This window comes from Heptranchias perlo, chromosome 24, assembly GCF_035084215.1.
Source record: "Heptranchias perlo isolate sHepPer1 chromosome 24, sHepPer1.hap1, whole genome shotgun sequence".
Taxonomy (NCBI): Eukaryota; Metazoa; Chordata; class Chondrichthyes; order Hexanchiformes; family Hexanchidae; genus Heptranchias; species Heptranchias perlo.
This window is the reverse complement of record NC_090348.1, coordinates 5,436,994-5,500,838: the sequence shown is the minus strand read 5'-3', so window position 1 is coordinate 5,500,838 and position 63,845 is coordinate 5,436,994. Positions and strand designations below refer to the sequence as shown.

At 43.9% G+C, this 63,845-nt stretch overlaps 1 protein-coding gene across 1 annotated transcript; it reads left to right on the top strand.

Moving 5' to 3' along the window:
- Positions 1 to 3,140: 3,140 nt before the first annotated feature.
- On the top strand, positions 3,141 to 53,146 carry socs2 (suppressor of cytokine signaling 2). The gene is made up of 2 exons (XM_068005312.1): positions 3,141 to 4,074; positions 52,290 to 53,146. The coding sequence occupies exons 1-2, from the start codon at positions 3,945 to 3,947 to the stop codon at positions 52,748 to 52,750; spliced, it is 591 nt and encodes a 196-aa protein (XP_067861413.1). The 5' UTR covers positions 3,141 to 3,944; the 3' UTR covers positions 52,751 to 53,146.
- The last annotated feature ends 10,699 nt before the right edge of the window (positions 53,147 to 63,845 follow it).

The following is a 63,845-nucleotide window of genomic DNA, read 5'->3' as shown; positions in this document are numbered from 1 at the left end:
AATTAATTTATTCGTGGAGGTGACTAAAAGTCTCCACCAAAAGTACTTTCAAAATCAATGTGTACACCTAGCTGTGCTGCGACCCAATGATATTCATACCCACGATCACATCTCCATACACATGCCTGTCTCACCGATTTTGTACCGACTGGTTTTTATTTTTTCTGATCACTAAACCCTTCCACTGATCGGTTGCAGCTTAAACATTAACCCCGTGTCCAGCTCCTAGGTCAGATAAGCAACACTGTATATCTGCAAATCCTGAGTGTGTGAACGTACAGAGTGATAGCAACACCCAGTTCCTTTTTTCAAACTCTCCACTTGTGTTAGAACTTTCTACAATCATTTCGTTCCAAATCACCGTGAATAAAGGGTGAATATAATTCGGCTCGGGTTAGATCCACCTTGTTAACCTGGGATAGAACCCGTACTGTACTGGGACAAGGCAGCCATGAACATCTCACAGGCCCGTGTTAAACACCCAACTCAAAGCACAGGGACAAGCCGTCCCTTCTCTCCTTAAAACAAGAATTGAAACAAGCTCTCTACTCAACATGGAGCTCACTTATAATGATAAGAGCCCCGGTATCTCAGTGCGGACCGAGGATCCGTTCTGTGCCCGGAGCGGAGCTGTTTGTAACTTGCTCGAGGTTTGAACCTGTAAACGAGTCGGAGCCCTCAAACTTCTCCAGTCCCGCAACAACCAAACAGGATCTAAGCTTTGTCTAAAATAAACGGTGAGAAGGGCGAGGCTTTTGGTTTGTCTGAATTGTAAAAAAAAAATATTTACACAAACCTCAAATAAATTCTTTCTATAGTTTTCTACAGAAAAGAGACTGAGATCGTTACCCTGGGGTTTTGCTTATCTCCTAAAACCGAAAACGACTTTGAACTGGGTCAAATATTTATCGCTTAACTGTGCACATCATTTTATAAACACAACCCCCTCCCAGAGCCCAGAGCACTCCCCCCACAGAACGATAGATAGTGCAATACACGCAATGTTTGTAAAGGTTAAAAATCGATTGAGGGGTTTTGATTTTGGACTGGTTATCGACGTCTTGACAACTTCGAAAACTTCCATGTTTCCCAACCTTCGGCTGTGACTGACGGAGAGTTTAAGTATCCCACCCTGACTAACAAGGAATTGTGTTCATCGCCTAATATATATGTAGAAATGTGTATATATTTATAGTATATATATATAAACACACATAAATATATTGGTATATGTGTGTATTTATATATACATATATAAATATACATACATATATAGATATATAAATCTAAATATATATGTATGTGTATTTATACACACATAAATATATATCTATAAATATATGCATATAATGTATGTGTATATATTTCTACATGTACACACATATATAAATGTATGTGTAAAAATATATATGTATTTATATATACACACATATACACATACATATAAACCGGCCAGAGGCGACGAACTTGCCCCAAATTCTCACTCAGTACATTAGTAACACAATGCTCGACATGAAGGCGGGTTGGGAATGAAATACTCCCTGAACTGAGGCTGGGATCTGCCGAATCCGAAGCTGAACAGTAACTTTCTCTCTTGTGCGGCGACTCTCCCTGCACCGAGCTCTCTCTAAACCCTGGCGAGTTCTCCCCCATCACCTCCCGTTATTAATACTCGCTTCTTTTATTAAAAACGAAATACAGATTTTTAAACTATAATTTCCCAATCTTCATCGCCAAGGATTCTTGGAAACACATCGCAATGCGGTTTTATGTAACAGCTCTCTTCTTAAAGGGAGACTCGCCATTGATGGGAACATGGCTGGTTATTTTCATCCCGGGATCGATACTGTAAGGCCCCCGGTGAGATCTGGAAGCGGAACAAGTGTGTTGAAGTGTCCCGGAGGAGGTTACGGTCCCAGGCTGCAGGAGGTGGGCTCTGTCGTGGATCAGACCCCGGGCCGCTTTGCTTTAAGGGCTGGCTGGGACCAGGGGTTTCACGTGACCGAATTCTTGGAAAGTTCCTGGAAAGCGGCCTGTGTATGTGTGGAGGGAAGAGGGGGTGGAGAGAGAGGAAGGGCTGTCACACACCTCCCAACAACATAAATCCCCTGCAGCAACACCAAAATCACAGTAGATTGGAATATTCTCATCCAAAGCAGAGCGACCCGCGCCTGTTGCTGCTCATCCAGCCCCTGCCCTCTCTCCCAGCCCCTGTCCTCTCTCCCAGCCCCTACCCTGCTCATCCAGCCCCTGCCCTCTCTCCCAGCCCCTGTCCTCTCTCCCAGCCCCTGCCCTCTCTCCCAGCCCCTGCCCTCTCTCCCAGCCCCTGCCCTGCTCATCCAGCCCCTGCCCTCTCTCCCAGCCCCTGTCCTCTCTCCCGGCCCCTACCCTGCTCATCCAGCCCGTCCTCTCTCCCAGCCCCTGTCCTCTCTCCCGGCCCCTGTCCTCTCTCCCGGCCCCTGTCCTCTCTCCCAGCCCCTACCCTGCTCATCCAGCCCGTCCTCTCTCCCAGCCCCTGTCCTCTCTCCCTGCCCCTACCCTGCTCATCCAGCCCCTGTCCTCTCTCCCAGCCCCTGTCCTCTCTCCCACCCTGTCCTCTCTCCCAGCCCCTGTCCTCTCTCCCACCCTGTCCTCTCTCCCAGCCCCTGTCCTCTCTCCCACCCTGTCCTCTCTCCCAGCCCCTGTCCTCTCTCCCACCCTGTCCTCTCTCCCAGCCCCTGTCCTCTCTCCCAGCCCCTACCCTGCTCATCCAGCCCCTGTCCTCTCTCCCAGCCTCTGTCCTCTCTCCCAGCCCCTGTCCTCTCTCCCTGCCCCTACCCTGCTCATCCAGCCCCTGTCCTGATTTCCCAGCCCCTACCCTGCTTATCCAGCCCCTGCCCTGCTCATCCAGCCCCTGCCCTGCTCTCCCAGCCCTTGTCCTGCTCTCCCAGCCCCTGTCCTGCTCTCCCAGTCCCTGTCCTGCTCTCCCAGCCCCTGACCTGTTCTCTCAGCCCCAGCTCTGCCCTCTCAGCCCCAGCTCTGCCCTCTCAGCCCCAGCTCTGCCCTCTCAGCCCCAGCTCTGCCCTCTCAGCCCCAGCTCTGCCCTCTCAGCTCCTCCCCTGCCCTCCCAGCCCCTATCCTGCTCTCCCAGCCCTTGGGGGGAGACTACACGTTGCCGCAATCGTCAGTTCCCAGTGCAAAACAGGACCGACCATTTTGATTGAATGCGCGGCAGTGGTCACACAGTCATGCCCGGGATCAACTGTGCAGTGGGGGAGAAATATTTAAAAGCAGCAACATGCATTTAAAGGGAAATTCAGCACAGGCTTATGACTGAACTAGTCCATTACTTTATTTGTACGTCTCGTTTTAATGATATTTTCATTTGATAACAAGTGTAAATAAATGCACTAGTTTTCTGGTCGATTGTGCTGAGGGGATAGAGAGAGAAAAAAGGACATAAAAATCAGAAACGCATCAGTGTGGAGAAACGAGCCCGAGAAGTTGCTTCACTCACACTCACTCACTCTGCCTCCATTTGTAAAGAAGCGGTATTCCTACATCAGGATCAGGATGACTGCCGATGCCCGACACGCAGAAGTTTATTTCCCCACTTTGTGAGATTGACGAGTTGGTCCTTTGGGGAATGTCGGGCGGCCGCAGCCCGCACCTTGTGGTTGAAATACCCCCTGTAATTAACGTCAACATTTCCGAGTAACGCTGATGCCCTGCAGGTGATCACAGAACAGGAGAAATACTATCAGTGTCCCCCCCCCCCCCTCTCTCTCTCGTTTCTTTTTGCAGATATCCAAGGGCGTGATTGAATCGTTAAGTGTCTTGTAACATAAAAGTTCTGGCTCCCAATAGGAAATTCTTGGTAATGTAAGAAAGGAAGAGCGGAACTGTTTTTTTTTGTTGCCCTTTTCGTTAACTCGGACGATCGCTTCGCTGGAATTTCGGCCCCAATGACTTGCCAGGAGGCAACAGACAATGTGGATTCAATCCAGACTGACCAGAGACCCGGGAGAGGCTCGCCGACTGTGGATATTGAACAGGACCGCATTTCAGCCGCCATGGCGGATCTTCGGAGTACAGGTACCTATAGCAGGGCTTGCCCCTCGATGCTCTCATTACAGTGTGTATAGCTTGGGTCGCTAATGTAAAGCTAGTCCCAGCCATTTTAACGTAGAGCCCCCAGCCCTCCCACCTTTTTAAAAAAAAAAGTTATTTGCACTTTTAATTCTCATGTGCTCCTCTGCCAAGGCAAAAAAACGCGCCTGTTGGGTTGGATAAATTCCTTAGCAACTTAACAGATCGCTATAATGATGCTTCGCGCTTTTTTTGGCGGAGTTTACTGAACAACTATTTGCAAAATCTATTTTTTTTACCGACCGTTGCTGGTATCAAACTGGGCGTGCCGCTCAATTACGAGCTGTGTTAGAAAGCCTGTAAAATAAATGACCGCTCTTTTTATATAGACACACAAAACAATATTTATGAAATTCTCCAATCTTACAGGGGAAAGGAGTTGGGCAGGTGGCTGTGTTTGAAAATTCTCTCCTCAGATTTCACTTTTTACTAAACATACAGCAAGGTTTAATTTAGGTTTAGTCAAATTTGTATTTTTTTTACAATAATTCGATATTTTCATATGTAACCTTAAACAAAACAAGGCTTATGTTAAAAGTTACCGAAATTACTTAAAAGGCGAGGCTCCGAGAATTTTGAATCAGTTGTTTTCCCTTCAAATTCATTTCACTTTCAGTTTTTAAAATAATCCATGAGAAAAACTTAAAACCTTCCAAAAAACCGAGAAACTGCAAAGGGGAGAGGGATTAGTTAATTAGTGTGAAAATGCAATAAGATTATATATTTTAAAAACATTTTCTCCGGAAACAGTGGTGGAAGCAGAATCTATAATAAGTTTTAAAAGGGAAGTGGATAAATAGTAGGGAGATAAAATAAAGGAATATGGGGAATGGGACTGAGTGGACAGGTTGCTGTTTGGCAGAGCAGGTGCAGGGGTGAATTGCCTCCTTGTGTGCTGTCAAATTTTACGATTCTGGTCACGAACAAATACACGTTTTGTTTCAACGGGAGTTTATCTGATCGGGGGAGGGCAGGGGTGGATATAATGTAAAAGCAGAACTCCATCTTAGTTCAAACCATAAAATCTATCATATCTTCTTTACGCAGAGCTTTAGATGGCCAATGTTTTATAATTTTTAAAACGGACTTCTTTGAACTATTTCCTTGAAAGAATTTCTTTCTCTTTGTGAGGGAAATATAATGTACGGATACTGTCCAGGGATATGTCAGTTTCCATGTGAAAGTATCTGGTTTCCAGAGGGAAGTCATCACAAAAAAAGTTGCATCCAAAATTCCCTCACCTCTTTGACAAACTAAGTGTGGATGAAACTTGCAGATGCCATTTGGACACCAAAGGATTGTTTCTGGAACCAAGCTGTGTGATATGCAGGTCAGGTAGCAAATGAAAAGAAAATCAACAGACAAGCAAAGGGTTTTTAAGCTCTGTGACGTTGATCGCGGTAAACTATCCCATCTTATCCTTCTCGACCTGTCTGCAGCCTTTGACACAGTTGACCACACCATCCTCCTCGAACGCCTCTCTGTCATCCAGCTGGGTGGGACTGCCCTTTTCTGATTCCACTCTTACATATCCAGTCATAGCCAGCGAATCACCTGCAATGGCTTCTCTCCCGCTCCCACACCATTACCTCTGGAGTCCCCCAAGGATCTATCCTTGGCCCCCTCCTATTTCTCATCTACATGCTGCCCCTCAGTAACACCATCCGAAAACACAACGTCAGATTCCACATGTACGTCGATGACTCCCAGCTCTACCTCACCACCACCTCATTCGACCTCTCCACTGCCTCTATATTGTCAGGCTGCTTCTCCGACATCCAGTCCTGCATGAGCCACAATTTTCTCCAATTAAACATTGGGAAAACCAAAGCCGCTGTCTTCGGCCCCCGCCACAAACTGGGAATCCAGCTGTGGCTAATTGTATGTTTGATTCGTACATTAAAAATGAGGAATAGACACGGTCATTGGGCCTGTGATCTCAATCCTCATATTCACACGTTGTATACATGTGAACTTTAACCTTTTTGTGCATTTGTTGGTAAAATGGTACGACGAAAAGCAGAGTGTGGGAGGTTTTTTTGATCATTGTGAGTGCTTTACTTCCTTGGTTCCTGAATGGCGGGAGATGTTTGTTCAGTAAATATACACGAGTGAAGTACCTTTGCCTGTATTGAGTGTGTGTAAGGGATTTTCTAATAAAATTAGTGCATGTGGTTAAAACAGTGTCGCTGTAGCCTCATCTGTGAGTAGTCACCGATTTCTATTGGACAACACTCGACTAGAGGAAATCGCTTGAAATAAAGGTGATAATTAATGGGCGTAATAACGGGAAACCGTAGATGGGATCAATGGTATAGCTCTGATTGGACAGGTGTGATCTTTGCAACTTGCTGTCGACCTACCTACCTATTTCTCTGTGTAAAAGGTCTGTGGTCTGGCATCTGTCACACTCCACAGTCACACCTCAAATTGTCACATTCTGTATCAGATGGAAAACAATCTTAACAGAGGGACAAAAAGCCAGTCATTGACCTGGTTTTTAAAACTGCCAAGCAATTTACCAACCTCTAGTTGATTTTGGCTATCATGGTGGGGAGGGGGAGAATTTCAAACAGTTACAATTACCTGTATTCCCACAAGCAGGACTTGAGCCTTTAAAGGGACAGGCCTGGTTGGTAGCCCAGCATTACAACCATGCACCAGACCTCAGACCCCCCAGATATGCACACTACACCATTGTCTATCACCTGTTACACGTTTACTGCTTGGTCCTTGTAAAGCACTCAGGCAACCATAAGTCTCTTTCATTGCTTACTCACAGCATATATTCAAGTGGCAACTTCCAAGTGGAACTTTTGTCACACTGACAAGGGACTTTACACCAAAAATCCTTCTAGCTCGTTCTGCAGCTGTATGCTCATCCCTCTTTGAATGGAAAACTTATGAAGCTGCAGCAGGTGCTAATGATTGTATTACACCTTAGATGGAGTGTAGAGCAGCATCCCACCCAAGGGTCTGTGCAATGGAATCATTGCTGGAGCATCCCAGTGATGTGCTCATCAGTAACTCGGGGCCTTGTCGTATCTACGCTTTGCTGCAGTGAGGGAGCTTCTCATTGGGGTCAGTGGGCCATGGGTGCAAAGTTCTCCCAAAAGTTCATTTGTTCATTCTCTCATTACGTTTCCTACATTACAACAGTGACTACACTTCAAAAGTACTTAATTGGCTGTAAAGCACTTTGGGATGTCCTGAGGTTGTGAAAGGTACTATATAAATGCACGTCTTTCTTTCTCAGCAACTTCAAACAATGCAGGCAGCGTGGGTCGCTCCAGAATAAAAGCATCAATGGTGCACCTGGGATAAATGGGCTTAACATGTAGGGAGACATAGCTGTTTTCAGGAGCTAGCTGCACGTTAATGGAACGGGAAGCCCTCTTGGCCACATGGGTTCCATCTATAATACCCTGCACTCTTGGGCAGCCTGCCATGTGGTGAATGCTTGTGGTCTCTCCATTTGCAGTGTCCTTTCCCCAGGGAAAGCATTGAAGGGTCTTCCCCTGGCAAATGTCAGCCACTTGCTTTATGCAGGAATGAGTTACAGACCGGCTTGTCTGGCAGATGTCCCCTGTGGTGGCGTGGAAGGATCTAGTTGCTCCCACAGTGGTGCTAGGTAGGTAATGTACCAGGATTTTGACTGAGTGATGATGAAGGAACGATGATATATGTCCAAGTCAGATAGTTGGGTGATTTGGGGAGTTCCCATCTCAAGAGTGAATTTGCAATGCCCAGTTGACTGACATAGCCATTGGACCAACTACTGTCGTGAAAGATATCAGGGTCTTGGAAAATCAGGTCTTGAGAATAGTCTGGACTAGGAAGCAGGTCCAGAAAAAGTTTTGTGATCTCAAAAACCCCAATGAGTTAACAGTAATCTAGCAGCAAAGAGCAGGAACTGACAGGATGGACGTAGCAATTTTATTCCTACACATAGATAGGCAAAAAAAAACACTTGTTACAGCAAGAACGTTAATGGAAGCCATTTCTGGAGAGCAACTGAAATGGCTAATGGAAAAGAAGTATGAATGAATGTAGAATAGGGAAAGAACCTTTTCATTAAATGGAGAAGCTGCTCATATAAATGGAGCAAATTTAAATGTTTTTTTTCTCAGATGAAGGAAGATAACTATGAATGAATGTCCACTGAAGCGATGTATGGAGACCAAGTGCATTAATCATTTGTTACTCAGTCCTGCTAATCAAATTTAGATTTATGACCAAATGTGTAGGATCATTAACCCTTTGTTATGATCCTTGGGGATCTATATATCATGATTAACGGATGCCCTCGATCATTGCGTATAATCATTGTTCGATCATGACTGGAATGTTACACAACAAAACACACAGTGGGGCCTAACTCGATTCTAGCAGCACTCAGCGATGGCAGGCCAGAACAGAGAGGCCCGAGGACTGACATAAATTTATCCTCGGACCTCATCAGAATAAATCAGGCAAGCTTCGGATGCCAATCAGGCACCCCGACACAGCTCGCCTGTCGGGGCCTAAAGAATGTTGTCCAATAGTGGCCTGCAGTTATTTTGTGGAGCCAGGAGGAGCACTCCTGATCCTTTCCACAACAAAAACAACATTTTCAAAGTTTTTGGACCTTTTGTGAGCAGCCTCCAGTGGACCCTCTCTTTGACAGATGGCAGTGAGCCCGCTGTCCGTGAGCTCTTGATACGTGTGGGTGGAGAGTGAGGCTCTTTCCTGTTGGCTCGTACTTACAAACATACACTTATTATGTCATGATTTTCTATTTTACTCTAATACTCTCATTACATTACATGGAATTACATGGAATGTACTGCACAGAATCAGGCCTTTTGCCCAACTGGTTTATACTCCACACGAGTGTCCTCCCACCCTTCATCTAACCCTATCAGTATATCCTATTGGTTTCTCTGTCATGTGTTTATCTAGCTTCTCCTTAAATACATCTCTGCTAGTCACCTCAACGACTCCTTCTTCAAGATGAAGGTGAGGTAATCTGTTCATTAATGTCCATATATTTTAGTTGGGATTCCCTTAGTTTGGCAATTTTTCCTTTTTTTTCTCCCTTTCCCACATCCTGATTTTGTCTTCTATTACTATCTTGTGCTGTTTAATCACTTTCGACTTCCCCTTCACCTAAAGCTTACTTTCACTTCTCAGCACCTGATTCCACTTTCTTGCTTTCCCCGTCTCTCCCATCCCACATTAGTTTATACTCTCCCGCACAGCTCTAACTGACCTCACACCTTGTGAACCGGGGTGGGTCGAAAAGGTTTTCTTGCATTGGTGTTGCCCAAGGTTTGTTATTTCCCTGATGCCAGCCCAATTTTTTGGTAAGCTGTGATCTGTCGTGCACAGTTTGCTGCAGAAAAATGTATATTGAGTTTCCTCTGGGTGGCCAGCCTGAACCTCTTCATGATTAATGAGGCAGCATCATGCATAACACATTTGGATAGGGGTCTGGGGAATAAGGCACTGTATTCCAATCCAGTATTACTGGTGAAAGCTTTCCCTCTTGACACTAATATGAGGAAGAGATAGGGGAGAAGAAATTGACAAATTCCTTTTTTTAGTTTACTAGCTTAAAATGATGGGCCCGAAATTCCGGTCCTGGATTCTGCCCCGTTTTTAGCTCTGGCCATTTTTCAGGAAAGGGTAGGGTGTGGCCGTGTACAGACTTTCTGCCCACGCCTCCTACATCAAGGGAGGGGGTAGGGGGAGGCATATAATGAGGGGTTCCTGGGCCACCCGGCGAACACCACCCTTAAAATGCCTCTGTGGAACTCATGCTAGCTGACAGTGGCCATCAATCCCCCTTGAGGCCCCAGAGAGGATTGCAGACCTTGCCTGAAGTAAGGTAATGGATGTCGGAACGGTGTACTAGAGTAATGGGTCCTCTTGGAGCCGAGGATCCCTTGAAGCCATCTTCCCCTTGGGCACAGGATTGGCCGGGGTGCCCTCTAGTGGAGTGGCTGTGAAAGAAGAAAGAAAGAACTTGCATTTATATAGCGCCTTTCATGACCTCAGGACACCCCAAAGTGCTTTACAGCCAATTAAGTATATTTTGAAATGTAGTCACTGTTGTAATGTAAGAAACATGGCAGCCAATTTGCGCACAGCAAGATCCCACAAACAGCAATGTGATAATGACCAGATAATCTGTTTTAGTGATGTTGGTTGAGGGATAAATATTGACACCAGGGAGAACTCCCCTGCTCTTCTTTGAAATAATGCTGTGGGATCTTTTACGTCCAACAGCAAGGGCAGTTGGGGCCTTGGTTTAACGTTTCATCCAAAAGACGGCACCTCCTACAGTGCAGCGCTCCCTCAGTACTGCACTGGATTGTCAGCCTTGATTTTATACACCAGTCTCTGGAGTGGGGCTTGAACCCACAACCTTTTGACTTAGGGAGCAAGAGTGCTAACCACTGAGCCACAGCTGACACCTGTGTGCCACATGCCTTTTCTGCCAGCAGATCAGGGTGGGCACCGCCCATGTGCCCTTACAGGAATGACATGCCCGCCCCCAACATGCTGACGATCCCACCACTGAGAATTGGGAAGGTGTGGGCACCCATGAATGCAGGTGGCCAACAGTTCCACTCTGCCCATCTTTGTTGGATGAGCCAGGACCCTGGAATTTCAGCCCCCTAGGAATTTCTGATCCTTTGATAAAATGAACTGGTCAAATGCAGCTCTCAAACTTTCCCTCTTCAATACAATAGCTAATGGTGTTGGTCAATGCTGATATTGAGTCCCATGTTATTTATACAAGGCTCCTGGCAAACACACTGAGCCCGTGCCAAGCTACCAGCTGTCCAATTATAATCCCAACGTCGCACTGAATCTAATGAAGATAAGTTGGCTGCTTGGAATTCTAATCGATGTGCAGACTAAGGCACAGATAAACTTTTCATGCAACCCGCACCATCTGAAATGTGTACCAAACCCTTTCTCAAGGGAACTGGACGATGGAACAATCCACACAAGAGGAACATCAAAACCATAATGAGTGTCTTCTTTTTAAATGCATTAGTGGACAGAATAAAGTGCAAGAGAGAATTTTTTTAAAAATTCATCCTTGAACACGAATGAGACAGAAGTTAAGGGTTAAAAGCGACTCTGCTTTCAAACAAGTTTTCATAAACAATTGTTTGCCAAACTTACCACGCACAATAAAATGTGTTGTGTCATTTGCACGGGACATTATTTTGGCAAACAATTCACATCTCTTGTCCCCAAATGTTTGTGAAAGCAAATGTCTGCTTAAACTAACAGAACAAACTTTAAAACCTGAAAATATCCATTCATTTGTTTTCTATTCCGGGATTTTAAAACAGCCTGACAAAATTGATCAATAGTATTGGGAGTATTTCTGCAAAGTCTGCGTCTTGACAGCATTGCATGTATTCTGAGATTTTTATTCAAAAATCTAATTTCAGTGGTACTTATTGATATATTCTTTATCTAGACATAGCATCACAGTTCCTTACTACTTCTCATTCATCACAAGATCACTGCTGGAGCCAATAATATTTCTGTGCTGTATCCTAGGACTCTACACAATAAACTCATCGAAATGTTTTCTTAATAATGTCTCCACTAGCAGAACATTGAAAGATGACATTGTGGCAAGTTTGTGAGGACCAGGCTTTAAGGTCAATGGATTATCTTTGTGTCCCCTTCCAGAATAAGCTCATTAACCTTGTAGACCGATTAAACACTGTGCACTTAATGTTCCAATCTTGTGTGTGCAATTTTAAAGTTGCACATTGAATCAAATCACGTAAAAGGAAAGAACTTAGGATCATAGAATCATACAGCACAGGAGGAGGCCATTTGGCCCATTGTGCCTGCGCCAGCTCTTTCAAAGAACTATCCAATTAGTTCCACTCCCCTGCTCTTTCTCCATAGCCCTGTAATATTCCCCCCTTCAAGTATTTATCCAATTCCCTTTTGAAAGTTATTATTGAATCTGCTTCCACCACCCTTTCAGGCTGTGCATTCCAGATCATAATAACTCACTTCATTAAAAAATTTCTCCTTATCTTACCTCTGGCTCTTTTGCCAATTACTTTAAATTTGTGTCCTCTGGTCACCGACCCTCCTGCCACTGGGAACAGTTTCTCCTTATTTATTCTATCAAAACCCCCTCATCATTTTGAATGCCTCTATTAAATCTCCCCTTCTTTGCTCTAAGGAGAACAATCCTAGCTTCTCCAGTCTTTCCACATAACTGAAGCTCCTCATTCCTGGTACCATTCTAGTAAATCTTTTCTGCCTTGACATCTCTTTAAGACCTTGACATCCTTCCTAAAGTGTGGAGCCCAGAATTGAACACAATACTCCAGCTGAAGCCTAACCAGTGTTTTATAAAGGTTGAGTACAACTTCCTTGCTCTTGTGCTCTATGCCTCTATTAATAAAGCCCAGGATCCTGTATGCTTTTCTAACAGTCTGATCAACTTGTCCTGTCATCGTCAAAGATTTGTGTATGTGCACCCTCAGGTCTCTCTGTTTCTGCACCCCCTTTAAAATTGTACCATTTAGTTTATATTGCCTCTCCTCATTCTTCCTTCCAAAATGTATCACTTCACATTTCTCTGCATTAAATTGTATCTGCCATACGTCTGCCCATTTCACCAGTCTGTCTATGTCCTCCTGAAGTCTGTTACTATCCTCCTCACTGTTTACTACTTTTCCAAGTATCATCTCATCTACATGCCTTGTACACCCAAGACCAGATATATATATTTTATATCGCACCTTTCATGACCACAGGACCTCCCAAAGTACTTTACAGCTAATTAAGTACTTTTGAAGTGTAGTCACTGTTGTAATGTAGGGAAACATTGCAGCCAATTTGCACACAGCAAGCTCCCACAAAGAGCAATGAGATGACCAGTTAATCTGTTTTAGTGATAAGTGTTGGCCAGGCCACTGGGAGAACTCTCCTGCTCTTCTTTGAAATAGTGCCATGGGATCCTTTACGTCCACCTGAGAGGGCAGATAGGTCCTAGGTTTAACGTCTCATCTGAAAGATGGAACCTCCGACAGTGCAGCACCCCCTCAGGGTCAGCCTGGATTATGTGCTCAAGTCTCTTGTGTGGGGTTTGAACCCATGATGTTTTGATGCAGAGATGAGAGTGCCACCATTGAGCCAAGGCTGACATCTTGGGGTAGATCTTGACTTTATGCGATATGTAAGATTGGTGATAGTGAGTCAACAGCCTGCTTTACATCTTTCCCGATTTTTATTTCCATTGAAGTCAACGGGTGAGATTTAAAACAGGCTGCTGACTCACCATCACCCATTTTACACCCATTCAAGGAATGGGCGAGGATTAGCCAGATTTTGCATGATTTCCACAACAAAGCCTTAACGGAGACCGTAAAAATCCCTTCTAAGTTGATGAACTTCTCCCAAGGTTTCTGAAGCCAAAGATAAGGGAAGACCAAATTCAGGAAGAATGATCCAGCTTTCTCCATGAGTCTTTGGTAATGTACAGAATTCCATCAGTACTTTTTACAGTTCCACAGAGGGCAGCATACTCCATACTCGAGGGAATATCGATCGTTCTTTACAAACTTCAAACAATAATTGGTTACTTTGGCACTTAGAAAGTTGTTTACTGGGATATGATTTCTACAACTGAAATTTTCACAATTTTAATGTGTAACTGCAGTTTTAAAATGCATCTTTAATACAGTCAGTACAGTAAAGCTCATAAATCCAACAGAAACTAAGTTGTAAATTGTTACTGCCTTTTACGACTAGTTTTTGGACAGTAAATTCAATTCTGACTCAATGACAATAGGTTTGTAAAGTATTCAACTTTGTAAAACACCATGGGAGCTAAATTGGGCCATGTAGCGCTCATTATTTCGGTGCTACACAGCCTCTCCGACATCCAATATGGCGTCTTGGATGTGCACGCACGTTTCCAGCGTGACATGTGCCAGACGCCATCTTGGTATAGGAGTTAGTGCAGGCGCAGATAAGGAGGGAGAAAATGGCTTCAATCAGTGTGCAATGCTGATTTAAAGTGATGGTCACCATTTTGGGACTTCACGCTCAACTCAACACACAGTCTTAACCCCGACCATCTGAACGTGTCTTAGAGTGCCTGGAGGACCCCCCACCAGCGCTATTTAAAGGAACCATGCAGGATTTACAGGTTAGTGGCTGGATTATTGCTTCTGGCTGCCAAGACATTTGTAACCGTTTTTGGAGCTCTCCTAGACTTCAATACTAGGACACGGGGACATAGCCTAACATTTAGAGCCAGGACGTGCAGGAGTGAAGTTAAGAAATGCTTCCACACGCAAAGGGTGGGAGACGCTTGGAACGCTCTTCTGCAGACGGCAGTTGATGCTAGCTCACTTGTGAATGTTAAATCTGAGATTGATAGATTTCTGTGATATGGGCTAAGGCCCACCATGATCTCATTGAATGGTGGAACAGGCTCGAGGGGCTAAATGCCACTTGCTGCCTCCTGATGCACCACCTTTTCCTGCAAGAAAGTGGGACCTGTGTCTGGGTGATGTGCCTGTCATGGTTGAATAGCTGCCAGTGTGTGTGGCCTGTGAGTTGTGGGTGGGTGGCTTGAAACAGCGGTAATGTGTAAGGGTGAGAGGAAGCATCTGATTGTAAGAGTTGAGTACTGATGGAAAGAGTTTGTTGGTATGTGGGTGATGGGGGTGCAGTGCGTGGAGCAGTTGGTAGGAGACGCCACTTGACAGTTGACCTCACTCACCTTGACCACTCATGTCAAAGCATTGAACTTCTTCCTGCACTGCATCCATGTTCATGATGCTGTGGGCCTGGCATTGACTTCGTCCCCCGCTGCCTCCCACTGCCTTTTGGATATATGTCTGGAGGGCCTCTTGCCCCCCTCCCACCACCCCCCCTGCGGATATAGGATGTCCCTCCTTCTGTCCACCTCTTGCGCCAAGTTCTCTAGTGCATCAGCAGAGAATCTTGGTGCACGAACTCTGGCAGGCCTGGTACCAACTCAGATCAGCAGATTGGTGAAGTCTGGCGTGCAGATTGGAGGATGTGGGATTTAGTAGTGAGCAACCTTTATTCAATGTTTTAACATAACTCATCAGTGTGTAAACATAGGGATGGGACCTGCATCAGTGCTTTACATGTGCAATGTCTGATCTCTGTTCAGACTCCGTGCAGACAGTAGACTGTTATTTTCAGCAAATAACAGGTACCAGCTCCCTTTAAGAGATTTCTAAGCAACATCCTTCCTTTCAGAGATTGAGCTCCCCCTGGTGGTGGAAAGTCAAATTGCATTGATTCCATGTTCAAGGCCCGGAATGGAACACTTGCAGGTAAGTCCTGGAGTGGGCCCAAACTTGCGTCCTGCCTGCGTAGGGGTCACTGGGCGCGGGGTAATAGCGCATCACGCTACCTACGCCCAAAAATGGCCCCTATCCAATTTATACCCCCATGTCTCTAATCAAAGGACATTGTAAAATACTGCACTTCACCTGTCTGTAATCAAAGGACATTGTAAAATACTGCATTTCGTCTGCCTGTAATATAAGGACATTGTAAAATACCACCTTTCACCTGCCTGTAATATAAGGACATTGTAAAATACTGCATTTCGTCTGCCTGTAATATAAGGACATTGTAAAATACCGCATTTCGTCTGCCTGTAATATAAGGACATTGTAAAATACCACCTTTCACCTGCCTGTAATATAAGGACATTGTAAAATACTGCACTTCAGGGAATGATTTTTACCTGGACCTGGGAAGAGAGTGGGTGGGTAGATTTTTGCGTGGGAGACCCAAAGATGAAGTGAGCACATTGGAATCTGCGATCGCAACTCAATTGAAGGCAATTATTTTCGCTTCGGGGTTTTGCATCCCCCGGCGTGCAACGGGCGTGCTGCACACCCACATGGTGTGATCTGAAGTCCACTATTTAAAGGGCAAATGCAGAAGTGGATTTTGGAGGAGAAAGGAGAAAGTGAAGCTATGGATTCAAAGAGAGCAAAGCCAGCACCCAGGTTCACAGATGCTTCCACTTGATGTGCTGCTGGGTGCAGTGAGGACCAGGAGGGAAATAATTTACCAAAGTGATGGGAGGAAGAAACCTGATTCTGCCACCAAGAAGGCATGGCTGGAGGTGGCAGAAGAAGCGAGGAGCAGGAGCTCGGTGCCCAGGTCTTGGCTGCTGTGCAGGAAGCGTTTTAATAACCTAGCCAGGTTAGGAAAAGTGAGTACAGTTGCTGATTCACCCACATCCTGTGGTGTACAACACCCCTCCTCCCACTCTGTCGTGCCAAGCCTACTCCATCACACCAATCCTCACATCCACTTACGTTTCAATAGGACTTTAATTTAGTAAGACTTGGGGGAGGGATCTGGTGAAGATAACATAAGTCTGAAGAAAAAAGAAATAGGAAATGAGAGTAAAGGTCAGACTAAGTTCAGGAATGAGGGGAACATAAACGTTCAGGGAACAGATACAGTTATAGACCATTAGTACAAAATGACGGTTAAAAATAAAGGGAGACGAACAACTGCTAAAAACAAATTAAATTGCCCGTGCAGCAATGTGCATAACATCCAAAACAAAACGGGGGAACCGGAGACAACAATTCATATCGAGAAGCCAGATGTGGTAGGGATAACTGAAACATGGCTACATAAGCAGCAGAACTGGCAGTTAAATATTGCAGGATGTAATGTATTTAGAATGGATAGGGGGGGGGAGAAGTGGGGTGGGGTAGCTGTACCACTAAGAGATACCATAATGGGAATATGAAAAAGGGGCATAATTAACATTAAGTTAGAAACAGAATTGAGACAAAAGATAAGAAGGGATCGATCACGTTAATAGGGATATTCTACAGACCACCTAATAGTGGAAGGGAAATGAAGGATGAAATATGCAGACAAATCTATGAAATGAGTAACAAAATCAAAATATAATCATGGGAGATTTTAACTACTCCCAAATAAACTGGCAAGAAGAGGTAGGAAAAGGAGAAAAGGGAATGGAGTTTTTACAGTGTGCACAGGACTCCTTTCTTACCCAGTATGTGAGAAGCACAAGAGAGGAATCACTGCTGGATCTAGAAATGGGAAATGAATCAGAGCAGATAACAGAAGTAAATGTAGGGGAACATCTAGGCAATAGCGATCATAACATAATAAGGTTTAAAATAATGATTGAGGAATACATAAGTAAGACAAAGACCAAACTAATAGATTGGAAAAAAGCTAATTTTGAGGGGATGAGAATGGAACCAGGGATGGTAAACTGGAAAAAAAATTATGACAGACAAAGAAATAGAAGAGCAGTGGGTAATATTTAAAATGGTGATTGATAGAGTTCAGAAGAAGTATATTCCTCCAAAAAGTAAGAACAAACTAGCCAAAAATGAAACACTATGGATGAATAAAACGATCAGTTAAATTGAAACTAAAAAAAAAGGCATACTCTAAGTACATAGACAATAAAGGAGAGGATGACAAAAGGGAATACAAAAAGGTTAGGAAAGAAGTCAAAAAAGCAATTTGGAAAGCAAAGAGGAACAGCGAGATTAAATTATCAATGAATATAAAAGGAAATAGTATTCTACAGACACATAAATAACAAAAGCAAAATCATAATAGGGATAGGGCCACTAAGGGATACACAAGAAAAACTCACGGGTAACAACAGTGAAATGGCAGAAATATTAAATAATTACTTTGCCTCCATATTTGCCAGGGAGACTAACAAGGTGGGCATGATATTAAAAGAAGAGATCAAAAAATAAAATCAAACTTAGGGAGGATAAGACCCCTGGTCCGGATGATTTGTATCCGTGAATATTAAAAGAAGTTAGGGAAGAGATAGCAGAGGCACTATTACATACATATAAAAATTAATTAGAAAAGGGAATAGTGCCAGAGGACTGGCAGGCAGCTAATGTGATTCCTATATTTAAAAAAGGGAGATGGAACAAGTCCAGGGAACTATAGACCAATTAGCTTAACGTCGGCGGTAGGAAAGATAATGGAATCTTTACTCAAAGATGTAATAGAAAAACAGAGAACAAAAATATAATAAAGAACAGTCAGCACGGATTTCAGAAGGGAAAGTCATGCTTGACCAACCTTACTGAATTCTTTGAAGAAGTAACAGAAAGAGTAGACAAGGGTAATGTAGTAGATATAATAAATTTGGATTTTCAAAAGGTCTTTGATAAGGTACCGAATTGTAGATTCATGACTAAGATCAGAGCATGTAGAGTCAGGGGACAAGTAGCAGAATGGATAGCAAGCTGGCTACAAAACGGAAAACAGAGAGTAGGAGTTAAAGGGTAGATACTCAGACTGGGAAAGATGGGAAGTGGTGTTCCACAGGGATCAGTTACATTAACAATTTGAATTCAGTTTCAAAATTTGCGGATGACACCAAATTGGGGGGTGTAGTTAATCTAAAGGAAGAATGCATCAAAATGCAAGAGGACATTAATAAACTTGCAGAATGGGCGTGTAATTGGCAAATGAATTTCAATATAAATAAGTGTGAGATGGTGCTTTTTAGTAGGAAGAATAAGGAGGCCACATACTACTTGGATAATAAGAGTCTAAACAGGATAGAGGAACAAAGGGATCTGGGGGTACAGATACACAAATCACTAAAAGTAGCAATGCAGGTTAATAAGGCCATAAAAAAGGCAAATCAAGCACTGGGGTTCAATTCTAGAAGGATAGAATTGAAAAGCAAAGAAGTTATGTTAAACTTGTATAGAACCTTGGTTAGATCACACTTGGAGTATTGTGCACAGCTCTGGTCTCCATATTAAAGAAATGATATAGAGGCACTGGAGAAGGTGCAAAGAAGAGTCACAAAATGATACAAGAACTGAAAGGATATCCTTATCAGGAAAGGCTGAACAGGCTGGGACTCTTTTCTCTAAAAAAGAGAAGGCTGAGAGGTGACCTGATAGAGTCTTTAGGATAATGAAAGGGTTTGATAGGATAGACGTGGAGAAAATGTTTCCACTTGTGTGGGGAGACCAAAGCTAGAGGTCATAAATATAAAATAGTCGCTAGTAAATCCGATAGGGAATTCGGGACAAACCTCTTTACCTGCAAAGTGGTAAGAATGTGGAACTCGCTACCACAAGGAGTGGTTGAGGCGAATATCATAGATCCATTTAAGGGGAAGCTAGATAAACACATTTAAGGGGAAGCTAGATAAGGGAGAAAGGACTAGAAGGGTATCCTGAAATGGTTAGATGAAGTAGGGAGGGCGGAGGTCGTGTGGAGCATAAACGCAAGCATAGACCAGTTGGCCGATTGACCTGTTTGTGTTGTAGTTTCGATGTAACTCAATGTGACTCAATGTTGCAGCACCCATCCTTCACTTTCTATGCACTTCATCACCTCCCCATTTATGCACCCACCACTGTTTCTCACCCCAATGTGATGCATCTGTCTGATAGTCACCCTCTGATGCATCTGTCTGATAGTCACCCTCAACCAATGCATCCATTAGGTGACTACGTTACCTTCGGTCACTCACAGTTCTGTTCTTTTACCCCTTGTAGGAGAAGAGAGCGCAAAATGCAAAGGAGAGGGTGAGGACTGGAGGTGACCCTTCACAAATAGTCTAGCTCACAGATGCAGAGGAGGAGGCCATGGAGATATGTGACACATCTGCATTCCTATCCATCGGAGATAGAGGGACTGGAAACCTGCAGAAACCTGGTGACAGAACTTAAACATCTTTCACACATATGATGGCTTTATTTCATCAATGACTGAACTATGAGAAACCTGAGTATGGTGATTGGCAAGATTGTTACTTTGCCATGACTAATTCATATCGCTTTCTGTTGTCTTCCAGGTCCTTCACGCATAGAAGAAGAATATGTGAAGATGGATATCAGCGATTCCTCAGAGGACCTCATTCCTTCTGAGGGGACACCGTCACAGGACATACTGGCACTTGTCGGTCCTGTTAGCCAGTTGTTTGGGTTTTCATCTGGTGATTCACAACTTGCAAGTGAGCACGAGCAGATACTGGTGGCAGGGGCAGCTGTGGAGAGTCCACGGTGGGAAGCGGACTCCGCTCCAAGCTCTGCTCAGCTGGACACAGATGCTGAACCCCGGGGCCATCGTTGCCGTGCAATAGCGGAGAGGATGGAGGAGTCCGACTCCAACACTAGTGGATTTTTGTTGCAGGTAAGTAGAGAAAAAGTATTGGAGAAACTAATGGGACTAAAAGCCAATAAATCCCCTGGACCTGATGGCCTACATCCGAGGGTTTTAAAAGAGGTGGCTGCAGAGGTAGTGGATGCATTGGTTGTGATCTTCTAAAATTCCCTAGATTCTGGAACGGTCCCAGTGGATTGGAAGGTAACAAATGTAACTCCGCTATTCAAGAAAGGAGGGAGAGAGAAAACAGAGAACGACAGGCCAGTTAGCCTGACATCAGTTGTTGGAAAATGCTGGAATCCATTATTAAGGAAGTGGTAACAGGGCACTTAGAACATCGTAATATGATTAGGCAGAGTCAACATGGTTTTATGAAAGGGAAATCATGTTTGACAAATGTATTAGTTTTTTGAGGATGTAACTAACAGGGTAGATAAAGGGGAACCAGTGGATGTAGTTTATTTGGATTTTCAAAAGGCATTCAGTAAGGTTTTTTTCTATTCGTTCATGGGATGTGGGCGTCGCTGGCGAGGCCAGCATTTATTGCCCATCCCTAATTGCCCTTGAGAAAGTGGTGATGAGCTGCTTTCTTGAACCACTGCAGTCCGTGTGGTGAAGGTTCTCCCACAGTGCTGTTAGGAAGGGAGTTCCAGGATTTTGACCCAGCGACGATGAAGGAACGGCCAATATATTTCCAAGTCAGGATGGCGTGTGACTTGGAGGGAAACGTGCAGGTTGTTCCCATGTGCCTGCTGCCTTTGTCCTTGTAGTATAGGTTGCGGGTTTGGGAGGTGCTGTCGAAGAAGCCTTGGCGAGTTGCTGCAGTGCATCCTGTGGATGGTACACACTGCAGCCACAGTGCGCCGGTGGTGAAGGGAGTGAATGTTTAGGGTGGTTGATGGGGTGCCAATCAAGCGGGCTGCTTTGTCCTGGATGGCGTTGAGCTTCTTGAATGTTGTTGGAGCTGCACTCATCCAGGCAAGTGGAGAGTATTCCATCACACTCCTGACTTGTGCCTTGTAGATGGTGGAAAGGCTTTGTGGAGTCAGGGGGTGAGTCACTCGCCGCAGAATACCCAGCCTCTGACCTGCTCTTGTAGCCACAATATTTATGTGGCTGGTCCAGTTAAGTTTCTGGCCAATGGTGACCCCTAGGTTTTTGATGGTGGGGGATTCGGCGATGGTAATGCCGTTGAATGTCAAGGGGAGGTGGTTAGACTCTCTCATGTTGGAGATGATCATTGCCTGGCACTTGTCTAGCACAAATGTTACTTGCCACTTATCAGCCCAAGCCTGGATGTTGTCCAGGTCTTGCTGCATGCGGGCTCGGACTGCTTCATTATCTGAGGGTGGCACACAAAAGGTTGTTACACAAGATTAGGGCTCATGGGGTTGGACGTAATATATTAGCATGGATAGAGGATTGGTTACCGGACAGAAAACAGAGAGTAGGGATAAATGGGTCATTTTCAGGTTGGCAGGCTGTAACTAGTGGAGTACCGCAAGGATCAGTGCTTGGGCCTCAGCTATTTACAATCTATAATAATAACTTAGATGAAGGGACCGAGTGTAATGTATTCAAGTTTGCTGATGATACAAAGCTAGGTGGGAAAGTAAGCTGTGAGGAGAACACAAAGGGCTCGATTTTCGCACCCCCGAGCGGGTGCGTTCGTGGCGGGGGGGCTCCGAAAATCGGTGATTCCCGGGGCGGGTCCGGAGCCCGGCTCCAACCCGCCCGCTTCCGGGTTCCCCACAGACGCGCGCGCAGCCCCTGCATGTGGGACTCCCACCGGCAATTAAAGCCAGCGGGATGCCACGTAAATTAATTAACTAGGTACTTCAGGTCGTTTACAGACCTGATATTTTAGGAGGGGTGGGATTTTCAAGTCAACTGGGACTGTTTCCAGTACTGTGGGAAACATTCCCAGTTGAAATGGACGTATTGCAGCAACCAGCCTGTGGCAGCTGCAAAGGTCCATTTGACAGGTAGGGGGGGAGACCCTCACTCATTGCAGGAGGCCACTCTGTCACTTTGGACAAAGTTTGGCCTCCACTACCCTCCTCCTAACAATAAAATTCACCAACTTGCACACTTACCCCGGTGTCCAGACACATTTACCTACCTTGCGGACCCCCTCAAACGTACATCTTCTGGATGGGGGCCGCCGTAGCTGCAGTCATGACCTCCTCGGAGGTCGAACAGCATCACCAGCCACGCTGTCCACCTCTGACACGTGGAGCTCCACAACACAGTGCTGTGACACATCCACCTGCACAGCAGGAGGGAGGGCAACCGCAGAGAGAGATGCGTCGCAGAGGGCACTACCCTCGCCACAGGGTCCACAGACCAAGGCTTAGCTTCCTGGACCTCTCTGAGCAGCAGTGCACACGGAGGCTCAGAGTCACTCGACATGTAGTCGTGGACATCTGCAGCCTCCTTCATGAAGAGCTGCTCCCGGCTGGCCCGATCACCATCTTCTTACCTGTCGCTGTCAAAGTCACCACTGCCCTCAACAACTTCTCCTCTGCATCCTTCCAGGGTGCCACCGGGGACATCGCCGACGTCTCTCAGTCGTCTGCACAAAAGAGCCCTGCAAATACACCTACACCCACTCTGCAGTGACACAATGGGTGGCATCAGTTGTGGGTCTTCATAGTGACCCTCAGGAAAGGGCATTATTGCACAAACCAGACAAGATTCGCAAAGACTCGGCTGTAGTGCAGACAATATAATATGTTATGTGAGTTGATCAGAAATTAAATATAAGTAAAAGCCATGACAAACCCTCAAACACCCTTGTGCATCCCCTTCATGCTCACAACACGTTTGCCTTACGCTTCCTACTGCACATACGTGATGCATGCCCTGTGGCTGCAGCACAGGTAGTGGCAGGTTGAGTGAGGCTGACCGTGAAAGAGATGCATGAGAGGGTGAGTATGAGATAGAGCCATGAGATTGTATGAGGATTGGGTTGAGTGGTAGTGGCGGGATGAGTACTGGCGAGGTGAGTAAGTGCAGGTAAGATGAGGATGAGGTTTGAGTGGGTGTGAGGGGTGATGTGATAGAGTAGTGTTGGCAGTGCAGAAGGAGATGTGGGGTGGGGGCGGTGATGTGGCAGACGGAGGGGAGGGGAATGAGTAAGTGTACTCACTTTGGCTGACCTACTTAGGTGATTGAAGCGCCTCCTGCACTGTATGCAGGTGGGCGATATGTTGGTGGTGCAGGTGACCTCCTCTGCCACCTCGAGCCAGGCCTTCTTGGTGGCAGAGGCAGGCCACTTCCTCCCGCACGCCGGGGGGAAGATCTCTGTCCTCCTCCTCCTCCTCACCCCATCCAATAAGACCTGGAGTGAGGCATCATTAAACTTGGGAGCAGCCTTTCCCCTGGGCTGCTCCATGCTGTAATTTTGCCTATTTTCTGCAGCATCAGTCAGTGGAGGACTGCCCCTTTAAATAGGGCTCCTCCAGCTGACAGTCTATGCTGCGCATGCGCAGTCCGCCCGCTGCGCAGCTTGCCAGCGTGAAACCCGGAAGCAAAGGTGCAAACCTTCAATCAAGCTACGATTGCGTGTGGAGCACCCCGATTTCGCCGGGCACGTTACCCCGCGCCCAGTCGACCCCCTGCTGCCAACCCGCTGCCCTCCTAATATCTGGCCCAAAGAGTCTGTAAAGGGATATAGACAAGTTAAGTGAGTGGGCAAGAAGGTGGCAGTTGGAGATGGAGTATAATGTGGGGAAATGTGAGGTTATTCCCTTTCGTAGGAAGAATTGAAAAACAGAATATTTTTTAAATGATGAGAAACTATTAAATGTTAGTGTTCAGGGAGATTTGGGTGACCTTATACAAGATACACAAAAAGTTAGCACGTAGGTACAGCAAGCAAGTGGGAAGGCAAATGGTATGTTGGCCTTTATTGCAAGAGGGTTGGAGTATTAGAATAAGGAAGTCTTGCTGCAATTATACAGGGCTTTGGTGAGACCTCACCTGGAGTACTGTGTACAATTTTGCTCTCCTTACCTGAGGAAGGATATACTTGCCTTACAAGCGGTGCAACAAAGGTTCACTAGATTAATTCCTGGGATGAGAGGATTTTCCTATGAGGAAAGATTGAGTAGAATGAGCCTATACTCTCTGGAGTTTAGAAGAATGAGAGGTGATCTCATTGAAACATACAAGATTCTGAGGGAGCTTGACAGGGTAAATGCTGAGAGGTTCTTTCCTTTGGCTGGACAGTCTAGAACTAGGGGGCATAGTCGCAGAATAAGGGGTCGGCCATTTAAGACTGAGATGAGGAGGAATTTCTTCACGCAGAGGTTTGTGAATCTTTGGAAGTCTCTACCCCTGAGGGCTGTGGATGCTGAGTCAATGAATATATTAAAGACTGAGATGGATAGATTTTTGGACTCTAGGGGAAGCAAGGGATATGGGGATTGAGTGGGAAAGTGGAGTTGAGGTCGAAGATCAGCCATGATCTTATTGAATGGCGGAGCAGGCACGAGGGGCCGAATAGCCTACTCCTGCTCCTATTGCTTATGTTCTAATGTTCTTAATTGCGAGAACGTCTGGAGAGAGTGGCCACCTTCATGGAGCTTCAAGCACAGCTCACAAATGAGCCATGACCACAGCCACGCAGGAGATGTCCACCGCCTTAAACAGGGTGACAGATATCTTATCCGTGATCTTAAACACGGTGACAGATATCTTATCCGTGGCCTTACAAAGCATCACTGATCTGCACCAAGCAGAGAGATAGGAGTGATGTGGTGCTGGCCCGGGAGAGGGATGATGGCGAAAGGAGACATGGAAGTGGGAACTCCACTCAAAGCGCTCCCACGTCTCACCCGCTGCTGCCCCCTCAACCAGTACCCGACGTGCTGCCTCATCTCCCATGGCTGAATCTGCCCCTGCACAGGTGCAGGTGGAGCAGTCTTTAGCGGGGCCCTCACAGGCTCCAAGACCCAGAGGTCGTCGGCCAAAAGCATCTTAGCAGTCAGGGTAGGGATCTCAGCAACCTGCCACTACCTCTGCTGAAGCCACAGGGGATGCACCATGTAGGAGCAGTAGGAAGCGTAAGTTCAAGCAATTCTAATTCACCAAAGGGAGTGCAGAAATTTTATGTTGTTAAGTTTCTTTTTTTTTCATATTGACACATTAAATTTATTGATTATCACCACTTTTACGTCTTGGCCATTATTGCATTCTGAGTGTGAAGTCGCCCTTTCATTTGCTTCATGATGAATCCAATACATGACAGGATCCATTGGGTGGATGTGAAATGGGTGTATGTCTAGTTGAAGGACTTTCCTGTGCAAAGTGGGGTGGCGGGGGGAGGGGCTGGAGGTGGTGGTGGTAATTGTTCCAGGCGGCCTGAATATCTCACTGCCTCTCTTTTGTTACTGTTATTAAGAGAACCTGTGAGAGATGAGGGCATCCCTGTTATCCCGAGCAGCAATGTGCACGGCAGGTCTGGCGATGGGTGCCCCATCATATTCCTCCTCCTCCTCCTCCTCCTCATCCTCTTCTTCAATGTTGCCTCCAGCAGAGGATGCTTGATGAGCGCCTTGGTCCTCCCTCCACCCTCTTTGCTCCCCTATGTTGTGCTGGACGCAGCACACCACAATTATTCTGGAGACCCTTGTTGGCGGGTACTGAAGGGCTCCTCCAGACCGATCCAGACACCTGAAGCACATTTTCAACATGCCGATGGCTTGCTCAATGACCCACCTGGTGGTCATGTGGCTCTGATTGTATCGTTCTTGTGCCTCGTTGGTGGGGTTTCTCACAGGTGTCATGAAGCAAGTTTGCAGGGGGTATCCCTTGACTCTAAGGAGCCAGCCCTTAAGTGCAGCTCCTGTCTGGAAGAGGTCTGGAATGTTGGACTGTTGCAAAATGAAGGCACCATGACAGCTGCCAGGAAATCTGCTGCACACCTGCAGAAATCTCCTGTGGTCGTACACCAGCTGTACATTGATGGAGTGACAGCCCCTTCAGTTTATTATGACTCCTGGTTCATGTGGTGGTCCTCGGATTGCCACGTGTGTGCAATCGATTGCACCCTGCGCCCGTGGGAAGCCAGCCAGAGAGTCAAAACCCACTGCCCGTCCCTTCTGGCTGATGTTGTCATGGGTGAAGTTCACGTAATTGGATGTCCTGGCAAACAACCCATCCGTCATCTGCCTCATACACTTATATGCAGATGGTTGTTAGACCCTGGAGATGTGATGGGTGGCCCTTGAAGGATCCAGAGGCAAAGAAATTGAGTGCAATGGTGACTTTAACTGTGACGGGCAATGCGTGGCCAGCAGGTCCAGAAGGGAGCAGCTCTTCCCCAAGGTGGCTGCAGATGTCTGCGACCACCTGCCGACCCAATCTGAGCCTGTGTAGATATTGCTCCTCAGAGAGGTCCAAAGAGCTCAGCCGCTGCCTGTTTACCCTCTCGTGTGTGTAGTGCCTCCTGCGACCACGGCCCTCTGTTGTCCCCTCTCTGCTGTTCTCCGGATCTTTGTTGTGCACCACTGTCTTGTGCACCTGCAGATTCCAACACAGCATTACATGGCTGCTGTGGATGGTCATTTTCCTCCTTCTCTGATGTCCTCTGGAATACATTCATTGCGCAACCCCCCCCGCCATCCTGATCTTGTCAGTTTGAGAGACTTCAAAGTTTTGCTAAAGATGTCTCAACACAGGAACTGTCAGCCTCAACAAAGAACTCTCAGTCTCATTACAAGAAGTCTCAGCCAAACGTTTGTCTGAGAGAACTGAGAGACCAACTGTAATACCTGACCTTTTATTGAGATGGGTCAATCTCTGGTTTAAAAGCCCAACTCAACTGGGGCTGAATCTCGCCTCCGTTTCACTGGCGAGACTAACAAGCTCCGGGAAACACCTGCAGGGTTTAAGAATCAATTTTTAAAAACCTACCTCAACTACTTCAACAATCTTAATTGACGTGCTAATTACCCGCCTGTTACCAGTAATTGGGGACACGACGTCTGGGATTCTGCTGCATGCGTGCATTCAGGTGTGCCCAGGTTACAATCGGAAGTGGGCGGGTTGGAGCCAGGTTGCAGACACGTTAGAAAAAACAGTGAATTTTACTATGCAGCTGCCCCAAACACAACCGTTCTTAGGGATAAAATGCACCCAGCCTGTCTCTCATCAAAGGAAAATATACATTTCTGCACTTCACCTGAGTGTAATCAAAGGACATTGTAAAATATTGTACTCCACCTGTCTATAATCAAATGATGTTGTAAAACACAACAGTGCCTGTAAACTATGAACATTCTAAACACTGCACATCACCTGTCTATAATCAAAGGACACTGTAAATTACTGCACTTCACCTGTCTGTAATATTAGGTCATTGTAAAATACAGCAATTCACCTGTCTGTAATGAAAAAATATTGTGAAACACTGTACTTCACCTGCCTGTAATTAAGTGACATTGTAAAATACTGCACTTCACCTGTTTGTAATCTATGGTGATTGTAAAATACCACACTTCACCAGCCTATGATCAACAGACAGTCTAAAATGCTGCAAGTCACCTGTCTGTAATCAAATGATATTGGAAAGCACTGCACTTTGCCTAGAATTTGTCTATAACCAAAGCACATTTTAAAATACTGCACTTCTCCTGCTTTTTAAAAATTCGTTCATGGGATGTGGGCGTCGCTGGCGAGGCCAGCATTTATTGCCCATCCCTAATTGCCCTTGTGGTGAGCCGCTTTCTTGAACCGCTGCAGTTTGTGTGGTGAGGATTCTCCCACAGTGCTGCTAGGAAGGGAGTTCCAGGATTTTGACCCAGCGACGATGAAGGAACGGCGATATATTTCCAAGTCGGGATGGTGTGTGACTTGGAGGGGAACGTGCAGGTGGTGTTGTTCCCATGTGCCTGCTGCCCTTATCCTTCTAGGTGGTAGAGGTCGCGGGTTTGGGAGGTGCTGTCGAAGAAGCCTTGGCAAGTCGCTGCAGTGCATCCTGTAGATGGTACGCACTGCAGCCACAGTGCGCCGGTGGTGAAGGGAGTGAATGTTTAGGGTGGCGGATGGGGTGCCAATCAAGGGGGCTGCTTTGTCCTGGATGGTGTCGAGCTTCTTGAGTGCTGTTGGAGCTGCACTCATCCAGGCAAGTGGAGAGTATTCCATCACACTCCTGACTTGAGCCTTGTAGATGGTGGAAAGGATTTGGGGAGTCAGGAGGTGAGTCACTCGCCGCAGAATACCCAACCTCTGACCTGCTCTTGTAGCCACAGTATTTATGTGACTGGTCCAGTTAAGTTTCTGGTCAATGGTGACCCTCAGGATGTTGGTGGTGGGGGATTCGGCGATGGTAATGCCGTTGAATGTCAAGGGGAGGTGGTTAGACTCTCTCTTGTTGGAGATGGTCATTGCCTGGCACTTGTCTGGCGCGAATGTTACTTGCCACTTATCAGCGCAAGCCTAGATGTTGTCCAGGTCTTGCTGCATGCGGACACGGACTGCTTCATTATCTGAGGGGTTGCGAATGGCACTGAACACTGTGCAGTCATCAGCGAACATCCCCATTTCTGACATGATGGAGGGAAGGTCATTGATGAAGCAGCTGAAGATGGTTTGGCCTATGACACTGCCCCGAGGAACTCCTGCAGCAATGTCCTGGGGCTGAGATGATTGGCCTCCAACAACCACTACCATGTTCCTTTGTGCTAGGTATGACACCAGCCACTGGAGAGCTTTCCCCCTGATTCCCATTGGCTTCAATTTTACCAGGGCTCCTTGGTGTCACACTCGCTCAAATGCTGCCTTGATGTCAAGGGCAGTCACTCTCACCTCACCTCTGGAATTCAGCTCTTTTATCCATGTTTGGACCAAGGCTGTAATGAGGTCTGGTGCCAAAAGGTCCTGGCGGAACCCAAACTGAGCATCGGTGAGCTGGTTATTGGTGAGTAAGTGCCGCTTGATAGCACTGTCGATGATACCTTCCATCACTTTGCTGATGATTGAGAGTAGACTGATGGGGCGGTTATTGGCCGGATTGGATTTGTCCTGCTTTTTGTGGACAGGACATACCTGGGCAATTTTCCACATTGTCGGGTAGATGCCAGTGTTTTATAGGTACTGGAACAGTTTGGCTATAGGCGTAGCTAGTTCTGGAGCACAAGTCTTCAGCACTATAGCTGGGATGTTGTTGGGGCTCATAGCCTTTGCTGTATCCAGTGCACTCAACCATTTCTTGATATCACATGGAGTGAATCGAATTGGCTGAAGACTGGCTTCTGTGATGGTGGGGATATCGGGAGGAGGCCGAGATTGATCATCCACTTGGCACTTCTGGCTGAAGATGGTTGCAAATGCTTCAGCCTTGTCTTTTGCACTCACGTGCTGGACTCCGCCAGAATTGAGGATGGGGATGTTTGCAGAGCCTCCTCCTCCCGTTAGTTGCTTAATTGTCCACCACCATTCACGACTGGATGTGGCAGGACTGCAGAGCTTTGATATGATCTGTTGGTTGTGGAATCGCTTAGCTCTGTCTATAGCATGTTGCTTCTGCTGTTTAGCATGCATGTAGTCCTGAGTTGTAGCTTCACCAGGTTGGCACCTCATTTTTAGGTATGCCTGGTACTGCTCCTAGAATGCTCTTCTACACTCCTCATTGAACCAGGATTGTAATCAAAGGACATTTAAAAATGCTGCAGTTCACCTGTCTGAAAACTCTGGACATTGTAAAAGACTGCAGATCACCTGCCTGTAATGAAAGGACATTGTGACATACTGCACTTCACCTGTCTGGAATCTATCGAAATTGTAAAATACTGCACTTCACCTGTCTGTAATCAATGCACATTGCAAAATACTGCACGTCACCTGTCTGTAATATCAGGACATTGTAAAATACTGCAATTCACCTGTCTGTAATCTATGGATATTGTAAAATACTGCACTTCAATAAACTGCAATAAAAGTATATTCAAAAGACAGCACTCCACCTGTCTGTAATCTATGGACATTGTAAAATACTGCATTCTACAGTCTGTAATCTATGGACATTGTAAAAATCAGCACTTCACCTATCTGTAATCAATGGACATAGTAAAATATTGCACTGCACCTGCCTGTAATCAAAGGATATTGTAAAATACTGCAGTACACCTGTTATAATCAAAGGAAATAGTAGAATACTGCACTTCACCTGCCTGTAATATAAGGACACTGTAAAACACAGTGGGCGCTAAATTGGGCCGTGTAGCGCCCATTGTTTCCGCGCTGCACAGTCTCTCCGACATCCAAGATGGCGTCTTGGATGCGCACACATGTTTCCAGCGTGACGTACACTGGACGCCATCTTGGTATAGGAGTTAGCACAGGCGCAGATAAGGAACACTGGAATCATGTAAAGTAAGGAGAAAATGGCTTTAATCAGTTTGCAAAGCTCATTTAAAGTGATCGATACCATTTTGGGACTTAATGCTCAACTCTATGCACAGTCTTAACCCCGACCATCTGAATGTGTCTTAGAATGCCTGAAGGACCCCCACCAGCGCTATTTAAAGGGACCATGCAGGGTTTACAGGTTAGGGGCTGGATTATTGCTTCTGGCTGCCGAGACATTTGTAACTGTTTTTGGAGGTCTCCTAGACTTCAATACTAGGACACGGGGACATAGCCTAACATTTAGACGTGCAGGAGTGAAGTGAGGAAATGCTTCTACACGTAAAGGGTGGGAGACATTTGGAACGCTCTTCTGCAGACGGCAGTTGATGCTAGCTCAATTGTGAATGTTAAATCTGAGATTGATAGATTTCTGTGATATGGGGCTAAGACGGGTATATGGAGTTAGGTCACAGGTCCACCATGATCTCATTGAATGGTGGAACAGGCTCGAGGGATTAAATGCCACTGCCACTTGCTGCCTCCTGATATGCACCATCTTCTCCTGCAAGAAAGCGGGACGTGTGCCTGGGTGATGTGCCTGTCGTGGTTGAACAGCTAGTGTGTGTGGCCTGTGAGTTGTGGGTGGGCGGCTTGCAATAGTGGTAATGTATAAGGGTGAGAGGAAGCATCTGAGTGGAGGAGTTGAGTACTGATGGAAAGAGTTTATTGGTGTGTGGGTGATGGAGGTGTAGTGTGTGGAGCAGTTGGTAGGAGACGCCACTTGACAGTTGACCTCACTCACCTTGACCACTTGTGTTAAAGCATTGAACTTCTTCCTGCACTGCATCCATGTTCATGATGCTGTGAGCCTGGCATTGACTTCATCCCCCGCTGCCTCCGCTGCCTTTTGGATATATGTATGGACCCCCAACCAGCTCCCCTCCCCCGCTGCGGAAATAGGATGTCCCTCCTTCTGACCACCTCTTGCACTAAGATCTCCAGTGCATCAGCAGATAACCTTGGTGCATGCACTCTTGTAGGCCTGGTACCAACTCAGATCGGCAGATTGGTGAGGTCTGGCATGCAGTTTGGAGGATGTGGGATTTAGTAGTGTGCAACCTTTATTCAATGTTTTAATATAACTCATCAGTGTGTAAACATAGGGATGGGACCTGCATCTGTGTTTTTTCGTGTGAGATGTCTGATCTCTGTTCAGACTCTGTGCCGACAGTAGACTGTTTACAGCAGATAACAGGTACCAGCTACCTTTAAGAGATTTCGGAGAAACATCCCCCCTTTAAGGGATTGAGCTCCCTCTGGTGGTGGAAAGTGCAAATTGCATTAATTCTATGTGCAAGGCCTGGAATGGAGTGTTGATTGCAGGCAAGTCCTTGGGTGGGCTGAAAATTGCGGCCTTCCTGCGCAGGGGGACATTGGGCGTGGGGTACTAGCACATCACGCTATCTGTGTCCTAAAACGGCCCGTATCCAATTTCCTCCCCAGCATATCACCTGTCTGTAATCTATGGAAGTTGTGAAATATTGCACTTCAGCTGTCTGAAATCAAAGGGCATTGTAAAATACTGTACTTCACCTCTTTGTAATCTATGCACATTGTAAAATACTGCAATTTACCTGTCTGCAACCTATGGACATTGTAAAATACTGCACTGCACATGCCTGTAATTCAAGGGCAATATAAAATACTGCACTTCACCTGTTGCAATCTATGGACAGTGTAAAATACTGCGCTGCACCTGTCTGTAATCTATGGACAGTGTAAAATACTGCACTTCGCCTGTTGCAATCGATGGACAGTGTAAAATACTGCACATCACCTGTCTGTATTCCATGGACAGTGTAAAATACTGCACATCACCTGTCTGTATTCCATGGACAGTGTAAAATACTGCACTTTGCCTGTCTGTATTCTATGGACATCGTAAAATACAGCACTGCACCTGTCTGTAATCTATGGACAGTGTAAAATACTGCACATCACCTGTCTGTAATTTGTGAAAATTGTAAAATAGTGCAGTTCACCTGTCTGTATTCTATGGACATTGAAAAATACTGCACTTCAGCTGTCTGTAATTTATGGACATTTTAAAATACAGCACTTCACCTGTCTGTAATCTATGGACATTGCAAAATAGTGCACCTCTCCTGTCTGTAATCTATGGAATTCGTAAAAATACTGCACTTCACCTGTCCGTTATCGATGGACATTGTAAAATACTGCAATTCAACTGTCTGTAATATATGGACATTTTAAAATACTGCGCTTCGCCTGTCTATAACATATGGACAGTGTAAAGTAATGCACTTCACTTCTCTGTAATTTATGGACGTTGTAAAAGAGTGCAGTTCACCTGTCTGTAATCTATGGCTATTGTAAAATACTGCACATCACCTGTCTATAATCAATGGGCTTTTAAAAAATACTGCACTTCACCTGTCTGTAATCTATGGACATTGCAAAATACTGCACCTCTCCTGTCTGTAATCTATGGAATTCATAAAAATACTGCACTTCATCTGTCTGTAAGCTATGGACATTGTAAAATATTGCAATTCACCTGTCTGCAATCCATGGACATTGCAAAATACTGCACTTCACCTGTCTGTAATCTATGGACATTGTAAAATATTGCACTTCACCTGTCTGTAATCTATGGACATTGCAAAATAGTGCAGTTCACCTGTCTGTAATCTATGGACAATGCCAAATACTGCACTTCACCTGTCTGTAATCTATGGACGTTGCAAAATAGTGCACTTCACCTGTCCGTAATCTATGGACATTGTAAAATACTGCACTTTGCCTGTCTGCAATCTATGGACAGTGTAAAATATTGTACTTAACTTGTCTGTAATCGATGGACATTGTAAATTATTGCACTTCACCTGTCTGTAATCTTTGGACATTTTAAAACAGTGCACTTCACCTGTCTGCAATCTATGGCTATTGTAAAATATTGCATTTCACCTGTCTGTGATCTATGAACATTGCAAAATAGTGCAGTTTACCTGTCTGTAATCTATGGACATTTTAAAATATTGCACTTCACCTGTCTGTAAACTATGGACAGTGTAAAATATTGCACTTCACCTGTCTGCAATCTATGGGTATTGTAAAATATTGCATTTCACCTGTCTGTAATCTATGGACATTGTAAAATACTTCACATCACCTGTCTGTAATTTATGAAAATTGTAAAATAGTGCAGTTCACCTGTCCTTAATCTATGGACATTGTAAAATACTGCACTTCACCTGTCTGTATTCTGTGGCCATTGTAAAATAGTGCAGTTCACCAGTCTGTAATCTATGGACATTGCAATATACTGTACTTCACCTGTCTGTAATCTATGGACATTTTAAAATACTGCACTTCACCTGTCTGTAAGCTATGGACAATGTAATATACTGTACTTCTGCTGTCTGCAATCTATGGCTCTTGTAAAATATTGCACTTCACCTGTCTGTAATCTATGGCTATTGTAAAATACTGGACTTCACCTGTCTGTAATCTATGGACATTTTAAAATATTGCACTTCACCTGTCTGCAATCTATGGACAGTGTAAAATATTGTACTTAACTTGTCTGTAATCTATGGACATTGTAAAATACTTCACTTCACCTGTCTATTATCAAATGACAGTGTAAAATTCTGCATTTTACCTGTCTGTAATCTATGGGCTTTTTAAAAATACTGCACTTCGCCTGTCTGTAATCTATGGGCTTTTTAAAAATACTGCACTTCACCTGTCTGTAATCTATGGACATTGCAAAATAGTGCAGTTCACCCGTCTGTAATCTATGGACATTTTAAAATACTGTACTTAACTTGTCTGTATTCTATGAACATTGTAAAATATTGCACTTCACCCGTCTGTAATTTATAGACATTGTAAAATACTGCACTTCACCTTTCTGTAATCTATGGACATTATAATATACCAAACTTCACCTCCCTTTAATGTGTGGCTAATGTAAAATAGTGCACTCCACCTGTCCGTAATCTATGAACATTGTAAAACACTGCACTTCACCTGTCTGTATTCTATGGACATTGTAAAATAGTGCAGTTCACCTGTCTGTAAGCTATGGACATTTTAATAAACTATACTTCACCTGTCTGTAATCTATGGACATTGTCAAATACTGTACTTCACCTGTCTGTATCTTATGGACATTGTAAAATACTGCACTTCACCTCTCTGCAATCTATGGACAGTGTAAAATATTGTACTTAACTTGTCTGTAATCTATGGACATTGTAAAATATTGCACTTCACCTGTCTCTAATCTATGGACTTCCAAAAAGTACTGCACTTCACCTGTCTAATCTTTGGACATTGCAAAATAGTGCATTTCACCTGTCTGCAATCTATGGATGTTTAAAAATACTGCACTTCACCAGTCTGTATTCTGTGGACATTGTAAAATAGTTCAGTTCACCAGCCTGTAATCTATGGACATTGTAATATACTGTACTTCACCTGTCTGTAATCTATGGACATTGTAAAATACTGCACTTCACCAGTCTGTAAGCTATGGACATTGTAATATACTGTACTTCTGCTGCCTGCAATCTATGGCTATTGTGAAATATTGCACTTCACCTGTCTGTAATCTATGGACATTGCAAAATACTGCACTTCACCTGTCCAAGCTATGGACATTGCAAAATACTGGACTTCACCTGTCTGTAATCAACGGACATTGCAAAATACTGCACTTCACCTGTCTGCAATCTATGGACAGTTTAAAATATTGCACTTCACCTGTCTGCATTCTATGGACAGTGTAAAATATTGCACTTCACCAGTCTGTAATCTATGGGCTTTTAAAAAATACTGCACTTTACCTGTCTGTAATATATGGACATTGCAAAATGGTGCAGTTCACATGTCTGTAATCTATGGACATTACCAAATACTGCACTTCACCTGTCGATAATCAAATGACAGTGTAAAATACTGTACTTAACTTGTCTGTATTCTATGGACATTGTAAAATATTGCACTTCACCCATCTGCAATTTATGGACATTGCAAAATAGTGCAGTTCACCTTTCCGTAATCTATGGACATTGTAAAATATTGCACTTCATCTGTCTGTAATCTATGGGCTTTTAAAAAATACTGCACTTCACCTGTCTGTAATCTATGCACATTGTAAAATAGTGCAGTTCACCTGTCTGTAATCTATGGACATTTCAAAACACTGCACTTCACCTGTCTGTAATCTATGGACATTGTAAAATACTGGACTTCACCTGTCTGTAAGCCATGGACATTTTAATATACTGTACTTCACCTGTCTGTAATCAATGGACATTGCAAAATAGTGCAGTTCACCTGTCCTTAATCTATGGACATTGCCAAATACTGCATTTCACCTGTCTGTAAATTATGGACAATGTAAAATACTGCACTGCACCTGTCTGTAATCTATGGACATTTTAAAACACTGCACTTCACCTGTCTGTATTCTGTGGACATTGTGAAATAGTGCAGTTCACCAGTCTGTAATCTATGGACATTGTAATATACTGTACTTCACCTGTCTGTAATCTATGGACATGGCAAAATAGTGCAGTTCACCTGTCCGTAATCGATGGACATTTTAAAATACTGCACTCCACCTGTCTATAATCAAATGACAGTGTAAAATACTGTACTTCACCTGTCTGTAATCTATGGACATTGTAAAATATTGCACTTCACCCATCTGTAATTTATGGACATTGTAAAATACTGCACTTCACCTTTCTGTAATCTATGGACAGTGTAAAATAAAGCACTACACCTGTCTGTAATTTATGGACATTGTAAAATACTGCACTTCATCTTTCTGTAATCTATGGACAGTGTAAAATACTGCACTTCACCTGTCTGTAATCTATGCACATTGTAAAATAGTGCAGTTCACCTGTCTGTCTGTAATCTATGGACATTTCAAAATACTGCACTTCACCTGTCTGTAATCAATGGATATTGTAAAATACTAGACTTCACCTGTCTGTAATCAATGGACATTTTAAAATACTGCACTTCACCTGTCTGTATTCTGTGGACATTGTGAAATAGTGCACATCACCTGTCTGTAATTTATGAAAATTGTAAAATAGTGCAGTTCACCTGTCTGTAATCTATGGACATTGTAAAATACTGCGCTTTGCCTGTCTGTATTCTATGGACATTGTAAAATACTGCACTGCACCTGTCTGTAATCTATGGACAGTGTAAAATACTGCACATCACCTGTCTGTAATTTATGAAAATTGTAAAATAGTGCAGTTCACCTGTCTGTAATCTATGGACATTGTAAAATACTGCACTTTGCCTGTCTGTATTCTATGGACATTGTAAAATACTGCACTGCACCTGTCTGTAATCTATGGACAGTGTAAAATACTGCACATCACCTGTCTGTAATTTATGAAAATTGTAAAATACTGCACTTCACCTGTCTATATTCTATGGACATTGAAAAATACTGCACTTCAGCTGTCTGTAATCTATGGACAGTATCAAATACTGTACTTCACCTGTCTGTAAGCTATGGACAGTGTACAATACTGTACTGCACCTGTCTGTAATCTATGGACATTGTAAAATACTGCACTTCGCCTCTCTGTAATATATGGACATTTTAAAATACTGGACTTCACCTGTCCATAACATATGGACATTTTAAAATACTGCACTTCGCCTGTCTGTAATCTATGGACATTTTAAAATACTGTACTTCACCTATCTGTAACATATGGACAGTGTAAAGTAATGCACTTCACTTCTCTGTAATTTATGGACGTTGTAAAATACTGCATTTCACCTGTCTGTAATCTATGGAATTCGTAAAAATACTGCACTTCATCAGTCTGTAATCTATGGACATTTTAAAATACTGCACTTCACCTGTCTGCAATCTATGGACAGTGTAAAATATTGTACTTAACTTGTCTGTAATCGATGGACATTGTAAAATATTGCACTTTGCCTGTCTGTAATCTATGGACATTGAAAAATACTGCACTGCACCTGTCTGTAATCAATGGACAGTGTAAAATATTGCACATCACCTGTCAGTAATTTATGAAAATTGTTAAATAGTGCAGTTCACCTGTCTGTAATCTATGAACAGTATAAAATACTGTACTGCACCTGTCTGTAATCTATGGACAGTGTACAATACTGTACTGCACCTGTCTGTAATCTATGGACATTGCAAAATACTGCACTTCGCCTCTCTGTAATATATGGACATTTTAAAATACTGGACTTCACCTGTCCATAATGTATGGACATTTTAAAATACTGTACTACACCTGTCTGTAACATATGGAATTCGTAAAAATACTGCACTTCATCTGTAATCTATGGACATTGTAAAATACTGCACTTCAACTGTCCGTTATCGATGGACATTTTAAAATACTGCACTTCACCTGTCTGTAATCTATGGACATTGTAAAATACTGCACTTCACCAGTCTGTAAGCTATGGACATTGTAATATACTGTACTTCTGCTGCCTGCAATCTATGGCTATTGTGAAATATTGCACTTCACCTGTCTGTAATCTATGGACATTGCAAAATACTGCACTTCACCTGTCCAAGCTATGGACATTGCAAAATACTGGACTTCACCTGTCTGTAATCAACGGACATTGCAAAATACTGCACTTCACCTGTCTGCAATCTATGGACAGTTTAAAATATTGCACTTCACCTGTCTGCATTCTATGGACAGTGTAAAATATTGCACTTCACCAGTCTGTAATCTATGGGCTTTTAAAAAATACTGCACTTTACCTGTCTGTAATATATGGACATTGCAAAATGGTGCAGTTCACATGTCTGTAATCTATGGACATTACCAAATACTGCACTTCACCTGTCGATAATCAAATGACAGTGTAAAATACTGTACTTAACTTGTCTGTATTCTATGGACATTGTAAAATATTGCACTTCACCCATCTGCAATTTATGGACATTGCAAAATAGTGCAGTTCACCTTTCCGTAATCTATGGACATTGTAAAATATTGCACTTCATCTGTCTGTAATCTATGGGCTTTTAAAAAATACTGCACTTCACCTGTCTGTAATCTATGCACATTGTAAAATAGTGCAGTTCACCTGTCTGTAATCTATGGACATTTCAAAACACTGCACTTCACCTGTCTGTAATCTATGGACATTGTAAAATACTGGACTTCACCTGTCTGTAAGCCATGGACATTTTAATATACTGTACTTCACCTGTCTGTAATCAATGGACATTGCAAAATAGTGCAGTTCACCTGTCCTTAATCTATGGACATTGCCAAATACTGCATTTCACCTGTCTGTAAATTATGGACAATGTAAAATACTGCACTGCACCTGTCTGTAATCTATGGACATTTTAAAACACTGCACTTCACCTGTCTGTATTCTGTGGACATTGTGAAATAGTGCAGTTCACCAGTCTGTAATCTATGGACATTGTAATATACTGTACTTCACCTGTCTGTAATCTATGGACATGGCAAAATAGTGCAGTTCACCTGTCCGTAATCGATGGACATTTTAAAATACTGCACTCCACCTGTCTATAATCAAATGACAGTGTAAAATACTGTACTTCACCTGTCTGTAATCTATGGACATTGTAAAATATTGCACTTCACCCATCTGTAATTTATGGACATTGTAAAATACTGCACTTCACCTTTCTGTAATCTATGGACAGTGTAAAATAAAGCACTACACCTGTCTGTAATTTATGGACATTGTAAAATACTGCACTTCATCTTTCTGTAATCTATGGACAGTGTAAAATACTGCACTTCACCTGTCTGTAATCTATGCACATTGTAAAATAGTGCAGTTCACCTGTCTGTCTGTAATCTATGGACATTTCAAAATACTGCACTTCACCTGTCTGTAATCAATGGATATTGTAAAATACTAGACTTCACCTGTCTGTAATCAATGGACATTTTAAAATACTGCACTTCACCTGTCTGTATTCTGTGGACATTGTGAAATAGTGCACATCACCTGTCTGTAATTTATGAAAATTGTAAAATAGTGCAGTTCACCTGTCTGTAATCTATGGACATTGTAAAATACTGCACTTTGCCTGTCTGTATTCTATGGACATTGTAAAATACTGCACTGCACCTGTCTGTAATCTATGGACAGTGTAAAATACTGCACATCACCTGTCTGTAATTTATGAAAATTGTAAAATAGTGCAGTTCACCTGTCTGTAATCTATGGACATTGTAAAATACTGCACTTTGCCTGTCTGTATTCTATGGACATTGTAAAATACTGCACTGCACCTGTCTGTAATCTATGGACAGTGTAAAATACTGCACATCACCTGTCTGTAATTTATGAAAATTGTAAAATACTGCACTTCACCTGTCTATATTCTATGGACATTGAAAAATACTGCACTTCAGCTGTCTGTAATCTATGGACAGTATCAAATACTGTACTTCACCTGTCTGTAAGCTATGGACAGTGTACAATACTGTACTGCACCTGTCTGTAATCTATGGACATTGTAAAATACTGCACTTCGCCTCTCTGTAATATATGGACATTTTAAAATACTGGACTTCACCTGTCCATAACATATGGACATTTTAAAATACTGCACTTCGCCTGTCTGTAATCTATGGACATTTTAAAATACTGTACTTCACCTATCTGTAACATATGGACAGTGTAAAGTAATGCACTTCACTTCTCTGTAATTTATGGACGTTGTAAAATACTGCATTTCACCTGTCTGTAATCTATGGAATTCGTAAAAATACTGCACTTCATCAGTCTGTAATCTATGGACATTTTAAAATACTGCACTTCACCTGTCTGCAATCTATGGACAGTGTAAAATATTGTACTTAACTTGTCTGTAATCGATGGACATTGTAAAATATTGCACTTTGCCTGTCTGTAATCTATGGACATTGAAAAATACTGCACTGCACCTGTCTGTAATCAATGGACAGTGTAAAATATTGCACATCACCTGTCAGTAATTTATGAAAATTGTTAAATAGTGCAGTTCACCTGTCTGTAATCTATGAACAGTATAAAATACTGTACTGCACCTGTCTGTAATCTATGGACAGTGTACAATACTGTACTGCACCTGTCTGTAATCTATGGACATTGCAAAATACTGCACTTCGCCTCTCTGTAATATATGGACATTTTAAAATACTGGACTTCACCTGTCCATAATGTATGGACATTTTAAAATACTGTACTACACCTGTCTGTAACATATGGAATTCGTAAAAATACTGCACTTCATCTGTAATCTATGGACATTGTAAAATACTGCACTTCAACTGTCCGTTATCGATGGACATTTTAAAATACTGCACTTCACCTGTCTGCAATCTATGGACAGTGTAAAATATTGTACTTAACTTGTCTGTAATCGATGGGCATTGTAAAATATTGCACTTCACCTGTCCGTAATCTATGGACATTTTAAAACACTGCACTTCACCTGTCTGTATTCTGTGGACATTGTAAAATAGTGCAGTTCACCAGTCTGTAATCTATGGACATTGTAAAATACTGGACTTCATCTGTCTGTAATCAATGGACATTGCAAAATAGTGCAGTTCACCTGTCCTTAATCTATGGACATTGCCAAATACTGCATTTCACCTGTCTGTAATCTATGGACGTTTAATATACTGCACTTCACCTGTCTGTAAATTATGGATAATGTAAAATACTGCACTACACCTGTCTGTAATATATGGCCATTTTAAAACACTGCACTTCACCTGTCTGTATTCTGTGGACATTGTAAAATAGTGCAGTTCACCAGTCTGTAATCTATGGACATTGTAAAATACTGTACTTCTGCTGTCTGCAATTTATGGCTATTGTAAAATATTGCACTTCACCTGTCTGCATTCTATGGACAGTGTAAAATATTGTACTTAACTTGTCTGTAATCTATGGACATTGCCAAATACTTCACTTCACCTGTCTATAATCAAATGACAGTGTAAAATACTGTACTTGTCTGTATTCTATGGACATTGTAAAATATTGCACTTCACCCATCTGTAATTTATGGACATTGTAAAATACTGCACTTCACCTTTCTGTAATCTATGTACATTGTAAAATAGTGCAGTTCACCTGTCTGTCTGTAATCTATGGACATTTCAAAATACTGCACTTCACCTGTCTGTAATCAATGGATATTGTAAAATACTAGACTTCACCTGTCTGTAATCTATGGACATTTTAAAATACTGCACTTCACCTGTCTGTATTCTGTGGACATTGTGAAATACTGCACTTCACCTGTCTGTAATCTATGGACATTGTAAAATACTGCACTTCACCTGTCTATATTCTATGGACATTGAAAAATACTGCACTTCACCTGTCTATATTCTATGGACATTGAAAAATACTGCACTTCACCTGTCTATATTCTATGGACATTGAAAAATACTGCACTTCGCCTCTCTGTAATATATGGACATTTTAAAATACTGCACTTCGCCTGTCTGTAATCTATGGACATTTTAAAATACTGTACTTCACCTGTCTGTAACATATGGACAGTGTAAAGTAATGCACTTCACTTCTCTGTAATTTATGGACGTTGTAAAATACTGCATTTCACCTGTCTGTAATCTATGGAATTCGTAAAAATACTGCACTTCATCTGTCTGTAATCTATGGACATTTTAAAATACTACACTTCACCTGTCTGCAATCTATGGACAGTGTAAAATATTGTACTTAACTTGTCTGTAATCAATGGACATTGTAAAATATTGCACTTCACCTGTCTGTAATTTTTGGACATTGCAAAATACTGCATTTCACCTGTCTGTATTCTGTGGACATTGTAAAATAGTGCAGTTCACCAGTCTGTAATCTATGGACATTGTAAAATACTGCACATCACATTCCTGTATTCCATGCACATTGTAAAACAGTGCAGTTCACCTACCTGTAATCTGTGGACATTTTAAAATACTGCACTTCACCTGTCCGTAATCTATGGACATTGTAATATTCTATACTTAACCTGTCTGCATTCTAATGGACATTGTAAAATACTGCACTTCACCTGCCTGTAATCTACGGATATTGTAAAATACTGCACTTAACCAGTCTGTAATATCAGGACAGTTAAAAATACTGCACTTCACCTGTCTGTAATCTATTGACATTGTAAAATACTGCACTTCACCTGTCCGTAATCTATGGACATTTTAAAATACTACAATTCACCTGTCCGTAATCTATCTACATTTGAAAATACTGCAGTTCACCAGTCTGTAATCTATGTACAGTGTAAAATACTGGACTTCATCTGTCTGTAATCTAAGAATATTGCAAAATACTGCACATCACATTCCTGTATTTTATGCACATTGTAAAACAGTGCAGTTCACCTGTCTGTAATCTATGGACGTTATAAAATACTGCCCTTCACCTGTCTGTAATCTATGGACATTGTAATATACTGTACTGAACCTGTTTGCATTCTAATGGACATTGTAAAATACTGCACTTCACCTGCCTGTAATTTACAGATATTGTAAAATACTGCACTTCACCAGAATGTAATATCAGGACAGTTAAAATACTTCACTTCACCTGTCTGTAATCTATTAACATTGTAAAATACTGGACTTCACCTGTCTGTATGCTATGGACATTTTAAAATACTGTTCTTCACCTGTCCATAATCTATGGTCATTGTAAAATACTGCACTCCACCTGCCAGCAATCTGTCTACATTGTAAAATACTGCTCTTCTTCTTTCTGTAATCTCTGGACATTATTAAAGACTGCTCTTCATCTTTCTGCAATCTCTGGACATTGTAAAATACTGCACTTCACCTGTTTCTAATCTATGGACATTGCAATATTCGGTACTTCACCTGTCTGTAATCTATGGACATTTTAAAACACTGTACTCCACCTGTCTGCATTCTAATGGACATTTTAATATACTGCACTACACCTGTCTGTAATCTATGGACATTGTGAAATACTGCACTTCACCTTCCTGTATTCTATGCAAATTGTAAAATATTGCAGTTCACATGTCTGTAATCTATGGACAGTGTAAAATACTGCACTTCACCTATCTGTAATCTATGGACATTTTAAAACACTGCACTTCACCTGTCTGTATTCTATAGACATTTTAATATACTGCACTACACCTGTCTGTAATCTATGGACAGTGTAAAATACTGCAGTTCACATTCCTGTATTCCATGCACATTGTAAAATAGGGCAGTTCACCTGTCTGTAATCTATGCATGTTATAAAATACTGCACTTCACCTGTCTGTAATCTATGAATATTGAAAAATGCTGTGCTTCACCTGCCTGTAATCCATGGATATTTTAAAATACTGCATTTCGCCTGTCTGTAATCTATGGACAGTGTAAAATACTGCACTTCACCTGTCTGTAATCTATGGACATTGTAAAATACTGCACTTCACCTGTCTGTAATCTATGGACATTGTAAAATACTGCACTTCACCTGTGTGTAATCTATGGACATTGTAAAATACTGCACTTCACCTGTGTGTAATCTATGGACATTGTAAAATACTGCACTGAACCTGTCTGCAATCTATGGTAATTGCACGATACTGCAATTCACCTGTCTGCAATGTGCAGACATTGTAAAATACTGCACTTCACCTGTGTGAAATGTATGGGCTTTTAAAAAATACTGCACATCACCTTTCTGTAATATATGGACATTGCAAAATACTGCACTTCACTGGTCTGTAATCGATGGACATTGCAAAATACTTCACGTCAACTGCCTGTACTCTATGCACATTGTAAAATACTGCACTTCACCTGTTTGTAATCTAAGGATATTGTAATATATTGTACTTGACCTGTCTGTAATCTGTGGTCATTGTAAAATACTGCACTCCACCTGCCAGCAATCTGTCTACATTGTAAAATACTGTACTTCACCTGTCTGTATTCTATGGACATTTTAAAATACTGTACTTCACCTGTCCGTAATGTATGGTCATTGTAAAGTACTGCACTCCACCTGCCAGCAATCTGTCTACATTGTGAAATACTGCTCTTCATCTTTCTGTAATCTATGGACATTGTAAAATACTGCACTTCACCCGACTGTAATCTGTGGACATTACAAAATAACGCTCTTCGCCTGTCTGTAATCTGTGGACATTGTAAAATAACGCTCTTCGCTTGTCTGTAATCTATGGACATTGCAGTTCACCTGTCTGTAATCTATCGACATTGTAAAATACTGTACTTCACCTGTCTGTAATCTATGGACAGTGTAAAATACTGCACTGAACTTGTCTGCAATCTATGGATATTGCAAGATACTGCATTTCACCTGCCTGCAATGTGTGGACATTGTAAAATACTGCATTTCATCTCTGTGTAATGTATGGGCTTTTTAAAAATACTGCATGTCACCTTTCTGTAATCTATGGATATTGCAAAATAATGCATTACACCTGTCTGCAATTTATGGACATTGTAAAATACTGCACTTCACCTGACTGTAATCTATGGACGTTGCAAAATACTTCACATCACCTGCCTGTATTCTATGCACATTGTAAAATACTACACTTCACCTGATTGTAATCTATGGACATTGTAAAATACTGCACTTCACCTATTTGTAATCTATGGACATTGTAATATACTGTACTTGACCAGTCTGTAATCCATGGTCGTTGTAATATACTGTACTTCACCTGTTTGTAATCTATGGACATTGTAAAATACTGCACTTCATCTGTCTGTAATCCATGGACATTGTAAAATACTGCACTTCATCTGTCTGTAATCTATGGACATTGTAAAATACTGCACTTCATCTGTCTGTAATCTATGGACATTGTAAAATACTGTAATTCACCTGTCCGTAATCTATGGACATTGTAAAATGCTGCACTTCATCTTTCTGTAATTTCTGGACATTTTAAAATACTTTACTTCTCCTGTTTGTATTCTATGAACATTGTAAAATACTGCACTTCACCTGTTTGTAATCTATGGACAATGTAAAATACTGCACTTCGCCTGCCAGCAATCTGTGGACATTTTAATATACTGCACTACACCTGTCTGTAATCTATGGACATTGTAAAATACTGCACTTCAACTTGCTGTATTCTATGCAAATTGTAAAATATTGCAGTTCACCTGTCTGTAATCAATTGACATTGTAATATACTGCACGTCACCTGTCTGTAATCTATGGACATTGTAATATACTGCACGTCACCTGTCTTTAATCTATGGACATTGTAAAATACTGCACTTCACATTCCTATATTCCATGCACATTGTAAAATAGTGCAGTTCACCTGTCTGTAATCTATAGACGTTATAAAATACTGCACTTCACCTGTCTGTAATCAATGGACATTGTAAAATACTGCAGTGCACTAGTCTGTAATCTATGGACAGTGTAAAATACTGGACTTCACCTGTTTGTAAACTATGGACATTGTAAAATATTGCACTTCATCTGTCTTTAATCTATGGACATTGTAAAATACTGCACTTCACATTCCTATATTCCATGCACATTGTAAAATAGTGCAGTTCACCTACCTGTAATCTGTGGACATTTTAAAATACTGCACTTCACCTGTCTGTAATCTATAGACATTGTAATATTCTGTGCTTAACCTTTCTGCATTCTAATGGACATTGTAAAATACTGCACTTCACCAGTCTGTAATATCAAGACAGTTAAAAATACTTCACTCCACCTGTCTGTAATCTATGGACATTGTAAAATACTGCACTGAACCTGTCTGCAATCTATGGTAATTGCAAGATACTGCAATTCACCTGCCTGCAATGTGTGGACATTGTAAAATACTGCACTTCACTGGTCTGTAATCGTTGGACAGTGTAAAATACTTCACATGACCTGCCTGTATTCTATGCACATTGTAAAATACTGCACTTCACCTGTTTGTAATCTATCGATATTGTAGTATACTGTACTTCACCTGTCTGTATTCTATGGACATTTTAAAATACTGTACTTCACCTGTCTGTAATCTATGATCATTGTAATATATTGTACATCACCTGTCTGTAATCTATGGACACTGCACTTCACTGGTCTGTAATCGTTGGACATTGTAAAATACTTCACTTCAACTGCCTGTATTCTATGCACTTTGTAAAATACTGCACTTCATCTGTTTGTAATCTATGGATATTGTAGTATACTATACTTGACCTGTCTGTAATCTATGGTCATTGTAATATATTGTACTTCACCTGTCTACAATCTATAGACAATGTAAAATACTGCACTTCACCCGTCTGTAATCTGTCTACATTATAAAATACTGCACTTCACCTGTCTGTAATCTGTGGACATTGCAAATTTCTGCACTTCACGTGCCAGCAATCTGTGGACATTGTAAAATACTGCACTTCACCTTCCTGTATTCTATGCAAATTGTAAAATATTGCAGTTCACCTGTTTGTAATCAATTGACATTGTAATATACTGCACTTCACGTGTCTGTAATCTATGGACATTGTAAAATACAGCACTTCACCTGCCTGTAGTATATGGACATTGTAAAATACTGCACTTCACCTGTCTGTAATCTGTGGACATTGCAAATTTCTGCACTTCACCTGCCAGCAATCTGTGGACATTGTAAAATAACGCTCTTCTCCTGTCTGTAATCAATGGACATTGCAATTCACCTGTCTGTAATCTATCGACATTGTAAAATACTGGACTTCACCTGCCAGCAATCTGTGGTCATTGTAAAATACCGCACTTCAGCTTCCTGTATTCTATGCAAATTGTAAAATATTGCAATTCACCTGTTTGTAATCAATTGACATTGTAATATACTGCACTTCACATGTCTGTAATCTATGGAAAGTGTAAAATAATGCAGTTCACCTGTCTGTAATCGATGGACATTATAAAATACTCGGTTTCACCTGTCTGTAATCTATGGACAATGTAATATACTGTATTTCATCTGTCTGTATTCCATGGACAGTGTAAAATACAGCACTTCACCTGCCTGTAGTATATGGACATTGTAAAATACTGCATTTCTCCTGTCAGCAATCTGTGGACATTGTATAATACTAAACTGCACCTGTCTGCAATCTATGGACATTATAAAATGCTGCACTTCACCTGTCTGTAATCTATGGACGTTGTAAAATACTGCACTTCATCTGTCTTTAATCTATGGACATTGTAAAATACTGCACATCACATTCCTTTATTCCATGCACATTGTAAAATAGTGCAGTTCACCTACCTGTAATCTGTGGACATTTTAATATACTGCACTTCACCTGTCCGTAATCTATGGACATTGTAAAATACTGCACTTCACCTGTCTGTAATCTATGGACATTGTAATATACTGTACTTCACCAGTCTGTAATATCAGGACAGTTAAAAATACTGCACTTCACCTATCCGTAATCTATGGACATTGTAAAATACTGCATTTCACCTGTCTGTAATCTATGTACATTGGAAAATACTGCAGTTCACCAGTCTGTAATCTATGGACATTTTAATATACTGTACTTCACCTGTTTGTAATCTAAGAATATTGCAAAATACTGCACATCACCTTCCTGTATTCTATGGACATTGGAAAATACTGCAGTTCACCAGTCTGTAATCTATGGGCATTATAAAATACTGCAATTCACCTGTCTGTAATCTATGGACATTGTAAGATACTGCAATTCACCTGTCTGTACTATCAGGACAGTGTAAAATACTGTATTTCACCTGTCTGTAATCTATGGGCAGTGTAAAATACTGCAGTTCACCTGTCTGTAATCTATGGACAGTGTAAAATACTGCACTTTACCTGCCAGCAATCTGTCTACATTGTAAAATACTGTATTTCACCTGTCTGTATTCTGTGGACAATATAAAATACTGTACTTCACCTGTCTGTAATCTGTGGACATGGTAAAATAACACTCTTCACCTGTCTGTAATCTATGGACAATGCAGTTCACCTATCTGTAATCTATCGACAATGTAAAATACTGCACTTCACCTGCCAGCCAATCTCTGGACATTGTAAAATACTGCACTTCAGCTTCCTGTATTCTATGCAAATTGTAAAATATTGCAGTTCACCTGTTTGTAATCAATTGACATTGTAATATACTGCGCTTCACCTGTCTGTAATCTACGGACATTCTAATATACTGTATTTCATCTGTCTGTATTCCATGGATATTGTAAAATACAGCACTTCACCTGCCTGTAATCTATGGACAGTGTAAAGTACTGCAGTTCACCTGTCTGTAATCAATGGACAGTGCAAAATACTGCACTTCACCTATCTGTAATCTATGGACATTGTAAAATACTGCAGTTCACCTGTCTGTAATCTGTGGACATTGTAAAATACTGCACATCACATTCCTGTATTCCATGCACATTGTAAAATAGTGCAGTTCACCTACCTGTAATCTGTGGACATTTTAAAATACTGCACTTCACCTGTCCGTAATCTATGGACATTGTAATATACTGTACTTAACCTTTCTGCATTCTAATGGACATTGTAAAATACTGCACTTCACCAGTCTGTAATATCAGGACAGTTACAAATACTTCACTTCACCTGTCTGTAATCTATTGACATTGCAAAATACTGCACTTCACCTGTCTGTAATCTATGGACATTGTAAAATACTGCACTTCACCTGTCTGTAATCTATGTACATTGGAAAATACTGCAGTTCACCAGTCTGTGATCTATGGGCTTTATAAAATACTGCACTTCACCTGCCTGTAATCTATGGACATTGTAAAATACTGCACTGCACCTGTCTGTAATCTATGGACATTGTAAGATACTACACTTCACCTGTCTGTAATATCAGGACAGTGTAAAATGCTGCACTTCACCTGTCTGTACTCTATGGACAGTGTAAAATACTGCACTTCACCTGTTTGTAATCTATGGACATTGTAAAATACTGCACTGCACCTGTCTGTAATCTATGGACATTGTAAGATACTGCACTTCACCTGTTTGTAATCTATGGACATTGTAAGATACTGCACTTCACCTGCCTGTAATCTATGGACATTGTAAAATACTGTACTTCACCTGTCTGTATTCTATGGACATTTTAAAATACTGTAATTCACCTGTCCGTAATCTATGGTCATTGTAAAATACTGCACTTCACCTGCTAGTAATCTGTCTACATTGTAAAATACTGCACTTCACCTGTCTGTAATTTATGCACATTTTAATATACTGTATTTCACCTGTTTGTATTCTTTGGACAGTGTAAAATACTGCACTTCTCCACCTCACATTTATCTATATTGCAATTCATTTGCCAATTACATGCCCATTCTGTAAGTTTATTAATATCCTCTTGTATTTTGAGGCATTCTTCCTTTGTATTAACTAAACCCCCAATTTTGTGTTGTCCGCAAATTTTGAAATTGTACTTCCGATTCCCGAATCCAAATTGTTAATGTAAATTGTGAACAATAGTGGTCCCAGCACCCATACCTGTGGAAAACCACTTCCCACCCTTTCTCAGTCTGAGTAGCTATCCTTAACCCCTACTCTCTGTTTACTGTTTTGTCGCCAGCTTGCTATCCATTCTGCTACTTGTCCCCCGACTCCACATACTCTGATCTTAGTCATGAATCTACCCTTGTCTACTCTTTCTGTTACTTCTTCAAAGAATTCAGTAAGGTTGGTCAAGCATGACCTTCCCTTTTGAAATCTGTGCTGACTGTTCTTTATTATATATTCGTTTTTTAGATGTTTTTCTATTACATCTTTGAGTAAAGATTCCATTATTTTTCCTACCACCGACATTAAGCTAACTGGTCTACAGTTCCCTGGACTGGTTCTATCTCCCTTTTTAAATATAGGAATCACATTATCTGTCCACCAGCCCTCTGGCACTATTCCCTTTTCTAATGAATTGTTATATATATGTAATAGTGCCTCTGCTATCTCCTCCGTAAGATCTTTTAATATTCATGGATGCCATCCATCCAAACCAGGTGTCTTATCCTCTCTAAGTTTGATCTTAAATGTTTTATATCTTTTTTGATCTCTTCTTCTAATGTTAGATCTCTTTTTTAGTCTCCCTGGTAAATACTGAGGCAAAGTAAGTATTCATTATTTCTGCCATTTCGCTGTCATTACCTGTGAGTTTATCTTGTGCATCCTTTAGTGGCCCTATCCCTATCCTGATTTTTCTTTTGTTATTTCTGTTTCTGTAGAATACTTTACTATCTTTTAAACTCCTTGATAACTTAATCTCGCTGTTCCTCTTTGCTTTTCAAATTGTTTTTTTGACTTCTTTTCTAACCTCTTCATATTCCTTTTTGTCATCCTCTCCTTTATTGTCTATGTACTTAGAGTATGCCTTTTTCTTTAGTTTCAATTTTACCCTCTTTATTCATCCATTGTGTTTCATTATTGGCTAGTTTGTTTTTGTTTTTAGAGGAATATATTTCTCTGAACTTTGTTGATCACTATTTTAAATATTTCCCACTGCTGTTCTATCTCTTTGTCAACATTTCTTTCCAGTTTATCTTCCCTAGTTCCATTCTCATCCCCTCAAAATTAGCTTTTTCCAATCTATTAGTTTGGTCTTATATCTTTCTCAATCATTATTTTAAACCTTATTATGTTATGATCACTATTGCCTAGATGATCTGCTATGCTTACTTCTCTTATCTGCTCTGTACACACTGTAAAAACTCCAATGTTAAATCGGGCGGCCCATATCACGCACGCACCCAAAGTGAAATTTATCTCCAGTGAGCATCAGATGGCTATTTGACCTCAGAGAGCATCACAGGCAGATCTGATGACATCACAATGACTACTGACACAGCAGCAAGCCTGCATCAACGACGATCTCACAATGACCATTGACATCACAGCCGGCCTGCATCAATGATGATGTCACAATGAATATTGACATCACAGCCGGCCTGCATCAATGATGATGTCACAATGAATATTGACATCACAGCCGGCCTGCATCAATGATGATGTCACAATGAATATTGACATCACAGCCGGCCTGCATCAACGACGATCTCACAATGACCATTGACATCACAGCCGGCCTGCATCAATGATGATGTCACAATGAATATTGACATCACAGCCGGCCTGCATCAATGATGATGTCACAATGAATATTGACATCACAGCTGGCCTGCATCAATGATGATGTCACAATGAATATTGACATCACAGCCGGCCTGCATCAATGATGATGTCACAATGAATATTGACATCACAGCCGGCCTGCATCAATGATGATGTCACAATGACCATTGACATCACAGCCGGCACAGACAGCTGTTGTCATTACACACATCTGCATGAAACTTTTTCTAACGAGAAGCATTTAAAATTACTTGAAAGAAATGTGTTGAATCCACCTTTCCAAGCTGCTAAATTCTGCTGGTATCACACCGTTGGGTTTGAGAATACCAATATACAACTTACATTTTATGTTTCTTGTTTCTCGCAGGATGGTATTGGGGAGCTCTTAAAGCAAATGAAGCAAACGAGAAGCTACAAGAAGCCTCTGAAGGTACTTTTCTGGTGAGAGACAGTTCGCACCGGGACTATTTTCTCACCATCTCTGTAAAAACTGCTCTGGGACCAACCAACCTGCGAATTGAATACCGAGATGGCAAGTTCAGACTGGACTCATTGATCCTCGTGAAACCAAAGCTTCAGCAGTTCAACAGTGTGGTGCACCTGGTGGAACACTATGTGCTGTTGTGTCGGGTAATACAGAACGCCCAACGTCCAGCTCTCCGAAACAGAGGCGTCCAGCTCTGGCTGACCAAACCCTTTTACACTGAGACCCCTTCTCTGCAACACTTCTGTCGTATTAACATCCATAAAGTAACCAGAGACATCCAAGAACTGCCTTTACCAACCAAACTGAAGAAGTATTTGTCAGAATATAAGTATCAGGTTTAAAACTGTTTTGAAGGGGAAGGAAAGTCTAGGAGAGAACATCTGTTCAAAGTGCCTTCCCGGCCCGGGAACCTTGTCCCTGCTTTTTTTTGGCCACTATTCCTGCAGAATTTTTCTGTCTCTGGGTCTCTCTCTTCAGCTGTTCTGCGCACGGCAGTTACAGGGAGGAGATTTACATGTCAAGCAGCTGCAAAACTGCTTTATTCAGAATGTTATTTGGAACAGTTTGGGATCCAAGCTGAAGCAACCCAAATATGGAAAGGTCTCTGGTGAGGGAGTATTCAGCAGTACTCCCCGTGGAATTGACTTCTCCTTCGGATGTGATGGTTTAGGAACATTTCGATTGTATTAATTAAAATTTTTAATCACAGTTAATCTTGGTTTTAATCGCACATTTAATTGATGTCCATCGCTGGCATTGCTAAGTATTTACGTGCCAGCTTTTCTTTTAACTTTCAGGCTGCCATGTTGGTTATATTGGTGTCTGTTTGCCAATATGTCAGCCTGGTCTTTAGTCCTAGCAGGGAGTGCTTTGTCTGCTGGGTCAAAGGTCGATTACAAGAAGGATAAATGAATACAAGGAGCTTTGGTGGTTATACATGTTAGAATTAACAGCAATGTACAAAGACAGACAGACGAGCTCAAAAATCTCTAACCTCAACACTAAAGGAAGAGTAAAGGTAATGAGTTCTTGAGGAGAATATTAGGTGAAACTGAATGGATGGCATCCTGCTCAACCCTGAACTCTGCTTCCAAATGGCTCAGGGTTTCCTCTTCCTCCCTGTATCCCATTCCCACCCTCACCCTACTCCCTCCTCTCTCAGGCTCTCCCTCCCTGTATCCCATTCCCACCCTCACCCTACTCCCTCCTCTCTCAGGCTCTCCCTCCCTGTATCCCATTCCCACCCTCACCCTACTCCCTCCTCTCTCAGGCTCTCCCTCCCTGTATCCCATTCCCACCCTCATCCTACTCCCTCCTCTCTCAGACTTTCTCTCCCCGTATCCCATTCCCCACTCACCCTGCTCTCTCTTCTCTGATACTGCTCCCTCCCTTTCAAATCTGCTGTCTTCACCCCCCTCCTCTGAAAACCCACCCTTGACCCCCCCTGTCCTTGCAAACTACCACCCCATCTCCAACCTCCTTTTCCTCTCCAAAGTCCTTGAACGTGTTGTCACCTCCCAAATCCGTGCCCATCTTTCCCGCAACTCCATGTTTGAACCCCTCTAATCAGCTATCCGCCCCTGCCACAGCACTGAAACGGCCCTTATCAAAGTCACAAATTCAATCCTATGTGACTGTGACGATGGCAAATTATCCCTCCTCATCCTTCTCAACCTGTCTCTGCAGCCTTTGACACAGTTGACCACACCATCATTCTTTAACTCCTGTCCTCTGTTGTCCATCTGGGTGGGACTGCACTCGCCTGGTTCCATTCCTATCTATCCAGTCGTAGCCTGATAATCACCTGCAATGCTTCTCTTCCTGCTCCCACAACGTTACCTCTGGAGTCCCCCAAGGGTCTATCCTTGGCCCCCTCCAATATCTCATCTACATGTTGCTCCTCAGCAACATCATCTGAAAGCATAACAATAGGTTCCACATGTACACTGACGACACCCAACTCTACCTCACCACCACCTCCCTCAACCCCTCCACTGTCTCTGATTTGTCGTGCTGCTTATCCAACATCCAGTACTGGATGAGCAGAAATTTCCTCCAATTAAATATTGGGAAGACCGAAGCCATTGCCTTCGGTCCCGCCACAAACTCCGTTCCTGGCCACCGACTCCATCCCTCTCCCTGACCACCGCCTCCATCCCTCTCCCTGGCCACCGACTCCATCCCTCTCCCTGGCCACCGACTCCATCCCTCTCCCTGGCCACTGTCTGAGGCTGAACCAGACCGTTCACATCCTTGGTGTCCTATTTAACACTGAACTGAGCTTCCGACTCCATATCTGCTCCATCGCCAACACCGCCTACTTCCACCTCTGTAACATCGCCCGTATCTGCCCCTGCCTCAGCTCATCTGCTGCTAATACCCTCATCCATGCCTTTGTTACCTCCAGACATGACTATTCCAATGCTCTCCTGGCCAGCCTCCCACCTTGCACCCTCCGTAAATTTGAGCTCATCCAAAACTCTGCTGCCCATATCCTAACTCGCACCAAGTCTCGTACCCCCATCCCCCTTGTGCTCGCTGACCTACATTGGCTCCTGGTCTCGGAACGCCTCTGTTGTAAAATTCTCATCCTTGTTTTCAAATCCCTCCATGGCCTCGCCCCTCCCTATCTCTGTAACCTCCTCCAGCCCTCCAGCCCTCCAACCCTCCGAGATCTCTGCACTCCTCCAATTCCAGCTTCTTGTGCATCTCCGATTTTAATCGCTTCGCCATTGACAGTTAGGCTCTAAGCTCTGGAATTCCCTCCCTGAACCTCTCTCTCTCTCTCTCCTCCTTTAAGATGCTCCTTAAAACCTACCTCTTTTACCAAGCTTTTGGTCACCTGTCCTAATATCGCCTTATGTAGTTCGATGTCAAATTTTGTTTGATAATCACAGCTGTGAAGTGCCTTGGGACATTTTACTATGTTAAAGGCGCTATATAAATGCAAGTTATTATTATTGTTGTTGCTCTCTCCTCTCAGACTTTCCCTCCCCGTAGCCTGCTCCCCCCTTGCCCTGCTCCCTCCTCTCAATGTAACTTCCGTGATTAACGTGCGTTAAAAAATAAATGAATCATCAAAAAAATGAACGCATTAATTGCAGGTTAACCGCGATTGATTAACGGCCCCAGAATTAAACATCGGAGGGGGGGGGTTTGAGTTTCTGTGAAAGTCGTCCCGATCTCCTGCTGTAATCACGGCTGGAAACCAGGAGAAAAGGTGCAAATGGTCAGTTACGCCGTTTGTACGGTGCTTCTGCTGAAGTCACGGCGGGAGTTGGGGAGAAATGGTGCGGGAATTCCAGGCGGATATTTCTGTAGGTTAGGAGGAAGCACAGTCTGAAGTCTCACTTGGTCAAAGACATCGCAGCCGTTTCTTTTCTAAGTCGGTTTGAACAGTTTATATTTGACCAACTGACCCCTTTTGACACATTGGGCGCCTTCGTCCGTGGACAATGTCTCCCTAAAAGAAGAGTTAGGTGGGAGGCTGGGTCAGATTGTCAGCGCATCCCCAGCCAATGGGATCAAAGCTCTTCAACCCTATCAGAAGGGATCAGTTGGTCAAATATAATTTTCTTTTCTTTCAAATGGGATGAACGAAGAGGAGGAGCGGAGGAGCAGAGCCACTAAACCAAGCCCTCCGCTGGTGGGGCATTTTCATTGAACACTTGCCCAATATTTCAGTTCCACATTGTCATCTGCCCCCTCTCTGTGACCCTCAACACCTTCCGTAAAAAGCACTTCGAAACTCAAAGCAATTCACTGTGCACCAAACAAATCCCTGTGGAGATCCGGTCTCCTCCACTGGCAGAAGGCAGAGGGTGATGGTCGAAGGTTGTTTTTGTGACTGGAAGCCTGTGGCCAGTGGGGTACCACAGGGATCGGTGCTGGGTCCCTTGCTGTTTGTGGTCTACATTAATGACTTGGATATGAATGTAAAAGGTATGATCAGTAAGTTCGCTGATGATACAAAGATTGGTAGGGTGGTAAATAGTGAGGAGGATAGCCTCAGTCTGCAGGACGATATAGATGGGTTGGTCAGATGGGCGGAACAGTGGCAAATGGAATTTAACCCGGAAAAGTGCGAGGTGATGCACTTTGGAGGGACTAACAAGGCAAGGGAATACACAATGAATGGGAGGACCCTAGGCAAGACAGAGGGTCAGAGGGATCTTGGTGTGCAAGTTCACAGATCCCTGAAGGCGGCGGAACAGGTAGATAAGGTGGTAAAGAAGGCATATGGGATACTTGCCTTTATTAGCCGAGGCATAGAATATAAGAGCAAGGAGGTTATGATGGAGCTGTATAAAACACTGGTTAGGCCACAGCTGGTGTACTGTGTGCAGTTCTGGTCGCCACACTACAGGAAGGATGTGATCGCTTTGGAGAGGGTGCAGAGGAGATTCACCAGGATGTTACCAGGGCTGGAGCGCTTCAGCTATGAAGAGAGACTGGGAAGATTGGGTTTGTTTTCCTTGGAGCAGAGGAGGCTGAGGGGGGACATGATTGAGGTGTACAAAATTATGAGGGGCACAGATAGGATGGATACTAAGGAGCTTTTTCCCTTCGTTGAGGGTTCTATAACAAGGGGACATAGATTCAAGGTAAAAGGCGGGAGGTTTAGAGGGGATTTGAGAAAGAACTTTTTCACCCAGAGGGTGGTTGGAGTCTGGAACTCACTGCCTGAAAGGGTTGTGGAGGCAGGAACCCTCACAACACTCAAGAAGCATTTGGATGAGCACTTGAAATGCCATAGCATACAAGGCTACGGACCAAATGCTGGAATATGGGATTAGAGTAGACAGGGCTGATGGCCGGCGCGGACACGATGGGCCGAAGGCCCTCTATCCGTGCTGTATGACTCTATGACTCTATGACTCTATGACTTTCACAGAGGCACGGGATTAGCGTAAAGTCCTACATTATAGAGTGACAGGATAATGTGTGGTGAAGAAAAAGAATGAACTTGCATTTGTATAGCGCCTTTCACGACCTCAGGACATCCCAAAGTGCTTTACAGCCAATGAATTGCTTTTGAAGTGTAGTCACTGTTGTAATGTAGGAAACGCGGCAGCTAATTTGTGCACAGCAAGATCCCACAAACAGCAATGAGATAATGATCAGATCATCTGTTTTTTTAGTGACGTTGGTTGAGGGATAGCCAGGACACCGGGGGAGAACTCCCCTGCTCTTTTTTTGAATAGTGCCATGGAATCTTTTACATCCACCCGAGAGGGCAGACGGGGGCTCAGTTTAACGTCTCATCCTGAAAGACGGCACCTCCGACAGAGCAGCACTCCCTCTGTACTGCACTGGAGTTTCAGCCCAGATTTTTTGCTCAAGATTCTGGAGTGAGACTTGAACTCAGAGGTGAGAGTGCCACCTACTGAGCCATGGCTGATACTGTGCATGGGTTGATTGCTGCCATTGTGCTTGTATTGGGGACCCATCTAACAAGTTATTCTAAAATGATTCAAGTCATTCAATTCAAATACAAGCATCCTGTGGGGTCGTCTGTAGAACATATTTGCTGGCAGCTGTAGTATGGGCAAACAACATTTTGAATCCTGTAAATGCCTAACCATCTAATCCAGTTATAAAATATACAGTTTTAATGTCCTTTATTCTAGAATACCTTTAAAGGAATTTGGATCCAAATCTTGGGCAATATTGCACAAAGACAGCAGTCAGTTTGGAATCTCCATGGGTACTGGGTTAGTCAGAGGATTCTGTAGTAGCAGACAGCTATATTAAGAAGTAAGTGACCATGTATCAAGAGTCCGTTTGATGTTCAGAGTTAGCCTTTGTTGTTTTGACATTGTCGGTAGCAAAGTTTGTAATTACCATGAGTATAGTTTGTATGAGTACTGTTCATTTACCTGTCCAATGCTCAATAAATCTGTCCCATGGTTTATGACCTGAGTCACAATCTGATACAATATTTATTCTGCCATGTGATATATTCCAGGAAGTGGGAATTCAGTACAAGAGAGCTCTGTTCAACCCCCGGGCAGGTAAAGGCATACGGAGCTTACCTGGGATCTGCTGGTGGGACTGACACCGAACCCAGGGAGAATATCTTGCTTACAAAACCCAAATTGGAACATTGAGCACCTGAACAGTCCATGTAAGGGAGCTTCTGAATAAAAGTCCCCTTCACTTCAGACACAGTATGAGACAGTCCTCTTTCAACCCACTCACTCCAGCTGCTTTATCTCAAATGCACGTGAGGCATTACCTGCTGGAACAAAAAGTTGACGACTGAGTCTTTCATTCACAATCACAATCTGCCACACTTTGTCCTTGATTAGGCACAGGTTTATATGAAGAGGAAGAAATTAATAAAATGGCTGACATTCAAGGGCTAATTTTAACCCAAACTGTCTAAACCGGCGGGAAACAGAGGTTGGGTCTGACACCCGACTGACATCAGTGGAGGGTAAAATGGGGTGGGGTGTAAAGTGGGCAGGATATAAAGTGGGGGGGGGGGTGAGATGGGGCAGGGTGTGCGATGGGACGGGGTGTGAGATGGGACGGGGTGTGAGATGGGACGGGGTGTGAGATGGGACGGGGTGTGAGATGGGACGGGGTGTGAGATGGGGCGGGGTGTGAGATGGGACGGGGTGTGAGATGGGGCGGGGTGTGAGATGGGGCGGGGTGTGAGATGGGACGGGGTGTGAGATGGGACGGGGTGTGAGATGGGGCGGGGTGTAAGATGGGGCGGGGTGTGAGATGGGACGGGGTGTGAGATGGGACGGGGTGTGAGATGGGGCGGGGTGTGAGATGGGACATGATGTGAGTTGGGGAGGGGTGTGAGATGGGGCAGGGTGTGAGATGGGACGGGGTGTGAGATGGGACGGGGTGTGAGATGGGACGGGGTGTGAGATGGGACGGGTGTGCGATGGGACGGGGTGTGAGGTGGGACGGGGTGTGAGATGGGACGGGGTGTGAGGTGGGACGGGGTGTGAGATGGGACGGGGTGTGAGGTGGGACGGGGTGTGAGGTGGGACGGGGTGTGAGGTGGGGAGGGGTGTGAGATGGGGCAGGGTGTGAGATGGGACGGGGTGTGAGATGGGACAGGGTGTGCGATGGGACGGGGTGTGAGGTGGGACGGGGTGTGAGGTGGGACGGGGTGTGAGATGGGGCGGGGTGTGAGATGGGACGTTGTGTGAGGTGGGACGGGGTGTGAGATGGGACAGGGTGTGAGGTGGGACGGGGTGTGAGGTGGGACAGGGTGTGAGGTGGGACGGGGTGTGAGATGGGACAGGGTGTGCGATGGGACGGGGTGTGAGATGGGACGGGGTGTGAGGTGGGACGGGGTGTGAGATGGGACGGGTGTGCGATGGGACGGGGTGTGAGGTGGGACGGGGTGTGAGGTGGGACGGGGTATGAGGTGGGACAGGGTGTGCGATGGGACGGGGTGTGAGGTGGGACGGGGTGTGAGGTGGGACGGGGTGTGAGGTGGGACGGGGTGTGAGGTGGGGAGGGGTGTGAGATGGGGCAGGGTGTGAGATGGGACGGGGTGTGAGATGGGACAGGGTGTGAGATGGGACAGGGTGTGAGGTGGGACAGGGTGTGCGATGGGACGGGGTGTGAGGTGGGACAGGGTGTGCGATGGGACGGGGTGTGAGGTGGGACAGGGTGTGCGATGGGACGGGGTGTGAGGTGGGACGGGGTGTGAGGTGGGACGGGGTGTGAGGTGGGACGGGGTGTGAGGTGGGGAGGGGTGTGAGATGGGGCAGGGTGTGAGATGGGACGGGGTGTGAGATGGGACAGGGTGTGAGATGGGACAGGGTGTGCGATGGGACGGGGTGTGAGGTGGGACGGGGTGTGAGGTGGGACGGGGTGTGAGGTGGGACGGGGTGTGAGGTGGGGAGGGGTGTGAGATGGGGCAGGGTGTGAGATGGGACGGGGTGTGAGATGGGACAGGGTGTGCGATGGGACGGGGTGTGAGGTGGGACGGGGTGTGAGGTGGGACGGGGTGTGAGGTGGGACGTTGTGTGAGGTGGGGCGGGGTGTGAGATGGGACGTTGTGTGAGGTGGGACGGGGTGTGAGGTGGGACGGGGTGTGAGATGGGACGGGGTGTGAGATGGGGCGGGGTGTGAGATGGGACGTTGTGTGAGGTGGGACGGGGTGTGAGGTGGGACGGGGTGTGAGATGGGACGTTGTGTGAGGTGGGACGGGGTGTGAGGTGGGACGGGGTGTGAGATGGGACGGGGTGTGAGGTGGGACGGGGTGTGAGATGGGACGGGGTGTGAGATGGGACGGGGTGTGAGATGGGGCGGGGTGTGAGGTGGGACGGGGTGTGAGATGGGACGTTGTGTGAGGTGGGACGGGGTGTGCGATGGGACGGGGTGTGAGATGGGACAGGGTGTGAGATGGGACGGGGTGTGAGATGGGACAGGGTGTGAGATGGGACGGGGTGTGAGATGGGACGGGGTGTGAGATGGGACGGGGTGTGCGATGGGACGGGGTGTGAGATGGGACGGGGTATGAGATGGGACGGGGTATGAGATGGGACGGGGTATGAGATGGGGTGCGGTGTGAGATGGGACGGGGTGTGCGATGGGACGGGGTGCGAGATGGGGCGGGGTGTGAGATGGGGCGGGGTGTGAGGTGGGACATGATGTGAGATGGGGTGGGGTGTGAGATGGGGAGGGGTTCTCAGGGCCCTCAAGATTTCTTAATTAGGAACATAGGGACATATTTGAATACTCTGGGGGGAATTGTAACCCATCCCCCATGACCTGGCAGAGACCGGGTTGGTGGGGCGGGGGGAGGGGTGAGGGTGCGGGGCGAGTTAAAGTGGAGCAAGAGATTCATCTTGTGGCCTCCTGACCCGATCCTGCCGACTGCAATTTTAAATCGCAGGCACCAAGGACACCCGTTTATCAGATATTAAGGGGAACAGATAGGGTGGATAGAGAGAAACTATTTCCGCTGGTTGGGGATTTTAGGAGTAGGGGGCACAGTCTAAAAACTAGAGCCAGACCTTTCAGGAGCGAGATTAGAAAACATTTCTACACACAAAGGGTGGTAGAAGTTTGAAACTCTCTTCCCCAAACAGCAATTGATACTAGCTCAATTGCTAAATTTAAATCTGAGATAGATAGCTTTTTGGCAACCAAAGGTATTAAGGGATATGGGCCAAAGGCAGGTATATGGAGTTAGATCACAGATCAGCCATGATCTTATCAAATGGCGGAGCAGGCACGAGGGGCTGAATGGCCTACTCCTGTTCCTATGTTCCTCTGTTCCTAAGTTCCAACGCCCCCCCCCCCGGACCCCCTTCATCCGACCGCTTACCCATTTGCTTGAGTCCCCAGCAGGGTTCCTGCCACCCTCGGCCCTGCTCACACCCGCTGACCTTCTCGTCATTCCCACCGTGCTCTGGTGGGAGTCCGACATGCGGAATGGTAATGAGGCCCCGGCCGTTAACATTGGCTAGACTTTGAGGAGGTCAGCGCTGGAGGTCGTGGGTTGGCACTGAGGCCAGGACTTTGGTCCCAGTAAGATGAATTAAAGATCAGTTGCATTTTTGTCTTTGTGTCGAAGAAGTAGCCAATACACAAATGTTATTCTCACCCTCATGTTCAAATCCCTCGACCAGCCCTACAACCCTCCGAGATCTCTGTGTTCCTCCAATTCTGGCCTCTTGGGCATCCCCCACTTCCTTCACTTCACCATTGGCGGCCGTGCCTTCAGCTGCCCAGGCCCTAAGGTCTGGAATTCCCTCCCTAGACCTCTCCATGTCTCTCTCCTCCTTTAAGACGCTCCTTAAAACCAACCTCTTTGACCAAGCTTTTGGTCACCCGTCCTAATGTCTCCTTCTTTGTCTCGGTGTCAATTTCTGTTTGACGCTCCTGTGAAGAGCCTTGGGACGTTTTGCTATGTTAAAGGTGCTGTATAAATGCAAGTTGCTGTTGTTGTTGTTTCAGCTGCATTTCCAAAGAGCCACCTGACCTGGATGGTTTACCTAATCGATGCGATTGCCGATATTCAGACAGGCAGGGGGCCGGCAGCCCACCTATTCTGGGGGCAAAGAAGCCCCGGCCTCATTTGAATGGAATCAGCAAGCTGTGGGCGCCAAACAGGCAGCTCCCAATATCAGGCAACCTGTAGGCGGTTGGGCTGGCAGCAAAGTGAGACCCCGGGGGTGAGGTGCCACGATCGTGGGGGGTGGGGGACAGATTATTTCTGTGAGGTCTGGAGGTTGCATTCCTTCTCCTTCTGGCCCCGCAAAATTAATTTAAAACGTACCTTTCCAGGGCGCCTTCAAATCCATCGTCAGTGAAAGCTGTTGAGAGTGCACAGTATTTGCTCCGATCAGTTCTGTCCTAAAATGGCAATCAGGGTGATGGGTACGTCATAAGTCTCTGATTTGCATATTAAAAGGGGCCTATCGCCGGAATCAGGCAGATGCTTCGGCCGCCCAACAACAGGCCCCTTTGAATGTGGAAGTGGGCCAATCGTCGGCATTACCTGGCCGATAAGTCAACCAACATCATTATGAGGCTGTTAACGCTGATTTCGGCAAGTTAAAATCGACCCCTAATTGTTTCTGGAGATTCTAGTCAGGCCCTTTTAACGTGTTTACAAACGTGGGTTTGCAGCCTGGGGAATGTACACAGATTCATCATATCTAATGAGGAATTCAGGAAAAACTCCTTTACCCAGAGAGTGGTTAGAATGTGGAACTCACTACCACAAGGAGTAGTTGAGATGAATAGCATAGATGCATTTAAGGGGAAGTACATGAGGGAGAAAGGAATAAAAGGACGTTGATGGGGTTGATGAAGTAGGGAGGGAGGAGGTGCGTGTGGAGCATAAACACCAGCATAGACCACTTGAGCCGAATGGCCTGTTTCTGTGCTGTGCATTCTATGTAATTCTATGTAATATTTAAACTTACCCATCGGTCATCCCAAAAGAAAAGCACTTCATGTCTTGGGTTTAACACCTGTGACACGGAAGACTTGGTGCAAACATTTAGTTCAATGTTCAACACCTCCACTTACTAGGATTGGATTCCCTGGGCCTGAAATTCCGCCGGTATTCCCAACGAAATTCCAAAGGGGGCCCAGTGGAACCCCTGAGGAATTTCAGCCTCCATTTGGTGGTCAGGAATATTGCCTCATCCAGGTACATTCACCACTCAGGCAAGTTCATGACTGCTCTTTCCAAAAGTCTTGCGGGTTATTGGATGGTGTAAGAAATATGTCCTGAAGAAGTTATTTTAACCCCTTGTGACTGACTCAACTTTTATTTTTCAGAAGTATTTGTACTTGCCATATTTCGCTGTGCTTTTCTGCTTCTGTGTAATTACCTTATTTATAAATAAACCGGCTAGTGTTTTTAGCCTGAATGTTATAGCCTGACAGTGTGCTATTTACTGCCTTATTGAGTAGACAGGAGAATATGGTGGGCATCTGACG

Bases quoted from the DNA above. Each gene is read 5' to 3' on its own strand.
- socs2 (XM_068005312.1), top strand. From the start codon at position 3,945: ATGACTTGCCAGGAGGCAACAGACAATGTGGATTCAATCCAGACTGAC. The intron at 4,075-52,289 runs GTACCTATAGCA...TGTTTCTCGCAG, and splicing joins GGCGGATCTTCGGAGTACAG to GATGGTATTGGGGAGCTCTT.